General features: G+C 38.4%; 12 protein-coding genes across 13 annotated transcripts; 3 read left to right on the top strand and 9 right to left on the bottom strand.

The window, feature by feature from the left end:
• Positions 1-7553: 7553 nt before the first annotated feature.
• si:ch211-161h7.4 (neurofilament heavy polypeptide) lies at positions 7554-16082 on the bottom strand. The gene is made up of 17 exons (XM_068582257.1): positions 15773-16082; positions 15247-15290; positions 14787-14851; positions 14549-14694; positions 14199-14256; positions 13873-14077; positions 13672-13764; positions 13418-13501; positions 12791-12958; positions 11939-12666; positions 10927-11442; positions 10095-10719; positions 9885-9961; positions 9003-9143; positions 8569-8729; positions 8345-8435; positions 7554-8154 (listed from the first exon to the last, which is right to left on the bottom strand). Exons 1-17 carry the CDS (start codon positions 15788-15790, stop codon positions 8072-8074), a joined length of 3303 nt encoding a protein of 1100 aa, XP_068438358.1. The 5' UTR covers positions 15791-16082; the 3' UTR covers positions 7554-8071.
• Positions 16083-17089: 1007 nt separating this feature from the next.
• On the bottom strand, positions 17090-18854 carry LOC137789078 (uncharacterized). The gene is made up of 7 exons (XM_068582331.1): positions 18755-18854; positions 18478-18622; positions 18198-18311; positions 17943-18087; positions 17699-17847; positions 17459-17598; positions 17090-17241 (listed from the first exon to the last, which is right to left on the bottom strand). The coding sequence occupies exons 1-7, from the start codon at positions 18852-18854 to the stop codon at positions 17090-17092; spliced, it is 945 nt and encodes a 314-aa protein (XP_068438432.1).
• Positions 18855-20684: 1830 nt separating this feature from the next.
• Positions 20685-22539, bottom strand: LOC137789077 (uncharacterized). The gene is made up of 7 exons (XM_068582330.1): positions 22440-22539; positions 22118-22262; positions 21901-22014; positions 21549-21693; positions 21284-21432; positions 21049-21188; positions 20685-20836 (listed from the first exon to the last, which is right to left on the bottom strand). The coding sequence occupies exons 1-7, from the start codon at positions 22537-22539 to the stop codon at positions 20685-20687; spliced, it is 945 nt and encodes a 314-aa protein (XP_068438431.1).
• Positions 22540-23834: 1295 nt separating this feature from the next.
• Positions 23835-24652, bottom strand: nanos2 (nanos homolog 2). Its single transcript, XM_068582178.1, has one exon. It carries the CDS (start codon positions 24640-24642, stop codon positions 24136-24138), a length of 507 nt encoding a protein of 168 aa, XP_068438279.1. The 5' UTR covers positions 24643-24652; the 3' UTR covers positions 23835-24135.
• A 1683-nt stretch (positions 24653-26335) lies between these two features.
• On the top strand, positions 26336-33860 carry kpna1 (karyopherin alpha 1 (importin alpha 5)). Its single transcript, XM_068581541.1, has 14 exons — positions 26336-26418; positions 27118-27251; positions 27503-27616; positions 27748-27847; positions 28168-28262; positions 28437-28568; positions 28976-29064; positions 29164-29263; positions 29432-29595; positions 29849-29927; positions 30037-30162; positions 30253-30380; positions 31101-31276; positions 31837-33860. Exons 2-14 carry the CDS (start codon positions 27126-27128, stop codon positions 32022-32024), a joined length of 1617 nt encoding a protein of 538 aa, XP_068437642.1. The 5' UTR covers positions 26336-26418; positions 27118-27125; the 3' UTR covers positions 32025-33860.
• Positions 33861-34110: 250 nt separating this feature from the next.
• fam162a (family with sequence similarity 162 member A) lies at positions 34111-37216 on the bottom strand. The gene is made up of 5 exons (XM_068581542.1): positions 37078-37216; positions 36233-36331; positions 35425-35536; positions 34836-34944; positions 34111-34583 (listed from the first exon to the last, which is right to left on the bottom strand). The coding sequence occupies exons 1-5, from the start codon at positions 37118-37120 to the stop codon at positions 34467-34469; spliced, it is 480 nt and encodes a 159-aa protein (XP_068437643.1). The 5' UTR covers positions 37121-37216; the 3' UTR covers positions 34111-34466.
• A 454-nt stretch (positions 37217-37670) lies between these two features.
• On the top strand, positions 37671-39678 carry mix23 (mitochondrial matrix import factor 23). Its single transcript, XM_068582107.1, has 5 exons — positions 37671-37743; positions 38454-38579; positions 38675-38821; positions 39199-39258; positions 39352-39678. Exons 1-5 carry the CDS (start codon positions 37693-37695, stop codon positions 39400-39402), a joined length of 435 nt encoding a protein of 144 aa, XP_068438208.1. The 5' UTR covers positions 37671-37692; the 3' UTR covers positions 39403-39678.
• Positions 39679-41447: 1769 nt separating this feature from the next.
• LOC137788740 (cystatin-B-like) lies at positions 41448-42651 on the bottom strand. Its single transcript, XM_068581794.1, has 3 exons — positions 42506-42651; positions 42304-42405; positions 41448-41770 (listed from the first exon to the last, which is right to left on the bottom strand). Exons 1-3 carry the CDS (start codon positions 42572-42574, stop codon positions 41642-41644), a joined length of 300 nt encoding a protein of 99 aa, XP_068437895.1. The 5' UTR covers positions 42575-42651; the 3' UTR covers positions 41448-41641.
• A 1268-nt stretch (positions 42652-43919) lies between these two features.
• On the bottom strand, positions 43920-44762 carry LOC137788741 (leukocyte cysteine proteinase inhibitor 1-like). Its single transcript, XM_068581795.1, has 3 exons — positions 44602-44762; positions 44405-44506; positions 43920-44157 (listed from the first exon to the last, which is right to left on the bottom strand). Exons 1-3 carry the CDS (start codon positions 44674-44676, stop codon positions 44035-44037), a joined length of 300 nt encoding a protein of 99 aa, XP_068437896.1. The 5' UTR covers positions 44677-44762; the 3' UTR covers positions 43920-44034.
• A 3273-nt stretch (positions 44763-48035) lies between these two features.
• Positions 48036-48957, bottom strand: LOC137789110 (cystatin-B-like). The gene is made up of 3 exons (XM_068582367.1): positions 48762-48957; positions 48571-48666; positions 48036-48324 (listed from the first exon to the last, which is right to left on the bottom strand). Exons 1-3 carry the CDS (start codon positions 48834-48836, stop codon positions 48196-48198), a joined length of 300 nt encoding a protein of 99 aa, XP_068438468.1. The 5' UTR covers positions 48837-48957; the 3' UTR covers positions 48036-48195.
• Positions 48958-50647: 1690 nt separating this feature from the next.
• On the bottom strand, positions 50648-52464 carry LOC137789109 (cystatin-B-like). The gene is made up of 3 exons (XM_068582365.1): positions 52286-52464; positions 51330-51431; positions 50648-51003 (listed from the first exon to the last, which is right to left on the bottom strand). The coding sequence occupies exons 1-3, from the start codon at positions 52352-52354 to the stop codon at positions 50875-50877; spliced, it is 300 nt and encodes a 99-aa protein (XP_068438466.1). The 5' UTR covers positions 52355-52464; the 3' UTR covers positions 50648-50874.
• An 11784-nt stretch (positions 52465-64248) lies between these two features.
• si:ch211-161h7.8 (thiosulfate:glutathione sulfurtransferase) lies at positions 64249-65817 on the top strand. 2 transcript variants are annotated; one of them, XM_068582114.1, is made up of 5 exons: positions 64296-64424; positions 64740-64835; positions 64938-65060; positions 65144-65306; positions 65563-65817. In XM_068582114.1, the coding sequence occupies exons 2-5, from the start codon at positions 64829-64831 to the stop codon at positions 65615-65617; spliced, it is 348 nt and encodes a 115-aa protein (XP_068438215.1). In that variant the 5' UTR covers positions 64296-64424; positions 64740-64828; the 3' UTR covers positions 65618-65817. The 2 variants fall into 2 exon arrangements, with proteins under 2 accessions (XP_068438214.1, XP_068438215.1); XM_068582113.1 differs by lacking the exon at positions 64740-64835 and having other exon boundaries at positions 64249-64424.
• The last annotated feature ends 1412 nt before the right edge of the window (positions 65818-67229 follow it).

The raw sequence follows: 67229 nt of genomic DNA, 5'->3' as shown, positions 1-67229 counted from the left end.
ATGTTGGCACTCAGCACTGATCCATATCTTGACAAGGTGTAAATGGTGATCGCAGATGATGAAACTTCACAGTATTTAATAAAAGAAACTTGCCACTGGGCTGGAAATCAGCTCAACCTCAGCTACCCGGAGGGATAGTTGTCCCTCACACAACGATTCCTATTATATCTTATGAAAAGTTAATTTTCTGTGCATTCATAAGGGCAGCAGAGAAACCCCATGGAGTACAGTACTTGTTTAAAAACTACGAGAGCTTTTTCGAGACACATGAACTTAAAACTGTATTTATCAATCGTGTTCATATCAACAATATATAAAATGTTTACATTTTTAGAAACTAATTATAAGTCCATAATGTTTTGACAGCCTTTTGCACTGTCCCCAAATGACCAAAAAAATGTCCCCAAAAATATTGTGACATGAATGCTGATGATGTTTACCAGGACATGTTATTTCAGTGAACTCTCATTTTGGGCATGTCACACGTGTCACACAAACAATACAATTTCCTGAATGTTCCTTTCTTATTGGGAAAAAACTGTCCCCTGAACCAACAGAACCAATAACACAAGTATTTGAAGTGAACTTCAAGTTAATGGAAAAATCCACATGTTCGAACTGTTAACACACTGTTATAAAGTATGGCAATATGCCTTATTTTCCCTGTGGTTTCACGCTTATATTTCTTAATTCCATTACTAACCAAGCATGGACAATATCAAAACAATATCTTTTCCATTGCAACGAAAAATTAAGTTTTAAATCAAATATGTTCAGCTTTGTAAAGTATCAAGAGTTTAAGTCGGGCACTGCTGTCAGTCCCTCAGAATCTAAAGGCAGTAACATTAATATCAGCAGACCATAATGCAACACAGCACGAAGAAGTGATGACCTCACAAGTGAGAACTAAAACTCTGAAGTGTAAAGAGTAACTCTTTTCTTGCATGTTAATCTAAAATCTGTAACACACTGAAGGCCACAAGTCGACATCTTTCATTGGAGGTTGTCAATAAAGGAGCTCGCTACAATGAACATGGCTGAGGAAGAATGGGAGTAAATTGAAATATTACATAACAAAATAACTGAATGCACAAACTGATGATAGAGAACAGTACGTGAAAATCCAAAGGTTCAAATGTATATTTGTTGGGTGTCCATCATAGAGCATTACAGGGGATAGTGTTTTTCTCTTTAATGACACAAATCTTTATAAAGTGTATTATCCCGGGCTCCTGAAACACCTGAGTGGGCTGACTCAGCATCTGCAGTAGATTCATTTACTCATTCAGACGCTACTGGCTGCTTTTCAACAGCATTATTCAGCTTCAAAAGTCCCATTCTCAAGGTGAAAGAGGGAAGATCCAAAAAGCTTTAACACAAATTGGTGGCGTTATGAGTGCGGTGGAGCGAGTGGGCAGTCCTCTTTTAACAGCCTCTGACGAGCCTCCTGACACAACTTCCCTCCACAGGGCGCCAGCTGCCCGGCTTTGATTGTGGCTAGAAATAAACCGGACCGTGACTGTCTTGTCCTCAGTTTCCCACTGTGAACACCGTGTCGGAAAACACAGGTGGGAGGTAAGAGGCTGGGGAAAAAAGTATTCAAAAAGTCACAAAACAAATTTTCATTTAATTCATTGTTATTTTTCCATGACAATACAACACTTAATGACAATTTCCTTTTGTTCAAATTTTCTAAAACAGCTGGACACTGTGGTTTTCAACTACTCAAAAAGGAAGGAATAGCAGGGGACTTTGTAGGGGACTATTTTCAACTCTGGATTTACACACATTCGGTGTTGTTTCAGTGACAGAATTCTGTTATTGTTTTTTTGTTTCATGTCCAATGAAATAAAATAAAATACCGAAATATTGTTGTTATGGTAAATAAAGTAGGCATTACGGTTGGGCATCTAAAAACTAAAGGTTAGCGACAGCTAATGATTATTATGTTGATGGTAATGAAATAACGTGTTATCAAGTAATGCTGCAGCTCATTTATGCATTTCAGGCTTTGACGACACACACAGTATACGTCTTAGTTCCGTCACTTCATTTTAGTTTTTATTTGGTCTTTCCATGGGATTTGGTGACAATAAGAAAAAAAAAATATTGAGAGAAAGTCGACTCCAACTGCGCGGTGAGGGGTGGCCTTCAGGGTTTAGGAAAAATAAATAATGTTTAAACTTGATGTGGCAGGAGATTAAAAAACAATCATAATCAAACGGTGGCCTTTTGGTCAATGGACATTTTTATTTTGAATAAATAGGAACTGAGAGTCAAAGGCTTTTCATTCTGTGGATGAGCTCAGAAACAGTACATCTCAGTTTTTGACCTTCCTTTGCTTCATATTCAGGATTATTAGCATGAGTGTCATCTTCCTCAGAAGTATTCCTCACAGAAAAAAAGCCATTGGCAGCTTGTACTGGAGCTCTATAGCATGACAGATTGTATATCTGGATTTATAGCTGAACGTGTCCGAGCCAGTACCTCATCCTGCTGGAATCTACTTTGTGATTCTCCACATCCCCTCAGAGGACTCACTGATGATATTTTTCAGGCCTGTCTCAGTGAAAGATAAATAGTAGGATGCAAGAGGAGGGACCGTGCTTCAAATAGTGGATCATGCACCCTGCTAACATGATTATTCACTAAATCACCGTGGAAGGACTTTGTCAGTTCTCAAATCAACATGCATGAAAAGAAGGAACTTAAGAACAGGACGAAGTGGACCAGTGGGGTTGAAAATACACTGAATTGATGTTTTAGAGTCTGAGAAAACAAAAAACATGTAAACTACTGATATAACTGTACTTTATTATACAGTAAAATAAATGTCAGTATAATACTGTCGGCCTATGCTAAATACTACAGTTGTTAGTTTTACAGGAATTTACTACGGTCGGAAAAACAGCAACAACTGGATGATTGTTGCCAGTAAGTGACTGTTATTTGATGATAAACATCTTACTGTATGGATAGGAGACACATGTGGGAATACCTTTTGCATTTATATCTATGATGAAAGAAAAAGCCGTGAGCTGAAGTAAGCAACGGCTACAGATAAGCATCTCCCTGTGATTTTCATTTTTTAAATGTGCATTCAGGCTTTCAGAGAAGTGGCGATTCAACGCTGTTGTAATCATTTGTGAAGCTAGTTTGTGGTCTCAAAACGGATTAAATTACAATAAATAAGACATCAAAGCATTTTCACAGCATTTTTCAGTGGTGACGGTTTTTGCAAACACTTACTGTTAAGTAACAATGATGAAACAATTCCTCTTTACGGGTCAAACTGAACGGGGTGAATTAATTAAGTTAATGGATTGCAGGAATCAGAAACTAACAAGAACAAGGAGAAACTTTTTACTTTTTAAAAGGAGGCTTTGGGGTATTTCTGCTCTGCTGGATCTTGGAACAGGAACATTGAAAGTGAGTGAGATGACACGCAGTAATGCTCTGAGTCTGAAGTGAAGCTGGGATGTCTCGGCTACATGCCACTTTGATTTTAAATGTAAGAAAATAGACACTTCAGACACTCTTTAAAACCGACAGACAAACAATCGGCTGTGTTTTGGTTGGACTGACATCCAATGGATCGCAGTAGCACTTGGTTGAGAAGCGCTGTAGCAGAGAAAACACCAATTAATCTGTTTATCTTTCTCTTTTCTTCCCTGTCTTTGTGACTAAAGCTTTAAATCTGCCTCTTTAAATCCAGCTTTAAATACTTTTTGAAGAGACTTTTTCCTCTCGGCACCCACAAAAAGTTAAGACAGAGAAAAGTCAAGTTTTTTTTTCTGGTGGTCGTCCGCAGAGAAACCAGAAAGACAACACAATCTGATTGCAGGGCTGTAAAGAGAGAGAGCGGGAAAATGTCAGCCACTGGAAATGGAAATGAAACACCAGGGAAGATATCATATGTATTTATGTGGATCCTTGTGGAAGAACGATGATAGTCAACATACAATCTCTGATTTTTTTTTAAATGATTTAATTCCCATTGATGTTTGTTTGGATCAGATTAGCATCAAGATAAATCATTTTCTGTTATGCTTAATACATTTATTTATTTTCTAATAGTTTTCATGTGTTCACGTTCCAAAAATGTATTTGAAAAGTTATTTTAAGATACATGTTATTCAACACTATTCATTTTAATGGTGTAAAAAATATGAGATCAGTAGCATTTCGATTGCCTCTAAACGTTTCTCAACATGGCGGCTCGTAGCGCTGGTAGAGCTAAACAGTGTTTTGTTACATTCCAATAATAACACACGCAACAAATAGGTATTTATGTTCCCTCGTCCTCTAGTTTCTTGTAGTTCTGTATCTCAGAGCCCAGGAAGCCCACGGGAAGTTCATTGATTTCCTTTTCAAGCGATGATTCTTAAAGAACGTATTAAGTTGGCAAAGGTTCATGCTAGGTTGAAGCAGCTGTCAAAAGATAATTGGAATTTTAGATTCAAAGGCGGTTTTAACTCCCAAAAGCCTCATCAAGACTGTAACCCTGAGCATTTGCTCTGCAGTATACCTCGTGTAATTCATTTGCTTTCAATCTCAGGAGAAACTCTGGTCCAACATAAATCAAGCCTTTGTGTTTTTCCTTTGAAAGTTCCTCTGCAACCGAGGATCAGAGGACGAGCAGGACTCTATTCACATGGGAGACTGTAGGGGGATGTGATGAGATTTGGTTGTAAGACAAGTAAAGTTATCGAGGTAATATTTCACATGGATTCAAGTGAGCGAGAGATTATTGTATCACGATGATCTTTCCAAACAGTGTTGATGCTGAAAGACGTTTCAATTTGGTCAACATATGATGGAGTTAATTGAATTCATTTTGACATCAAAATCTGCTTTTCCAATGTCACAAAAGTACTTGGGCAATGTGTCAAGTAAATTGGTCTTTTCCTTTTCAATTCAATTCATTGGTTGTTGTTCTTAAGTTCACTTTTTTTTAAGTTAACTTCTGCGTGGTAAAGTCAAACTGGATGAAAATACATTTTAAATTAAAAGAAGAGGCAATCATGACTCTGATTATAAATGTGTTCAGAAGTCACACGTATAACCATTTGCGTTGCTTTGTATTATATATTTGATGCAACTTGTGTCTCTATGTCCTCCACAACAGGTAAACTGCACTGACTACTGCTTTTCAATCATCGTCGTCCCATATTGAACAACCTTTGCCAAAATTTCCACACTAAATCACATCCCTGCTTCACCAGCACGCATAAAGGACCGTACGGATGTTATACAGAATAATATACTACCATTGTAAGATAGTTTACGTATTACACAGACCTGTGCTTAAGAATAATGAAGAAATAAATACGAATAAATCATATTATTTGAAATGCTGGAGGAAAAAAAAAACTATTGACCCCGGAAGCCCATCGCAGTGACCCAACCGGTGCTGTGCGACCTTTCTGGGTGATTGAGCATTAATGTTATTAAGTGGGCTCCATGCTTTGTCCTTTTTTTAACACACAACATATTATAGTCCCCACAGAGGGACTAATAAAGGACTATCTTATCTTGTCTTATATGTGCTCAGTCCCAACAGATGTAACCGAAAAACGTGAAGCTTTCCCCGGGCCAATGCTTCACAAGCTCATATAAACGATGTTACATCATGGAAACAGTCTTTCCTCTGTATTTCCAGGTTGCACAATGGGTGTGTATATCTGTATAGTCTGTTTACAATAATGAACTCTCCAGTAAAACTCATGTGGATAATTAATCAATGAAAGTGCAGCGACTGATTCAAAGTCCTGTTGTCTCTGTGCCATTTGTGTCAGCTGTTAGCCGTCTACACGGTGAAACCAGGATGTAAATCAACAGTAGAGTTGAAGTTGGGTTATGCAGCGCGTTCTTCTGTTTGTTGTTTAATTCAGGATGCCTATTTGTGTTAAAGTTGCACAAATTGCTTTAACTTTCTTGTTAGATCAGTTGTTTCTTTGTGGGAAAATGTTGAAAAGAATTTAAAAAAACAAAAGAATCTGTGTTTTGTTTCAACATGATATAATTATTAAATTGCAAGAGGATGATTCATGGAGCAACATGCAACACGTTCACAGTAAAATTGTTTATTATTCTCTCTATTATACCCAAAGCAAATGTTCAGAGCCAACTTGAACAAAGAGAGGAAAGCATTCAATGCTGGAAGTCTGTTCCTTGAACTGAGACTCAGACTAATCACGGAAAACTTGCATATCTTTTCAGGGACTAAATGAATTCATGGCTTGCAGAGCTCACTGAAGGTAAATACTGTGGAGTAATAAATAAACTCTGACCATGAATGTGTTCGCCGGCTGCCAGCTTTTAGTGTGACACGGTTTCCTCCTGCTCCTTCATGCTTACAATGCAGTGAGTCCCATGTGTTATTCAGAAATGTAAATATTTGCTGCGTTAAAGAGGTCTGTATGAGCAATCGCTGCCTTGAACAATCTGATTGAATTATATCAAAAATACACACTCCAGTTCCGCCTAATGACAGAGCACTTTCCACACCGCTCTGTATTCTTATTTTAAGATCTCTGGAGATCAAAATGAAAACTGTATTGTCACAAATTGCCATTTATAACAAAGCGTCTAAGTGTGGTAGCGCTGGTGGTTCAATGAGTCATTGGTGTGTCAAATTCACTTAAATCGGATGCATTAAGGGAAAGCGATGAGAGCAAGAAAGTGCATTTAGCGTTTTGCAGCTTTGTGAAGCAGATTATCTTGAATACATTATTCAGTGGCTGTCTCACCACTTACACTTATACAAGGATGGGATTCATTCAACCTCGAGTTAAGGAAGCAAACCCAAATACACAGAGCATTTCTTTTATTTTTATTTTGCTGATTTTGTTCCATCCGCGACATGCAGGTGAGCAATGGTCAGTCCTGACTGAAATATCTCAACAGCTTCTGGATAATTTGCTATGAAATGGGATTTCTACACATAACGACGTTGCCCTCAGTATGAACTTAATTATGTTGTCCTTCTGTCCTTAGTTACTTTCTTAAGCTAAAACCTTCTGTGACTTCATTAGAATTAAATTAACATTTAGGTCCTTTAAATTAGCATTATAGTCAACAAATTTGAATTACTGAATTATTATTAATTGTGCTTATACTTTTCATATCACAGCCTGTCAAATTTTGGATTTTTTAGTAAATGTTTCATGACATCATGAGCACCAGAAGATCAATATATTACTTCGAAACCCCGGTAAACCATAGATGAACGTCATGTCCAAGATTGAAAAGAAGAGCTGCTGCATGATAAAACTCGTTGGTACACTGTCAGTTATGATTCTGAAAGAGATATAAAGAGTCGATGTCTTCTGAATAATGCAACGTGTGTCTAAACAAACCTGAATTTTTCAAGCATGTTACCCGAGAAGCGGCTACACGTCTTTGACAGCTGGAGTTATGTATTACCTATATACATAAACATGACCCACCTGTAAAATATGTGGTTATAGATTTAACTACAAGATATAAAGTAGTTAAATAACTTCACCAAAAACCCTCCACACACCATTTATATTATCACAAAAATGTGAGAAATAACAATCATACATTTGTTTAGTTTTGATGGACTTCTCAATTTAATGTTTTTTTCCACTGTAGTACTACAATAATGAATTAAAAAAACACACTTTCCACCTTTGCTGTTTATCCGATTGTAAAACAGACATTTCAAACTCTATACACAGTATCCTGGAATATACAGATCTGATTGTTGATTTCTTAAAGTTGTGTTTTTTGCAGTGTTGGTCTTGAACTACAGCTGTATGCTGCCCCTCAGAGGCTGGAAACAACACATTAAAAATTAAAGGAAATGGCAAATACAAACACACAAGCTTATTTACAATTATTTTTTTTCAACACAATTGTATCATTACAAGCACAGATAAGGATCAAATCAGTTTATGAAAGTTGTTTTTCCTATTTACACTTGAAATTTTAAAACAGTTGAGTCAGTCAAATTAAATAGCGGCACACATTCACAGTTCTTTTTCCCATTTTACATATTCATGTTGTGGTCATTTCTCAGGAGCTCGTTATCCAGCTGAAAACTTCAATCTGAACTTTCTGCGAACATCCTGGTGAAGTACAGAACGGCAGGCTGTGCGGTGATGTTTTGGATGTTGTAAGCGTGCCCTGTTTGCATCAATAAAACACAAACAAAACACTTTAATTTCATAGGTATACAACTCAAATCTGCAGAATTACCACCAAAAAGCTTGTAGAAGATACATGGACATGACACTGACATTGCACAGAACAAGCAATTCTTCATAATACAATCAAACACATTCATTCCATCCTAATATTGATATAATATTCTTACCACATTCCACCATAAAGGACTGTCCGGGATTGAAGCAGGATTCCTTGCCGTCGATGGTTACACTCACAGAGCTCGTTAATAAGTTAAAAACCTTTTAAAAACAGAACATTGAAAGATTATTACAGTAATAACACTTTCCAAGATATTTGGTGTACAAGAGGGCAGAGAGGGAGACAATCACATGACCTCAAACAACGTGGGAGAAGAACATAAATCATACTGACTGTTGTGGCGCTGTGATCCACCCACAGAGGCTTCTTCATGTAGGAGCCCAGCAGTATTCTTCCATTACAGAAGGAAGCACAGTTCAGATCCACCAGGAAGCCAATAGCTCTGCCTTGATAGAAGTACCAATCAAATTGGTCTGGAGTGACCTCAGGACCTTCTGCAATGATAGGAAACGGTAACAAAAATATTCAGTGGTAGGTCTGGTCAAGAATTAGTTATATAGACAAACCCTTTGTTGACAAACATTTTGATTACAAATATGTTGTCTAAATTACAACAACAGAAGCAAACACTGATCAGATCATTACGTTTTTGTTCAAAAACAGCATAAAATAATTTCTACTCGTTTCACATGTCTATAAATTCTCGACAAAGAAAACATTAACTTATTGACAACGGCAACTTTTTAGAAGACATTATATGTTCTTACTGTCGGCAGGAACAGACCAGAGACTCCTAAACCACTCTGTCAGGTTGGTTTTATCCTTCAGCTGTAACACCAGCGGTTTGAGAGGAGGAGCACACAGATCGGATACAGAGAGAGCGGCGTGGGAGCTTGGTGGCCTCAGAACTAGAGTAGAGATAAGAGTAAAAGGTAATCCAATTATTAAAAAGGGATGGCCAACAATGAAAAAGGTGAACAATGAAACCACCAGATGAAGCTGTTTAACTGCTGACATGAGCGACACATCTCGGCCTCAAAGACCCAGCAAGTGCATTTGTATTCACCAGAGAGGGTGAAAGGGCTCCATGTAAATATTGCTGTCTGGCTGCCACATTTTGAGCCCAACACAGAACAACTGTCAAATGTGACATTTTCATTTGATTTATTCAAGACTGAGCTCACACTGGCATCTCTCTCCACTGAGTCCTCGAGGATCATTATATTTAGGAGTCTGTTCCCGGTGAGGAGTTTACAACCATGTCTTTTGAGTTGGAGTTAAGCGTAGTCTACATGCATCAAGTTGTTAATATCTCCACAGCCGTATGCAGCCCAGTGTGCACTTGTAGTTTGTGCAGATATTTTGATTTGGATGAAAGGCATTTTTAGTCCTGATCAAGTGCATTTATAGTGTGTTATTGCTTATTATTCATTCCTTATTAACAATAATTGTAGTTTCCCGTCATTAACTTGACCAAATGTGTATTTGCAGCTGGAAACAGAGTCATGTTCCAGAGTTGTATGTATGAATTGGACACTGTAAAAGAAATGTGGTCAAATCATCACATTTTTGGGAAAACAAAAAATTAATGAAGGTTAGACAACTCAGGTTGAATTATAAAGTATATTATTAATGTGTTAAAACCATACTCAAGTTGTCGTCGTCATCCTCCTCATACTCTTTCAGCTCAATCATGGAGGACGGCCCACTTCTGAGGAGCTTTAACCTGCCAAAAGAGTAGATAAATAAAACACACACACATATACACACACACATATACACACACACATATACACACACACATATACACACACACACACACAGAGTTATTCAGATGAACAGGATAGACTTTTCCTTACCGGTTCTCTGACGAACAGTTGTTGTTCTGTGGCATCTCATGGTTGCGAGGGCTGTTCTGTGGGCTCCCGGGTTCAACAGCATCCATACTGAGAATATCTCCATCAGTCCTTTCGCTGAATATTGCACAGACAGTAGCAGGGTCTTCCTCAGCAGGACGAGTGGCGACTTTACGTTTGTTCTTCTGACATGGTTCTCTCCTGGTGACCACAGCCGGGGTCTCTGTGACTGAAGTGAAGATGTCTTTAAACGTGGCCAGGGAGCGTTTCACAGTCTTTGGAGCCGACGTTGGCTTCACTTCCAGGAGACACACAGGAGCTCCCCCTTGTGGTTTTGATGAGACCGCCACGTTGCCATTTTTGAGAGTCCCAAGTTGAGGAGATCCGCTCCGTTTAGACACCATTTTCCTTTCCTTACGAGGTCTGGGCCCCTGCCGCTGTGAGGAGATGCTCTCCACATCCTCACACTCGTCATTAACCTTCCACCAGCTCCCGGTTGGTTTCCTCCTCCGTCTCTTTGATTCTGCTGCAATGAACTGATCCTGAGGCCCTCCGGGAGAGACGGGCGCCAGTGTGGACAGTTTTTTAGTCGAAGCATTATGGTATACTCTTTGAAACACTTTGTCCCCTGTAAAACATTACATCTTAGTAAGTTAGAGTTTATTGGTTAGTCTTTTTATCAACAAAACTTAAATAAAAAAGGGATTATTTGTCCTAAAAACTGATTTAAAGTACATTTTGTTGATAATACTTATGCACTTTTACTTAAGATGATTCTATATGTAGCAGTAGAGTATATCTTAGAAGATCAGACTACTTTCACCGTTGACCTTACCAGAGTTAAAGCTGTGGTCTCTCTGACAGTGGACTAAAGGGCCGGACTGGTCCTGATCCACCTCCTCCTGCTGCAGCTTCTCCTCAAACTGCTCTGCTTCAATACCTTGAAATACTTCATCTGGTCGACCGTCTCCTTTTGGATTTTTGTTCCGTTTAGTTTTCTTTCCTTTAGCTTTATTTGTGTTCGGACTGGATGACGGTGCAGGCGGTGTCTGGTTTCTTTTCTTTGAAGCTCTCTCCTTCTTGGTCTTTACAGGTGACTGTACTGCTACGCTGGGCTCTGGTTTGGGCTGCTTTGACTTTTTGAGTGTGCGCTGGTTGTCTGTAAACTTTGTTTCCTCTGAATCCTCATTGTCCAACCACCACTGTCCAGGCGACTTCCTTTTCCTTTTCCCAAGAATCTGACCATCTTCAGATGAAGTCCCTTCAGACACAACTGGTATTTTGTTGCGTTTCTGCTTTTTGTCTGCCACATCTTTTTTTGTTTGTGGTTCAGAATTCATGATTTCTTCATCTGTGAGGGGGAGAAAAAAAAAGTATATATAACAAATGCTTTACAGATGTTCATATGGATGCTTAAAATAACTTTTTAATACTTCTTTTAAATAATATTTTCAAACATTTCTCATTGCATCTCTAATCATTTCAATTTCAATTCATTTTTAAAATAGGTTTCTACTATTCATAGATAAAATGTGCTTATTGTTGTTGTTGTTTGCACTTTGTAAATAAAAACAATGTTAAGCAAACTATCTAATCCATAAGACTATAGTTTGACATTCACAAAACGACTAATTACATTACTACCTAAATATAAGTGGGGGTCGAGACTGGACATCTTTTAGTTTCCAGTCTTTACTTCTTTTTTAAACAAATATTTATTTTATCAGTTAACACTTGTGAGAGCCAGATAAACATGAAGAAACATTTACATTAACTTTTGATAATAACTCACAGAAAGATTAAATGTCAACATAAAGAAAAACATCTTTACAGTAGGGTGTCCTTACCTGGAAGAGAACCCAGGTCTTCAGCATCTGCATGCATCTCACTGCTCTGGCTTTGTCCTTTCTCAGCCTTATCCTTCATCGTCTGCTTTACAACATCAGATCCTTGCATCACTTTTCTGCCCCCCTTTAATGACTTGGCCCTGCCAGCCTTTGCATTTTTATTTCCATCTTTTAAAGATGTCGGCCTCTTCATGTCAGAAGGCTGCTCGGCTTTTTTCTCTGTTTTCTGACTTGTTTTTTCTTTGTACGTTTCTCCGCTGGCTCCATCTTTCGGTTGCTCTTCTTCCTTGTCACTTTCTTTAGATGTTACCTTCCTTAGTCGTTTCCTTTTGTTTGGTTTCTCTGCTACCATTAAATCGCCTGCAGGAAGATCCTCAGGAGTGAACAATTCATCCACATCATTTCCAGGCTCAGCCTCCTTAATTTTCTTCTCTCCCCCTTTCTTCTTCTTGGTTTTCTGAGGCAAAGTCTGACTTCCCAGTTTGTTCTTTGACTGTTCAGATTCCTGCATTTTTTGTGCAGTCTCTAATGGGCTATCCGTCTGGCCCTTATCTGTTGAGCTGTCTTTGTCAGTGCTGGAGGTTCTGCCCTGTCTCTGTTTTTTACTGGTGGCAGTTTTACTTGGGATCGAAAACCACAGAAGGTTATCATCCTCCAGAATGAGGAAATCATCCTCTGGCTCAGCAGGAAGAGTGGATACTTTCACTGGTGTCAGAGACTTCCTGGAACTAAGAAAATTTATTATTTTGAATCAGTTTTTATGTTTACACAGAAGAGACATTACTTTGTACTTTGTGTATTTTGGTGGTTTCTATTTTCAAAAGCAAATATGTAGGTGTTATCTCAACTCACCATGTAGGTTTGGGCTGACCAGCATCTCTAAGCTTCTTGAGAAAAGAAGTCATGTCTTTTCCCACACTGGTTGACTCGACCAGAGGCTGGCTGTGGACATTTTCAGATAGTTTTGCAAGTTTAGGCTCCTGTCTCGCTGCTGACACAAGTGGATCCGCGTTTTCTTCCCTGGAAATAAAAAATAAAAAACAGAAACAACTGAATGATTCAGTTAAATAAAAATAATTCACAATTTGCTCTACTGCTACATTACATTGTATTTGCCGTGATACACTTTTATGATCAACTACTTGGGCTGCAATTGCACGTGTGTATATTTTACATTTTTATATGACTTGATTAATTACTTTTTTGTTAGATCAAATTACAGCTATTAATATCGATGTTTTTTTCTTGTTTAGTTATATTGTACATTTTATATTATTATAGCTATAATAAAAAAAAGAATAAAGTGTATTGTACACATTTAAAATATTTCGCCACAATATCTTTGTAACAACTCTTTCAGCAAGCACGTGGTACACACATTCTAAATTTTGATACAAGGTAATAAATGCTGATATCCAGATTGGCTTCCAATATCCACTATTGTTAGGTCACAAGGTCTAAAGTGGAAGCACAACTGACCTTCGTTTTTTGTTTTCGCCCTGTAAATTCGGTGTTTGGGGTTTCTTTGGTATTTGTTTTTCTTTCAATGGATGACTCTCTTTGCTGCAGGAAAAATAAAGACATCACAAAAAGGCAAACCAAATAATGCCCACAGACAAACAATTAAAGATCAATTATCAAAACATAAAATGGACCCTTTATACTGCAATGGTCAATTGTATATTGCAATCCATCAAGAAAGTACCATAGTGATAAATTAAAACGGCTCTTACCATGATTCCTCCACCTTGTTTTGGTGACTGGATATCTTGGGTTTGATGAAAACAACCTTGCTTGGAGGAGACTCCAACTCAGAGTCATCATTTCTAGAGGAAAGAACAATTATTTAAAGAAATGTTCAGTGTTGTCACTAGAATCCTACACTTTGTACAAACCACTTATTTTCTAGCCAAAATACATTATCAATGGCTTACTCCTCTGTGCCGTGCTCATTGCACTGGGGTTCCTGGATGAGCAGAAGCTCTGCCTTTGCCTCTTCTTTTCCTTCATCTTCATCAGCAAAGAGAATTGGGAATACAACTTGGTCTTTCGCATTGTCCAGCTCTTCAACAACCGCATTAACTTCAATAGGGCTGGATGTCTTCACAGGCATATGTGCTTTAAATGGGATGTCCAAATCTGCAACAGAAAAAGTATCCTCCTTTGACAAGATGAACATTTCTACAAGAAAAGGGATTAAGTGTCTGAACATTTGATACTTGTGAATTTGGAAAACCAAATACAGGTTTAATTCTCTTACCAATGTCTAGTTTAGGACTGGATGACGTTACAGGATGCAGGGCATCTACTTTACGACCCTAAAGAGGTATAAAACACATATTTAAAGTATCAACACACAGGGGGATCAAATATTGTCCAATTCAAGAAAAGTATACAAAGCCCACAAACAGATATACAATCAGCTGCAGGGTCTAAACAAGCAGATAATCAGAGAGTGGATAAGCTCTGTTTTACTAACCAAGCATTGCGTAAAAAGAAAGAGCTATAACTACTGGCTCATCAGCCCTTTCCTGAGTGACGACATAACAGCATTAAACAGCTGCTTATCAGTGACAGAACAGTCACTGTAGATTGTTAATTGTTCATTACCATTTGGCATCTTAGAAATTTTTCTATTCGGGGTCCTTCCTGTGGGACTGGTGAGGCCACTCGCTCACACTGGTTTTGCTCTACATCAAAGGTCTGGAGCAGAGTATGTGGAGGTAACAGGTCATCATTAACATGCGAGGGTGGATCTGAAAAGAACAGTTAAGTAAAGGTTGACATTATGAAAATGCAAAACGACCTGCACAATATTAAAGCAAAAATAACTACACACTCAACTCACCCAAGTCATCAAACATCTTATCAATTTCTTCCAATGTCAGTGGTTCAGTCCATTTTTTGCATGAACTGAAAACACGAAGTTCAGGTTAATATGATAGCTTGAAGATCAAAAGTCCCATAGAACTGCTAAATTACTCAATACCATTCAATCAACAATACACAACATATTCAAGACCCAAAAAAAAGGCAAGTGTAAGAAAAAAAGACATACAAAACATGAAAATATACATTATTTGTAACAAATAGTGATGATTACTGAGATAGCACCCAAGAAAAAAGTAATGAATGTTAAAATACTCATACTACTTAAAAATATAATCTCCAATGTATGATTACTCCATCAAAGATGAATACAATGAAATGCAACCAATGCATTAATACCAAGTTTCAGCTCTGTTGATTTAATGTAGGCTTCAATAAAAAGCTCAGTCACCGATCACATGAATACTTTTCCAACGTACCTTTCCTTGTTTGTGAGATAGCAGAGTTTCCTCTTTGGTCTCTTCTGTAAACAGAGAAGGTAGAGAGGAGGTTACTAGCAACTACTGTAATTGAGTTACTTTAAAATTAGAGGGGAAACATGTTACCAGCAAACACCATACCTTAATTACTAAACTCGGTTTGTTATCTATACCAAGTTAAAATTACAGCAGCATAATGAATCAGTCATGTTCTTATAACTGAGCTACAATGGATGGACAAAATAATAGAAACACTTCCGTATGACGCGAGACTATTTAACAGCTTCACAAACTTGTCTTCAAAATGACTGAAGTTGAAACCCGTTTAAACAGAACATCAACTTTAACTATATGCTTATTGAATCAACTAACTATGCTACATTTCATGGCTGTTGCGTTGAGTTTAACCAACGTTAGCTAACGGTTACTATAACAATGTGTATACCAAGTGTAACGTTAAATCCTCTTCCTTCCTTGGTCGCCATTTAAGTTGCATGCTTGTTCCTCAATAGCGCAATGAACTTACCAAGGTGGGGTACTCCATGTATGTTAACTAACGCTCGCTCGGTCTATCTTTTAACGGCAATATTACACCAACCTAACGTTAGCTGTTATGCTAACGGTTAACATAGCTAGACATCAATTTGTTGTCAATACTCAGTTAGCTTTAGCTCCCCGGGATGCATTTGTTTGAATCCACTGTCTCAAAATCAAGTTACGACCGAGAAGAGATCAGCATGCAAACGCTGTCGAGTCCTCTACGTCCCCTATTTGATAACTAGCGTTAGCGTTAGCAAAACAATAGTGCTGTTGACAATTTGTAATAAACCCGCGCACTGTGAAAGGAGTGGAGCCTTTGCCCTGAGTCAGACCTTACAGGCACAACACTTTGCTATTTATGTAGTTCGCTGTTATGCTAATCCATAGTCTGTGCTTGTGAACTATACAATTGCCTTGAGAGTCGTAAAAGTATCAAATAAGCTTAAATTTTTGGCAGTGACTAGAGTGTGTTGCTTGATACTGACTGCCTTAAAGACCATGCTCGGGGTAGAAAATACAAATAGTAACAATGTCTTTCTTCTTCTACATTTTATTTTCCGGCAGACTGAACCGACAGCTGGTGTTTCACGTTGCTGACCCCAACAGGTTAGTCATTGTTAAATCTAACCAAGATTGAGTTCATGTCATGTCAACCGCTACTCTCTTGAGGAGATGTCCAACAATGATAGGGGGGGGGGGGGGGGGGGAATGTATAACTCTGTAGGTTATATTTTGAAAATTATTTTAACACTAAAGATGTTCAAGAATAACGGTATATTCTACGATATTTGATCATGTCTATGATATTAAGCTGTTCCTACCTACTGGGACTGTGATTTTCTTGTATATCTTCCACATTATGTTAAAAGAGCACACACTGCTGAAATATTAAAACTGTCGATATTACACATAGTGAATTAGAGAACTATAATCAACATTGGCATACAAATTGGTATAAATAGGCAATGGAAAATGATTTGTAAGTTAGAAAACACCGTCTGTACGATGGATGATTACCACGACGATTATAACACTACACTTTTTGTGTAGTGTCATAATAGTCTTCTTATCAGAGTCTAATGTGTCGTGTTAGCCATCAATATGTTAGAAAAGAGCCATAAAAAGTTCAAAGATCAGTCACACAAAGTTGAAACGTGTATATTATAGCACACTGTAATCATAATTTTACATTTATTAAAATTGTCAAAATAAAACATTTGTTTTCAAGATGATCAACAACGTACTGTAATTGCACACTTTGGCACAACTCCTTTCTATCATACATGAAATAAAGTGGAAATGGTTAGCGAAATATCTTTTTCTGCTTTGCAGCTATCTCTGTTGGTTCCATGGCTTCGGGACTGAGGTCTGTGTAGAGCGGCTGTCTGATGTGTCTCCAAACCACCAAAACAATCCGAATGACAAACAGCACAAGGGCTAAAGTCAGCAGGACAGCTAAAAGAAGACAATCTAGTTAGTAACTTGTTCACAGATGGTTGTGGTCAGATGCATTTTTGTACAGGAGTTAGCGTAAATGAATCTTACACTGGAGGTTAAAAGTTGTACCACTGTTTCAACATGTGTAAATTGACCTTACTGTGGAATAATGATTGTAGAGATTATCTTACATCTGTTCCATATAATTAATATGGAGTTCATTCCAGTGTCTTACCAATGAAGATGCCGTTACGGCTAGGCGATTTAGCGTCATAGTTCTTGTCCAGGTTTCCGCCCAGCGCCCAGATCACAACCGGGTAGATGATGAGGATGTACCGCACATGTTTGTCAAGGACAAAGTTTTCCAAAACAAACCTGTGAAACATGCAGCACAAACACCTTTGCTTCAGAATGTCACTGCTTGATTTTGCACAGCAATTCTTTAATAATTATTTTTCAAGTAAAGAGCAATCACCACACAAGCAGCACGAGAGTCAAAAGAGAGTATGAGATGGTTGCAGCATCCTCTGGAGACATCTTTACATTATAAGTCAGTACAATGCTCAGGTTGATTAGTGTAGCAATGGTTGTCCAAGTTGTGTATATCATCACACCATTCTGAACCTGCAAATAAAGTATTATAGAGTTTTTTTTACCACACTTAAACCACACAATTGTAACTACACAAGATGCAAATGCTGCATAGTTGTCATACTAACCAACACACGGATGAGCCAGAGGTCTGCGTTGTGGTATTTCTTCAACCAGGGTCCATAAACATGAAGTCCATGGCAGGTGAAGCATACCATGGAATAGTTTGTGCAGACGACCACGAAGAGAAAAACTAGTGCAGCGATCATTATTCTGAAATAAAACAGCAGAAGAACACATTGAATTAGGAAATTAAATATGACAGTTTAATTAGATCACTTAATTTACAAACAATGATCTAATGAGCCATTGGAGACTCTTACCCTTGGTCCCAAACAAGCAGCCAGCCAATATTGAAACCCAGATTGAGGCACCAGCTGATGAAGAATCCATAAGGCAACACTGCAGGACTGCAGTAAACATAACCGTAACCATTCCTACAAGAAAGATGAACCACAGTTGATGTTTCGGTCTGTAAATTCGTGAAAATGTCCATAGAACAGAAAGCATTTTTTTTCTGATAATTTGTCTCATATTAAAAAAACAAAAGTGATTACAAAGATACAGGGTATTTGCAAGAGGATAAAAAAAGTTGGACCCAACTTTCTGCAAAGTCCTGCAACGATGTAGATAACCATTGCTATCAGCCAAACATATATAACACTCCAGATGTTAAAAGTCCATCCTGAAGGTGTGATCTCTGTGTCAAACACTGCAGACACATTGGCTGTGGTGGTATCATAAGGACCTACAGGGAATAGAGCAAATAACGAGGAATGTAATATGTTAAACTAATATTTGTGATTTCTCAAAACCTTTACAAGGCCCATTCACAATCTTAAAGTTAAACTAAAAACATGTAAACAAAGCTTTGACTTACCAAGTCCAACTACAGACAGCCCATTGAACACCAAACTTATTGCAAAGCCAATAACAGACACTATTATCGCCGCAAGACGTCCAGGATCATGTTTTCCCATTGTGTTCTACTGTGATAACTGAAATTATTACAAAATAGAAACAAATGAAGAATGAAAGACTGACAATAGACGTACAGAAAAGGTTACTTTCACAGATTTAATCTTTGGTACATTTAGTACATTGTAGTGTTTTATACTGAATGAGCATTTAACTTAAAGAAATGTGTCTTTGAAGAAGATGAATCCTCATACATGATAACCTGCATTAGAACCTGACCTCTGACCTTGACGAGTGATAATAATGTATAATCTTATGGAGAGGCCATTTCAACAATTACATCAAGTTGTATTATTCTCATACATCACCAGTATTTAAAAGATTGAAACCATTAATACATTTTTTTTAAGTTTGTCAAGAAAATAGTTAATTAAAAAAAAAGGAATTTTCACAACTGTAATAGACTAAAATCAAGTTTAAAACAAATTGTGTAACTTCAGAAAGGTCGCGTGTCACTGCTACACACCGACATTCCTCCAGTATAATAAAACGTTGGCAGTCCACATGATAAAGACTCAATAACATCAAACGAGACATACCCTTCTTTCTTTGTGTGCTCAGTCATCAGTGTGGAGAACCAGAGTAACTGTGCAAAGTGTGAAGAAGGGGACGGGGACTACCTCTTTTATGGAAAAGCTAGTTGTGTAAGATCGAGGTTTACAACCATCACGTGCGTCTGTTATCTTACATACGTTTCTGCCACATGCAGTGAGTAATAAAAGACTAACAAACTGTTTTGCCTCATTGGATTGATAATTATGAAATTCAGTCATATTCATGTATATGGCTGACCTCAGAATGAATGCCAATGTATATACTTTGTGTACACCATTTTTGAATTGTAAATAAAACATTTTCTAAACATATTTGTCATATTTGAAAAGGCATACCAAAATTAGTCACCCAAGAAATGATAAATGAAAACTATGCTGGGATATGAAAGTCTACAGATCTAGCTTTGTTGTCAGATGAGTACATATCTGGAAGAGATTAAAGTTAGTCAACGAGCAGTAGTAAAGGATGGATCACATACTTAACAATTTAGTACATAGTGAATTAGGATAGTCAGACTAAAACCTGAACGACTCCTGAAATACCTCCAGAAGGCCAATAAGGTGTTCTTGTTTTCTTTATGTTATTGTAAATATTCTATTTCATTGTTATTGTCAAATGTTATGCACCTCCCGCCAAGACAAATTCCTTATATATGTAGACATACATGCAATAAATGGTTCTGATGCAGTGACATTTATTTTGTTTTCATTCCTCAAAGTCTGTGTTTTGCTATATTATTATAATATGTTTCCTGCGCACTTCCTATATTGGAAGTTCCGTATGAAAAAAGTTCTTCCTATTATGTTTCAGTCTGATCCACAGTTGCAGTATTTGATGGCTCTTATATACCACACATTGTTCCACAAAAGCATAAAATCTGAGAAAAACAACATTTATTTTTATGAAGTATACAAAATAGAAGTCAAAACGCATTTATAAAAACAAACAGTGGCCTTCATTTTTTTTCACATTTGTATGAAGAATACAGGCAAAATGATTGTATCATCTTATTACAATTAAGAGTGCAGTTGCAGTAAACAATGTATTCAAAAATACATCAGACAACATAAATTAGACCTCAGCATCGTATCATTTCATTTACTTATTTTAGTAAAGCTTATTTCAAGAAGCTACAGTACATCATGTGTCAGGAGTGTCTCCCAGGCAAAACCGTCATAAATTACAATATATAGAAAGCATTTAGAAATACGTCTCATCCCAAAACAATACTATATGGATACAACAAGGTTGATCATGAATGTATCCATAAAACATTTTTACTGAAATATCTTTTTCTGCCTCTCAGCGATCTCCATCGGAGACATGCTCTCTGGGCTGAGATCTTCGTAAAATGGATTTTTGATGTGCCTCCACGTGACCAAAGCCACCCGTGCAGCACACAAGATACAGGCTAAAGCCAAGAGAACAGCTATAGGGAAAAGAAAGTTTAAGAGAGAAGCATTAGTGTGCATACTGTCTGTAGTAGTCTCCTGTAGTTGGGTTTGATTCCTTTATGTAAAAAAAAAAAATCAAGATCAATAACAGGTTATGCAGCATTTGTGGAATAGTGAATGCATGAATACATAAAGCATCCATGGGATGTAATTAACGTTGATGAAGAATGTTTCAAAAGTTACTCACTAATGAAGATGTTATTGCGACTAGGATCCGCAGCGTTGTTGTTTCCCGTGAACACCCCGGTCAAAGCCCAGATCACAAAGGGGTAAATGGACAGGATGTACCTCACATATTTGTCAAGGACAAAGTTTTCTAGGAAAAACCTGCGAGAAACACGACACATTTGTCCATTTATGGATTTTTAAAACTTTTACGAACTTATGAAAAAATAATGCTTAGTTTTCTACTACGCACGTACCACACACCCAACAATATAGTCAAAACCGAAAGTGACACGGTGGCAGCGTCCGCCGGGGACATATTTGCATCAAGATCTAGCACGATGGTCAGGTTGATGAGGGATGCAATGGTTGTCCAGGTTGCATAGATGGCAATACCATTCTGAACCTGTAATGCGGCCGACAAAAAAGCCTTAGAGACGTGTGCAGAGTTGACACAGTAGATGTTGCTGCAGGCAAACAGGTAAACACAAGCTTGCCATTGAGCCGCCCCACAGGACTAACCAACACACGGTGAAGCCACAGGTCTACTTTGTGGTACTTGTTGAGCCAGTCTCCATAGATGTAGAGACTGTGGCAGGAGAAGAATATCAGGCCGTAGTTACTCAAGGCGATTAGGATGAGGAAAGCCAGTGCGGCAGGCATCAACCTTTAGGGATAAAAAAAAGTTGGAAGAATAATCAATGTATTCTATTGAAGTGATTATGCCTCAATTGTTTATCGAGGTTTGTGCTTCAAATACATTTAAAGCCATTTATTTGCATGTACCAACTTTCTAAAGATGGTTTCTCAAGGTTATGAAATATATTACGGATAAATTTCAATTAAGGTAAATAAAGAAAATGACCCAACTCACTTTCTGTCCCATAGGAACAACCATGAAGTATTGAGGGTCAGATTCAAGCACCAAACCACAAAAAATGTTTGTGGCAAGATAGACGGGCTGCAGTATACGTAACCGTATGCATTCCTAAGGAAAGAAAATTATAGGGAGGGGAATGTTTGTGTCAGCATACCATACGTAGGACACAAAGACAACTGGGGAAATAAACCCTGTTTAAGGGGTTTCTTACTTTCTAAAGAAGCCGGAGAGGAGGTACACCAACACTAAAGCCAGAAAGATGTAAATGATCGACCAGATTGTAAAAGTCCACCCTGCTGGTGTGATCTGAGTTCCAAACTCAGCTGAAATGTTACTTGTTGTCGACAAAAATGGATCTGTGGGACACAAAATCACGAAAGATACCGATTCAATTAAAATAGACACAAAACTATTATAAAAGTTATTTTGACACAAAAAGATCAAAGGATGTTACCTCATTCCTTCAGTTTTATATTAAATAACTAAATATCAAATCCCAAAATAATGTATATACTTAGAGCATTAACACTTACATGTTCCTGTCCCTGACAGACCAGTAAACACCATTGTGACGATGAAGAAGACCAATGCCAGCACGATGGGAATCACCAGGCTTATGTCGTGTTTTGCCATTGTGGGAGAGTTATCTAAAAACACCAGTAAAACCCAACAGGAAGTGAAAGATAACACGTTTGTCTAGCAGCTTTGAACAACGTGTTGAACATTCATTTTTAAATCTGTTAAATGATGAAGGTTTTGTCTTACCGTTTCTTCTGCCTTTCTGAATGACAGCGAGAGAAACATGAAGACTGCCGCCGAGGAGTGGCTTTTGTTTGCGTCAAAAAAAAAACAGCTTGTGTAACAGCCGGCTTTTATGACACGTCTGCACGTGTACCTGTTTGAACCTTATATAGTCAGTGTTAGTAGACGCTCTCCTTGTGTCCTTGGTTTTCAAACAATGAAACAAAGAGACGATTACAAAATCTGGCCTATTTAATTATCATCTGCTTTATAACTGAATTATAAACATTTATAAAAGCTGGACTTTGTGCCATTATTCATGTTTGATAACAGGTCTGTTACCAAACAGGAATTATCCAATCAAATCTGTTTCTGGCCCAGCAGGTGTCATCTATGAAGTATGGAAGGGTAGGATTTAGCTACTCAAGTTTACCTCTTGAAATATGGGGAAGTACTAATTATCCTTAAGTGTTCTATTTGAGTTCAAATTTGAGGTACTTTACTTGAGTGTTTCCCAGTCTCAGAGGGAAATAATGTATGTTTTATTTGTTTACTTAGTTGCTTCACACATTTTGCATACAAAAGCACATGACCTCCTTCAGTAGAATATACTACATTGTAATTGTTAAACTAAACCAACAGTAAATGAAGAAAGATATAATAACCTAGTCCTCACTTAGCCACAACATTTAAATTAATCTTAAAGTATCAGCTATAGTCATAAAAGGATATAATATCTACTGTATTATTTAACACTCTTTTTGTTCAAACTGTTTAGTAACAGCAATTTTCACCTGGTTTAAAGCAGCAGGTACAGCCAGAGTTTATTCTTTTATGATTAGGAATTAATGGGTTATGAATTACTGACTTGATTTTTGCGATAAGAAAAGTTATCTAACTGTACCGATTATACCTAAATTCCTTAAATGTACTTCAGTCATTATATTTTGTCAATTAATGCTAGATTATTTGCACATTTAGATTTGAAAACATAAAGTTTCTTTGTCATCCATAAATTTCAACAATCTGTCAAGCCAAAGAACCAGTCGAGTGTTGAAGCTCAAAGCAAACACTTTCACAACAACAAGAGTGCATCTTTTCCCATTTTTTATTCTTGATAACTTGTACAAAAAAAGATTTGTTTTGTTTTGCAGTTTCCAAAATGTCTTCTCGACACTTGAGTTTCTGAATGTTTGATTTTAAAAACGTTTGGAAAAATTACGTTGGGAAAACTATTTATATATTGATATGTGTATATGCTCTCCGTAGCAGAGCAGACGGTCTTGCAGCAGAATGACAGTAATGCACATCAATGCAAACACAACAACAACAACAACAACAACAACAACAACAACGTCAAACATAAAACATTTCACTTCAAACTTGGGAAGCCACACGAGTCTATGCAAACATGAACACATGGCCAAAACATGTTTTGCTAATTATTTACAGTATTTCCAGTTTCATCAGCATGTCGGTCACCAGCTCCTAGAACCACGGCAGCGTCATCGGAGCCTCTTCCCGCCGCGCCTGCGCACAGTACCGGCGTGTGTGAGCGTGGTCCCCGGTGGCGTCACAGATGGGACAGGTGTAGTTCCAGAGCACAGGGCAGGTGACTTTTCCGTCGTCTGACTTCAGGTTGTGTGACCGGTACACCCGTGCAGACTCACCGTTCTGCTTACAGAAGCGACAGTACCCCGAGGAGGTCCCGCTGCAGCTGCTGTCTGAGAGGCCGGACAAGCTGCTGACGGAACTAGTCTCGATGGAGTTTTTGCAGCTCCCCCGCCGAGAGGTTTGGACGTGGCTCCAAGCTGCTGCTGCTGCTGCTGCTTCTTTCTTTGGGTCCTCCTCGGTGTCTCCGGAGGCTCCCTTGCGATCGTCGCTCAGCCTCTCCAGCAGTGTGGCCAGGTTCATGTAGTCGTGCCACATGTCGAAGCAGTCCTCGGCAGGGAGGAGCGAGCTCTGAGCCACAACTTGTCTTTGCGTTGTTGTCATTTTGGATGGATAGGTTCGCTGAGTTTGTGCGTTTGTTGGAGAGTCTCATATTTGTAGACGTGAGGGGCTTTAAAGTGCAACAATGTTTGGAATCAGAAGTCTGTTGACAGATTGTTGACAGGTGTCTGGAGGAAGAAAAAAAAAAGCAATTGCGAGGGGCTTCTTTCATCTAAGAAACCTGTATTATTGATGGATAATGTTCGTATCAACTGTAAGTCTCTTAAATTGTAACATAGGACGTACAACACAATAAAATGAAGGCAATTAACAAGACAAATGTAGTATATTGATAGAAATTGTGGTTTTATTGTGTGTGTGTGTGTGTGTGTGTGTGTGTGTGTGTGTGTGTGTGTGTGTGTGTGTGTGTGTGTGTGTGTGTGTGTGTGTGTGGTGGGGGGGGGAGGTTGGGGTTGTGATGGCTTTCACATTTTTCAGATAGTGCACCTGTTGTATTGAAGTGCTAAAAGGTCAGACAAAGTTAATGCATGATTTGCCTTTGATTGTCAGCAATAGTCACCTGCAAAAAATATGATCTTGTCCTTTGAACACACACACGTACACACGCACGCACGCACGCACACACACACACACACACACACACACACACACACACACACACACACACACACACACACACGTCGTCGAGTATTCAGATATCAATACCAATAATAATAATAATAATAATAATAATAATAATAATAAAGAACATGATGAAAATGTTAAATACAAGAAAGTAACTGTAGCGTTTATGTCTGGACATTGGAAATTAGTTACCTGCCATTTATCTGATAATGTTCTGTTCCTCTATTACGTTTGTGTTTTTGTTTTGCTCTTTTATCATCTTCCAACCTATGTGCCTTTAGCGGACAAATGTTTGCTACAACTGAAGAAGATGATATGTGATTATCATTAATAATATTGTTACATTTTTCTGCCTATACCCCCCCCCCCCCCCCCCCCCCACACACACACACACACACACCCTCGTTTTACCTATGTGCCTAAAATATTATGTATCTATAATGTGTCCGATGTGAATATGTTTGTATATTATTTTTCAAGATTAGCCTGCAATGTTGATAATGGAAAAAGGTAGGTTTGTACAACGATAATACTGATTATTGTGATGCTAGTTGTATCTGTTTGTCAATGCTGCTGGTTGTGTTTATCTGCAGCCCAATGGTGTTGTTATTTGTTGTTGGAGTGGCTCCGCAGATGAGCCCCGCCTCCACCTGATAAGCGCTGGCGCCAGAGCGTGTCTGGCACACTTTAAAACTGTATCACTATTAATTGTTCAAGCAACTTTCACAACACCTGCACTGCACTTAGCACTGCTCGTTTATACAACTGAGGGGCCGACGGATGCATGCATACTCCTTGAAGTTGTCCTTTTTTGAACGCTTGTGGTCTTCAGCTACATTTAATCCCTGCTCGGGTCGATTATGTTGCTGCGTGCTGTGCGTGTATGCCTATTTCCACTGCGGGTGTTTCTGGAAATAAAGTCTGCACCCTTCAGTGTTGCTGTTCAGTAAAATATGTATTGTGTATGTTAACTCTGAAACGTAACTACACATTTAAAAGCAAATTTAAGCGAAGAGAAGCTGGTTTAGCCATTTACGAAGCAGAAGCGTCGCGTGGGTGGAGTGGCGTGTAGATAAGTGCGGGGGAATTGTTGGAAGGGGGGTGATATCACGCATGCGCACTATCATACCGGCGACGGCTGTATAAACGGTGGCCTAGCGAATAACAAGGGGATTACAGAGCCCATTTTGACAGGTCAGTTACAAATAATTACGTACATTTATAAGTGTATGTGTGATAATGCTTTGTAATGAGAAGCTCATTTGATTATTAATGTTGTTAACGTTTGAGAAACACAGGTCTGTCGCGTTACATGTCGAAGCTAACGACAACTAGCTTTCGGTCGTTTAATGCTAACAAGAGGGCTCTGACGTTAGCTAATGGGAACTGACGAAGTGTTGCCCTCCCGTGGGCCTATTCTTCGTTCATTGAATATTGTTTTGTGTTCTGTCGATTCGTGGATCGATAAGGGGAAGTCGCTCACCATAGCAGTAGATACTGATGTGTTCGGTTGTGTATTAATCACGCCGTGTCAAGGCACATAAAGCTAAGCAGCGAGCTAGCGAGTATCCTTATATGCCCCAATTTGTTGAACTCTTTGCTGATAGGCTATAGCCTTATGTGAACTATAGTTACCGTTTACATATGTCAGTTCTACTTGAGATTGTTTTGGTAATCCTTAATTGACACATGCAAAAAAATGGAAGGGTAGTCCTACTTATAGCTAACTAATATACATCGGCTAAAGAAATGTAAAGCTACAGATATGCATGCATTGTTATACAATTGTTGGTGTCAGTATGATTTTGTCATCCTTCAATTCAATTACAGATTGTGAAGTTAAAAGATGCTCTCCTAAACTTCTAGATAACATTTATTTCTGTTTCTTTCTAGGCTTCACAATGAGTCAGGGTAAGGACAATGCACGCCTTAAGAGCTACAAGAACAAGTCCCTCAACACAGATGAAATGAGAAGAAGGAGGGAAGAGGAAGGCCTACAGCTTCGCAAACAGAAGAAGGATGAACAGGTGAGCAAAGTGTGGAGGAAGTCATGTAGAACTCCTTGGCAGAGGATGAGTTTGAATATGTTTTATTATAGAGGTAGAATTGTCCTCCAGGTAGATTTAATTTGAACAAACTTTATGGTTATGAAAATATGTCCTGCTGGCATTGTTAATGTCAGGGAGGAAACTTTAATCTATACTGTGTGTTCCTAACAATATAATGATAAAGAAAAAAAATATGCTAAAAAAGTTATTTAAATATTATTCTATTGTAGCTCTTTAAGAGGAGGAATGTTGCCACAGTGGAGGATGATGGCCTCCCAGAGGACGATGGCATGGCTGATAGCGGCTACCTGGAGTCCCAGGCTAACAACATGGACCCACTCACGGTAAAATGAGAATTGAAAATAATCCTCCTATCCATCTAACCTACATGCAGTGCCATCATGCACAGCACGTATGAAGTCACAAGAAAGCATTTCTTCTGTGTTGATCAACTTTCCATCTTTGTGTTGTGCAGGGTGGGGTGATCTCTGAAGACATGACTCAAATGATCTTTTCCAGTACTCCTGAACAGCAGCTAATAGGAACTCAGCGCTTTAGGAAGCTCCTTTCTAAAGGTAAGGGTGCCATATATATTGCCAAAATTCCTCATGGATACCTGATTGTTATGAGAGCTAGATGGCAATTAAAATCTTTTTACATGGCGAATTATACATTTTTTTTATGTCTACATTTATTCTATGAAGTAGGAAATCAGTTGTACAGACAATTTTCTTTAGAAAAACTAATAAATGGAAGTTGACAATGAAAGGAAGATTTCATCATGTAATTTTCAATACTAGAATAAATGTTTAAATCTATTGATATAAAGATAATGTTATGACAAGTATTGTATTCATTTTTGTCATATTGTGCACCTCTACTCTGTTTCACTTAGAACCCAACCCACCCATCAATGAAGTCATTGCCACTTCAGGGGTGGTGGAGCGCTTTGTTGAGTTCCTGAAAAGGAGCGAAAACTGCACATTGCAGGTACATTTTCTCAGAATGTCTTAGTAAAAATACTTTTTTTTTTCTCCCTCATTTTCACCAACGGGCAATTTAGAGTCATCAATTAATCTAAGGTGCATGTCTTTTGAGAAGACCACTGTGCAGCCCACTGGGTGAATGTGTATTAAATATGGTATATTTTGACTGTTCTTTCAGTTTGAGGCTGCATGGGTGTTGACCAACATTGCGTCAGGCACATCCCATCAAACTCGGGTGGTAATCCAGGCAGGAGCTGTGCCCATTTTCATAGAGATGCTCAACTCGGATTTTGAAGACGTACAGGAACAGGTAGGGAGAATTTAGACACACCAGTGTTTTTTCTTTTACACTTCCCACTGACTTCTCTATTTTTGAGCAAGATATTACTCCCGTAGCTGTGACTACGGTGTATGAAAGTTAGATAGTTCTGATGTGGCACCTTGCATGGTAGATCCTCTCATCAGTGTGTGAATGATTCCTATGTAAAGCATCTTTGATTATTCAGAAAAGCGCTATATAAATACAAACTATTATTATTATCATTATTATTATTATTATTATTATCATTATTATTATTATTATAACAACTTACTGATGCCAATAACAACATAGTATGTATATAACCGGCTTGTTGGATAAAACGTAATCCTGCTTTTAAATATTGTACATTTTATTTTTGTTTATTGACTGACCAGTATAATTGCTTTCTCCCTCAGGCAGTCTGGGCCTTGGGAAACATAGCAGGAGATAGCACAGAATGCAGAGACTTTGTCATAGACTGCAACATTCTGCCTTCTCTGGTGCAGTAAGTAACAACTCAATGTCATTTTGTCTTCCTCCTAAATCTTTTTATTACAGAGTAACTTTGATCTTGTATCCTCAGTAAAACATGCACTTTTTGCAGACTACTGGCCAAACAGAATCGTCTAACCATGATGAGGAATGCAGTGTGGGCGCTGTCAAACTTGTGCAGAGGAAAGAACCCACCTCCAGACTTTACAAAGGTAATTTGCGTGTCTAAAAATGTTGCTAGGGTATCAGCACACCTCTCACATAGCTTAAGTACATCATATATAACTTTTCAAAGCTGTATGGACTTGCTTATGTCTATCTTTAAAACAGTCATTCATATTAAACCTAATACCAACATGATCTGTGTTTTTTTTCCTCAGGTGTCCCCGTGTCTCAGTGTGCTGTCTTGGCTGCTGTTCGTCAATGACACAGACATCTTGGCTGATGCATGCTGGGCACTCTCTTATCTATCTGATGGCCCCAATGACAAAATTCAGGCTGTTATTGACTCGGGAGTCTGTCGCAGGCTGGTGGAGTTACTGATGTAAGGCTTTAAGCACATAATGTATACTTACAATTTCCAAAGATTACACAACTCAGATATACATTGTTGGAGAACATGGGGTTTGTTGTGAAGGATTCCAGACATTTTTTGAGTTACGAGCATTGACGAATTGAAAAAGTCAGGAGAGGTTCCTATGTACTATATAGTATTTCAAGGTTGAATATGAATTGCTGCCATCCTAACCCTGGGGGGCACACATCTGATCATACATTACTGTTCTGCTTTGTTTCAGGCACGCAGATTATAAGGTTGTATCCCCTGCACTGCGAGCTGTTGGGAACATTGTCACAGGAGACGATCTGCAGACACAGGTAATGGCACCATGTACATACCCATGAAGTTATGCTACTTTTGGTAAGGTAATTTAATACTAATAGATGAATATTCATTATACTGTGTGTAATTTGTGTGGCCGTCTAGGTGATTTTGAACTGTTCAGCGCTGCAGTCCCTACTTCACCTGCTGAGTAGCCCGAAGGAGTCCATCAAGAAAGAAGCGTGCTGGACGATCTCTAACATCACTGCAGGGAACCGAGCACAAATACAGGTGTGTGTCTGTGAATAACTTGGACAGTTAAGATTGAAAAGTTAACATGAGAATTTCCTCATCTAATTAAGTCTTTTCCTCTCTTATTAGATGGTGATAGATGCGGGCTTGTTGCCTCCTCTAATCACTATCCTGCAGGTAGCAGAGTTTCGCACAAGGAAGGAGGCAGCCTGGGCAATTACCAATGCCACCTCTGGTGGCTCTGCCGAGCAAATAAGGTAAGACCACTGATCTGTGGCCGGCCGTGGGATTCAGAGATAGCTTCACTGACCAATCGCAGCACATGTTAATGGTCAAGGTCATGCGGGCCCTGTGACCGATCACATGTCTAGGGTCTCGCAAAGGCCCTTCCATGTATTTTAACCAGGCTACTCTTACATAGAGGAAGAGAAGTGAGATGTGATTGGATAAAAAATGCTGTTAAACAGGTCCCAAAAAGCCATACAAGAGGTCTGAAGGAGCAGAGTAACAGATGAAGGCAGCTGTACAATGATGAGAAAACAAGCTTATAGGCAAAAATAATTATAATGAATGTAGTGTATTTGTGAAAAACAATTACATTATTTAAAAAAGGCTATAACTTTAAATTTTATATATATATATATATATTCTTTTTTTTTTAAATTATAAAATAGCTATAACTTTGTGATTCTTCACCGACTTAAGGCTTAGAAGGCCCTGACAGCCCGCTACTGATTGACTGACAGACTGTTCTTCAGCTGGTATTGTGTGTGTGTGTGTGTGTGTGTGTGTGTGTGTGTGTGTGTGTGTGTGTGTGTGGGTGTGTGGGTGTGTGGGTGGGTGGGTGGGTGGGTGGGTGGGTGGGTGTGGTTTACTAATCATGCTTTGTGTGTTGGGCCAAAGACAGTTATTTACTTCAAATGAGTAATACATACAATACTCTGTATCTGTGTTTGTACTCTCTCACCCTCTTGCAGGCACCTTGTGGATCTGGGCTGTATAAAACCTTTGTGTGACCTGCTCACACTTATGGACTCCAAAATAGTTCAGGTGGCTCTAAATGGCCTAGAGAACATCCTGCGACTGGGAGAACTGGAGGCCAAGAGGGGAGGAGGCATCAACCCCTACTGTGCACTAATTGAAGAGGCCTATGGTTAGTCTATACTGACACACGATTAAAATGATTGCATCCATGCTGGTTACATTCAAGCAATTCTGCAATGTCAGTTGAGACTAATTCAACTAAGTTTGTCAATTTGTGGACAGATCAGGACACAAGGTTTAGTTAGTTTTATGAGCCCAAAGTTCAGTTTTATCATGCAACATATCTAGAATGTAGGTAACATAAACAAACCAAAGACGCATGTTTTTACAACTTTAAGACATTGTGACCTGTTTGTTGTTTTCTGCTACACTGAAAGAACCAGACTTATTAGAAATAACCAGTTGGAAACCTGGAAATCTAGCAAAAATTCATCATTAATTATCTGCAAATTATTTTTTTCCAATTAAATAATTATTCCGTAGTTCTAGTTATCTCTACAAAATCCACTGATGTTCATTGTATTGTGATATTAAACTGGAGAAAACCAGTAAATCGTCATATTTGATGCACTTTGAACATGTAAGACAGTTAAACCTGATCAATAAACTGTGTATAAATTATAAAAAATCTTGCTGTTAATTAATCAAGCCCCACCTCCTTCTTCCCAGGTCTGGACAAATTGGAGTTCCTCCAGGGACACGAGAACCAGGAAATCTACCAGAAAGCCTTCGACCTGATCGAGCGCTACTTCAACACTGAAGATGAGGACCCGACTCTGGCTCCAGCCGTCGATCTGCAGCAGCAGCAGTTCCTCTTCCAGCAGTGCGAGGCCCCGATGGAAGGCTTCCAGCTATAATGCTAAATCCTCCCTGCCCATGTGCTCCACCTTCATTATCACCTCTGCTCATTTCTCTTACTCTCTGCTCACTGCCACTATCAAGGGTTACGGCAACCCCCGGCTCCCTTCCTCCCCTTCCCATCGTCAGAGAGATTGATTTAATCATTATCATGATTATGAAAAATGTAACATTACAGGAGCACGTGTGTGCGTAGCGTCAAACGTGGGTCACGTTCTGCAGTCTTGTCAGCCAGTTTGTGAAGGTTTCGCTCATCATTCTGTCTTGCGCTGAGCTCACCTCCGCGTCTGAAACCCAACCACCTGCTCAGGCCCCGGGGTCTCCCACAAGCAGTTTGTCCCTGTAATACCACCGTCGTACTTTTTGGATTTCCTCAGCTCTTCAAGCACTTCTCGGTGTTCCCGTCGGATTGGCCAACCCTATCTCTGATTTATGTGGAAGTTTGTTGGACTGCACTGCTTGTCTGATTGAAGCATTAAGGACTCACAGGACAGACAAACATGGACGTGATTTATACCCCCCTTCCACACACACGCACGCACACACACACACAGAGAAGAATGATCTTAAACACTGGACTGACCATGAGATGTTGATCATGTTTGACTGTGGTCTTTGGACCGAACTGCCCACACTGGGGCCATGTGGCCAGTCCCTACACAAGGACTCAACTGACCTCTACTAAAGGCACTTAACTAACTCAAAAATGGAGGTTGAATTCTCTCATCTCCTCTCTCTGACCATTGGATAAGTTACCACAGATGAACGAATTAGGAACTTGACTGTCGCTGAGGGGTGGAGCTTGTCCACCAGGCTGCTTGGATCCTGGATCCAGCAAGGATCTGCTGCTTGCTCCTGGATCTCATATCATGCATTCCTTTATCCAGTAATGGACCTTTCCTACCCGCACAGGCTTCACCTATAAGAGTTTAGACACAGCCTCTGGTGTGATGTGAATAACCCCATGGAACCATGGGAATTGGAGTCTTCCCTCGCACTGAGACAAATAGACAGACTTGGACGAGACAAAGCAGACTATTTAACCCTGGAATCTGACCAGCAGCAGACCAACGGGAATTTGTATTATCTTACCATAATTTCATTTCATTTGCAGCACTTTAGTTCAGGACTGATACCTGCTCCTCAAGAATATACAATAGTTTTTGCATTAACTATTGAATTGGTTGATGACACAACTTTTCCCTCCTCAGGAAGCGAGGCGTAAAGAGGTTTGGTCTGAATCCTCGACCCCCTTCTGGTATGATAAGGATTACAATGTACTTCACTGTTTACCCAGAACAGATTGTGGACTGAAACTGTTAGCACACTAATTACAATCAGTAAATCATGCTGCCTCAGCAAAGCTAGAAAAACTGTATTGTAACAAAATAAGTCAGAATCTTGGAAAATTGGCTGTTAAAACATGAGCAGTCTAAATGTCTTTCCAACATGCATTCAGGTAGCATTTTCCAATTTGATCTGTCAAAACATCAGCACATGTACCCGCTATTGGGTCTGAAGCTGGTCTTGATTAAAAATAATGTTTTGATTTAGTTGGGGTTTGCATCTGCCATGTCGCTGATGGTGCCATAAACTTTATTTAACAGGAATCCTTCCAGATAACTTCAACAAAAATCCAGATAAAAACTTGAAAATACTGGTGATCACCTTAGTTAGCAAAACTGAATGTTTGTTTACCGAGTCCTCTTAACATTGCTTACTTTTATCAAAATCTCTGCAAGAGATTACCAGCTCTACATGTTAATTACTGTTTGTTGTATTGCGTTTGTGCAACTGTCCCTGTTATGCCATTTGCATAAAAGCTGGCTCATGAACCACAGTGTAAGTGAATCTGTTTCATTGTAGCTTGTGTCCAGGATTATTCTTTTTGGGGAGCATTTCCTTGACTGCCATATAGCTGAAGAAATGTATTACCTCTGAAAGGTTTATTTTCATTATCAATTCATCTGAAGATTATTTTCTCAATTGTTTTGTCTATAAATGGTAAATAGCAACTAACTTAGATCTTTGACTTAATGTTTGCAGTTTATAAAAAATTTGATCATGACATTAAATCAGATGGGAATCTTCAAGAAGTAATACTTTATTTGATTCTTATTTTGGTGTTGACTATATATACAGACATAGATGTCAGTCACAAACAAACTAGTCTAATCACATAGGTATCAGGACACAACATGATTCACTTCTTGACTTTCTCTTAAGAAACTGAAGCCCATTGAAACCCTTCAGGGCTGAAGTTTCAACTGTCCTTGGATACAACTAAATGCTGCCACAATAACTCTTAGTGCCTTTTTCTCAAAAACAGGCACAAGTTTATAACCTCAATGTATTTATTCATTCAAAAGGTAAAACCTTATATTGGCGTTCAGAAATGAATAATCCATAGTGGTGTGTATGCAGGGTCTTGTTGTCTTCCATCACTGAGCCTTCTCAGACAAGGCAATAGCAGCTTCCTTATCTCTTTGTAGTTCCTCCCTCCATTTAGTTTTTTTCTCCATGTTTTGATTCGTCAGGGACTCATGCCTGCTGACCGCCTGCGACAAAATTACAAATAAGATTAGAAAAAAATTCTCAGGTTCCACATTATTTGTATTTTCTCTAAATTACATAACACTGGTAACCTTTACTTTTTTTTTTGTAGAACACAAGTGTTAATTCATGAGCAGTGCCGAGACAAAATAGCTCTTTTACATTGTTGTAAACTATGTAACTAAAATGTTCCTTGTAAACTGATACTGGAGAAAACCAATGCACGCAAACACAACCCGTTGTCTGTTGCCACTCACCTTTTTGCCCAGTAACACTGTAAATAGACAGGCCACTATTGTGGTCGCGATCATCACATAGCAGGCTTTCACTCTGACTTTGTTTCTGGCAGCATCAATCATCTCAAACCTGCAGCGGGGGCAGGTGCACAAACAAACGTCAGTGTAGCCAGATAATTGAATACATTAAAAACAATTTTCTATTCTTAAATACAAAGTGCGGTTTCAATCTTTTCTTTTCTGCATGCTCCTTCATACAATGGCAATATGTCAACAATTGCCACTAGCTATTGATGCTTCTCTCATTCAGATGTTTGGTTTATTGTGAGTGCAGGAGGTTCAAAGTCTGCAATTTGAATGCGTGACAGTCGGGTCTTTTATCATCGCAGAAAACCAGATATAATCTCCACCCTGTTTTCAGATACAGCTGTAATTACCTCTAGCCAAAAACAGACGCCTTGTTTGAACTGCAGTCATCTTGGAATATCAGCTTGCAGGAGCAGTGATACAGCTGGTTAGCTCTATTCGTGTGAATTATCTTAACTACATCATGTGAAGAGCCAATTAGGTGTACTCGGAGGTCTGGTATACACAGGAAACGGCTACTTACGACACAAGCTCTGGTATCTGGTCTGGTGTCTTGAAACGTCCCGACCAGAGCAGAATCTTCTTGTCCATATTTGACGGCCTGTAGCCGGGGAGTTTGAATCCAGCACGAGGTTCTGTATGAAAGAAAGCACACGTTAGGATGAACAAACAGAGTTTAGGTCTACAAATCCACATCTTGAAAAAACAATAATAAATTAGAGAAGTATTGTTTCACAAGCCCCAGTCGTTAGCGCCATCACCCCCGACATTAACCCCACTTCCTGTGGCCTTCCTCCCGCTGGGACTAAGGAAAACTTTCACATCCTTGCTATGGCAACAAGTGACCTGTTATGTACAAAATTGTCTGGTAATCAATGTGGGGACATTTACTCCTTTTGTCTTGTTCTGAGACATACAACCGTTTATCTTTTTTTTTCTTAAATATATTTTTAAGATATGTTTTTTTCTTTATTAAACAGATGAAGATAGTAAAAATGGAAACGGGGTCAAAGGTGTGACATGCAACAAAGGTCCCATGTTTTGAGTTGAACCGGGATGTTGCACTCACAGTGCGTGCACAGAAACCATTCAGCTACTACGGCCGTTAAAATAAAATGTTCTGAAATGTAAAACAGTTCCAGCTCACACAGCATAAAAGGCCTTTCTGACTGTTGCTGCAGCATTGGAATTGCCAATCTCTGATTATGTGGGAATGTGTGGGACTGCAACACTTGACGGATTGAAGCATCAATGACATCACAAGACAACTAAACATGAACAGGATTTCTAGAGGACAGTAATCTGTCCACCCACATGAGCGACAACTCTACCTGCTGCTGGGACTGCAGGCAGAGGCTCTGCTTTGACCTGTGGTTTACTGCACATCCCTCTATGGCTCCATGTTTCAGTGATCTGTCTGCACCTCTGACCTGATGATGTATTAAAAAAAAACATGGGTGTATTGAATCTGAGAGTAATCATAACGAGGGCTAAATCAAACTTATTTTAGATTTTGGTTGCGCAGTTAAAAAAACAAAAAAACAATGATTCTGTTAACTTTCACATAAGACAAAGAAAAGCAGCATATCATCACAACTGAGAGGTTGAAACATCGTCTTTTATGTTTGGTAATCTTTAATCTATAATCATTAAAACTAACGGTTGCAGATTATGTTTCTGTGCCAATAACTTCAGCTCTAATCATATTTTCACCTCATTTTACATAAATACAAAATTACTCACAGGATATATCACAACTTTACAATCACAAGGGCACACCTAATCTGCTGCCCACTTTCAAAACAGCACGGAGGTGTTCCAGGCTGACAATGTCTAAGCGAAAGGGTTTGCTCGGTCAAAGTATTTAGTGAAGCTTTAATTTGGATGAAATCTGAATCAAATGTCCGAAATACAGAAACCAGCTATCAACAGCTTCGATTGCCACGTAATAATCGTTTACTCACAATATGGTATGACATTCAAAGAACGAGAGATTAAATATATATATATACAATATATTAAACTATCACTAGTTAGCTAGTCGTGTGTAAGATTACTATAACTGCAGCTGCGAGCTAGAGTTGTTTTTAAGTTACACCGAGTAATAAAGGAGACATTTCCAGGCAGTTTTAATTTTAAAAAAAATAACACACACATTATAGTTAACAATACGAACCTATAAAGTTGCCAACCGAAAGGCGAGATCTGACAAAATTCATGTTTCTAAAAGTACACTGTGTCCATCAAGCCATAAACTGCGCAGTTACACCTTGCTTCCGTCAGCTGCTGGTTGTGTTGAAAGTCAACTAACTGCGTTTTCAACAACTGGCCAACAGGACCCGCTCACATAAGCATAGGTGCCTGTGCTATATGCCTGATCAAAAATGATACACGTTTTTCGTTAAAGTCTGTTTTCTCCACGAATATTATTTAACATACATAGCTGTCGTTATATTCTAAGTCGGGTTGTTGTTTAATTATGCGTAGGCCTAAAAAAAGACTAGTTCGGCTTAAGTTTAGGTTAAAGTAAGGGGTAGGAGCCAAGTTAAATCGATGGGAAACAGATTTTGACACAACAACGGGGGATTCCATCACGTTGTGTAAGTTTTTTTAATAGTGCCATTGCCTATTAACCCATACATCGATGAATCTTACAATATTAGGAATGAGCGTGGGAATTATTGTGTAATGTGGTTATATATTTAGCTTGATCGAGGTGGATTGCATTCAGGCATTGTCTTGAACAGTGCGTGCGCCCGCGTCGTGTGGACAGAGGACCAATCATTCCACCATGGCTGCGTCCGGTGGAACTTTAAACTGTGAGGACTTTTCAATGTTTCAGGTAATTTCAACGAATAATTTAAAGAGATGTGATAGCGTGTCACTGATTTGCTGCGATCTGAATCAGAACATCTTGAAAGTTCAGATGCTAGGTTGTTTCTGTGTCACGTCAAGCCAGTGAACGGGTGACCCTCCTGATACCTAATCATTAATGTTCACACAGACTGATTTAGCAGGGCTGCAACAGTCTGCACACGGTTTAAACATCACTGCCACGGGTCTTTAGATGAACCTACCTGGTTGGCCAGCATGTGATTAATTTATCCTATTGGTTAAGTATCAAAAATACCCAGGGGTCAGCATACTACCACCTCACAAGGTGGCACAAGTTCCATTCATTTGTTGCAGGAAAGTGAAGAAATGTAGCGTTAATGTGCTCATTTATTTTGCCTAAATGTGCAATGGAAAGGCTTGTACGCATGGCTGCACTCCAGCTTGAAACGTGTTACTATTTTACCCAATTGTTCAAGCTGTATACTATATTTGCTCATTTAAGATATATAAACACTTATCTGCACTGCTTACAGAATGTTGAAAAGTCCACTGTCTCTGTGTTATTATCTGCTTTTTCTAAGACATCAGGCTATGCATTGATAACCAGAGATCAATTAAATGTAATGTATTGCAACATTACAAACAGGAAAAAAAAAGAGCTTTAAATCATTGCTTTGGATTTAGTTGAAGGGAAGTTGCTGACTGCTTCTTTTTCAGGAGACGCTAAAGGTGATGCGCAGCATAGATGACCGCATTGTCTATGCGCTGAACACCTCTGTGCCTACAGTCTCCTTCTCAGGCAAAGTGGATGCCACACAAACGTGCAAACAACTCTATGAGTCTGTGAGTGACTAAAATAATGTCTTTGTCAAATGTACTTCCTAGCCGTTTCACATCATATTAAACCAGTTCCAGCAATAATCTCATGTGTTCCACAGATGATGGACGCCCATCTGACCAGAGACAAAGCTATCAAGTCCTGTATAGCTCAAACTTCAAAGGAGGTGGGACAACTGCGGGAACGAAGAGCAAAAGACAGCGAAAACCAGGCCCTCATCCGACTGCTCAGAAAAGAGCAGACAAAAGTAGGTCCTGTTTCTCACACTAGCGGGCTTTTAACACCACCAAGCTCTAAGATATGAACCATCTGTAGCTGGACGAGTCCTTGAAATACAATCCTCATTTGGAGATAATTAGGCGCAGTGCTAATAAAAGATGCTGTTAAGGTTCTTTATGGGAAATGTTTGACCCCTTGACTTGACTAAAAGTATGAATGTTTTTCATCTATCCAACCATATTTATGGCTAAAAAGTTGTCAGTGAGAAATTATGTTTTTCCAATTTAGTTGAACTGACCCTTTTTAAGTAGCAGTGTATTAACGATCTTATGGGAGATGGCGATGGGTGTTATATACGTTTGAAAATATAAATTAAGTAATGCATTTTTCCTTCCTTGTTTCTAGTTAAAGCTTATGCAGTCAGAGCTGAATGTTGAAGAAGTTGTCAATGATAGAAGTCTAAAGGTATGCTCACTATTAACAGTAACATTCTATAATCTCACCGAAAGGCTCTGTCGCTATCTTATAAGTTACTTATCCCTGATTTGCCTTGGTAAGATTTTCAGTGAAAGGTGCCGAATCCACTACATGCCTCCGAAGGTGAAGTGAAGCTCCGTCTGATGAGAGGAGCTGCTTCACTTGAGGTTCGAATCCAGACGAGATGAAACTATGGCCTGCTGCTGAGTGCCAACTGCAGGCTGCAGACCATCCAGACCGCTCTGACCTCTTCTCCAACACACTTGTATTCCATTGTGATTGTCGCATTGTATTAACACAGCTGTACAAAAGTCAATGGTGTGCTTCTTTCATGAGAAACATTGTACGAAAAGACTTGTTTTTAAAAAAAAAAAAAAAAAAGACAATGAAATGTTTTCAAGCAATGTGTTGTCTGTGATTTAAATCATTTGTGAGTCTTTTAATGAGCACCGTGTTTTCTAAATGCAATGAAACGGAACAGTTTATTCCAATTAAATGTCTAAACAACAGTCAGAAGAATTGGCAGTAATTGTATGTAGACATTCATGGATCCTATCTTATGAATCCTAACGAATGTGAGCATGTTAGCACTGAGCCTCTGTTCAGCCTCACAGAGCTGCTGTAGGCGCATATTGCTCCTTGTTTGATTCAGGAACATTTGTAGACGGGTCATTTGTGTACATCCTTGTTTGTTGAGATTCTGGAAGCTCCCTACTTGTTTGTTTTTTAAAATTCATCTCAGATTAACTTCTTTAAGACATTTGTCATCCAACACATGGTAGGACCGTGTTTCCTGGTTTGTATGATCAAAACACACAATATAATGAAGCTAAAAATATGTCTCTGGTAAAGTTTGTGTAAACTAAAGAGATTAATTTACCTTTTTTTAAATGAATTTGTAACCGTTTCTTCCATCCAAAACTATTTCTACTTGAGAAATTAGAGAAATACTTATACACAAAAAATTGTTCAATACTCTTTATTTCTTTAGAAGGAAGTGCATTCAACTTTCTGCTTCCCAAAACCAGATATCTTTGTGTTTATACATTCATAGTCAACGTCAAATCATTTCAGGATTTTAAAAAAGCAGAGCTTTTTGAGGAGACTGCGGTCTGTTTGTATTTCACTGTTTAAACAAGTTGTTTGATCAGTTGGTAAAATCAATGAGGGGTCTTTTCTAGTTTTGTGCTGCTGCGCACTAAAGAGAAGATCAATCTGGTGCGGCACGTCCGTGAGAAGCTCTTCTGTGTGGAAGACATTCAGATGAGTGTCACCATCTCCAACATAAACCTGCAGGAACATTGGACATCAAAATAAATGAATCGGGATCTTGTGTTGTCGAACAGTAAGTGTTTACTGTCCTGCAGATGCAACTGGATTTCACAAATAATATTAATCCAACCTGTATATCATACAAAGACACACATCTGAAGCTTACAATTTTTGTTTTCAAATATCACAATATTTCCCTTGATGAGGAAGTTTTCGCCACCTTCCAAAAAACAATTCCTTATTTAATTGCTTTGACTTCCCGACAGTTCTTGCCTGTCTTTTCCTCCACTTGATGTTTCACCTGCATATTAATTAAGTAAAATGTGATGTAAATGTAGACCAGAGAGTTGAGCGTGGTTTGTCGTGAACAATGAAGATAGATTGAATCTCACCTGGAACACAAATCTTCTCGGTTTCCTCTGTGGCATCTTTTGTCTTACTCCATCATCCGACCGTGTCAGCCATTGTCACAAGGTCCGTTGAAGTTAATTGTCTGCTTTTACCCGTCTCAGGGGTTTACGGTCAGCTTTTTATGAAATATGTGTAGTTTTTTAATCTGATGAACAGATAAGGGTGTGCAACATCACATACAAAAAATGTTTGTTTGTGTGTACACATTTTTCTAAAAGAAGTCTGCTTCATGGCGTATTTCACATACCATAAAGTAAACTGCCACTTCAGGAGGGACTTTGTCTACGAGCCATATCCATTCAACACTAAAACCAGATGTGATTAGACTTCTATTTGTCTTCATTTCTTTTTTATCGAGACTTTTTCTTCACACGTCTGCCAGCTAAAGTCTATAAAAGATGTATATGAAAAGCCTGCAGCTGTTTCACAAATCAAACACGACAGAAAGAAAAAACACCTAATATCACAAAATCATCCAATTCATTTATTCTTGAATGTTGTACAAAATACTTCATTTTTACATGCTCCTTAAATCATGATCTGCAATGTGACACAGTATGTTGTAACATGTTAGGATTGGAAAATTCAGAAGCATCGTTTATATATTGAGCCAGCATAATTTCATCATCACTGATTATAATGAGACGGCAACTCTAGGCACTGATGCTGTGTTTGGGTCAGGATCCTATTAGAAGTGCTCAATCTCGTCTTGCTGGGTCTTGGACTCCTGCAAACTATGGACCGTTAATTCTCCTCCATGATGTGGAAGTGTTTTATAAACACAGAGGTGAATATATTCGTCTCCTCCCACATGGACCTGCAGGGAAGAAAAAGTAAAGTTTCAGGAGATCAATGAGGACTTTTACTGGTTAGCAAGTGGTTACTTAATTATACATTTAGCAGACATGAAGCAAGGTAAGCATTCATTGGATCCTCGTTTATGTCCATGTAGTATTATCATCTGTGTAGTTTCAAGTTACATTGTCTAGTTATGCCTTTCAGAACATATCAGTTCAGTAGTAACTGAATAATGTCTGGACAAAATATCCAATTGATGATTGAGGCTACTTATCTCAGTAAACTCGTGATCAAATAGTCTGTCTGCTTCCCAGCATGCATTGCATTAAGGTTAAAGTTAGCCAAACACTCTTATTGCTGCATCTTGTAACGTTAATTCTTATTGACCCACATAAAGAAAGACAGAGTGTATTTTTAATTCACATCACAGTAATTATGTGAGCCATTGTTTCTGTGAAAAACAACATTGAATAATAATCGCTTTAAATGCATCTAATTGAAGTCGTTTATAGTCACTGATCTGAGGCTTTTTGTCTCGTAGGTGATATTTACCTTGATGAAGAAGTTGGTTCCGGCCACGACCTGAGTTTTGTAGCTCTTTGCTGTGAAAACATCATAAGTTTTTCCTGCTTTGTTCTCTGCTTGGACCTTCACCTGAATAACAATGAGATTAAAGCAACATTTTAATGAAACACGGTCCCTGTTTCCTGAGTGTGAAAGAAATTGGTCATTCATATTTTTAGTTTCTACTTACGCTTTTACAGATCTCATGAACTTCTTCATCAGCTTCTTTAACTGTTGAGGTTCCTCCACACATCATCATGACAGTTTTAGTGGAGACAATTTGCGAAAAGACGGATATGCGTTTGTTTTGCTTTATATATTCGTGAATTTGTGTCAGGCGTTGAAGATGAGTCACAGAATCATATGACGCTGAATCATGGGTTATACCATCAGCTTAGGAGGGTTGCTTTCTAAACGATGTTACAAACCAACTAAAATAACAACTACCGTCTATATATTGGTTTAAATGATACATTTAAACTTAGGGGTATTTATTTTAATCGTTTAAAGTATCGTGAAGAAAGTTTCGAAACATATACTGTTATATATCTTCATGTTTTAGTCTGTATGGAGGAAGTGGTTTAGTCTGAGCCGCGGCTGTGTTTGGTCGCGTCTTGTTCAAAAGGTTCAAAATATTATTCTCTGTACTCATGATTTATGACAACTTCACTGAACAGGTTTTGTGACAGCAGATGATTAATCTTTTGAAAGTTCCTATGAAAGAGTTACAGTTCCTCTTTTGAAACAACAACTGTTTCAAGCTTTCTTTCTATACACTTTGTAAGGGCCATTTTGCATGTGTCTTGTTACGTTGACCTCGCACCACTGCTACGGCAGGTCGGCCTTATATAATTAGGGGAATTATTGGGTTCAGGTGTTGATCACTTTGGAAAGGCAAACAGTTTTTCGACCGTTTTGATGAGCACGCTTGATATGTTTGATGAGACTGGAACATTGGTTATGGTTTTGGTTTATGATTTGAATACTGGCACCTATATGGCCGAGGAGATTATTATTTTTGGTTTGTAAAAGAATAAACATGGACTTTAAAACGGAACATTGTGTTTAGTTTAGAACGCCTCAAAACAAGAAACCCAAGTGAGCAGTAGTGCCACGTTGAATTGGCAATGGGGGCACTATACACTTCATTTTGTGCTTGTAAAGCTCTCTCGCTCTCTCTCGCTCTCTTTTTCTCTCTCTCTCTCTCTCTCTCTCTCTCTCTCTCTCTCTCTCTCTTTCTCTCTCTCTCTCTCTCTCTCTCTCTCTCTCTCCCTCTATATATATATATATATATATATATATATATATATATATATATATATATATATATATATATATATATATATATATCCTTCTCCAGGACACTTGTCAAGTAACTAACAAAGAAAGTACTTTCTGGTTTGTGTAATTATAACTAACCAAAAAAATGATGAGGTTAAAAGTCTTTGTTTGTGTTATAAGGTCTGGATGAGGATTTATTTCACTTTTTAAATCTATTTCCCAATATTTCTTCCAGCTTACCAAATATTTTTTTAGATGTGAGACAAACGCTGCATAAAAGAACTACAAGAAATAACTAGACATTTTATGAATGCTTTCTTTATTATTTATATAGAAGGTTGTGCATTTAATTTGCTGCTTTCAACCCCAAATATGTTCATTGTGTTAATACATTCAAAATCAATGTCAAATCATTTCAAGATGAAGAAGCAGATCCCTTTAAAAAGTAAAGAGTGGGCTTTCTTTCATTCTCTGCTGCTCCACATGGAGAACCCGAAGGTATCCTTCGGGACTCCGACGGACGAGACACAGATGAATGTAGTCCTCCACTCCACAATAAACCTGGAGGATAAAAGAGAGAACTATTGGACCTCTGAAATAATATATTCACTTTTGTGTTGTTAAACCCTGAAGAGCTCTGACCATCAGAGGTGTGTTCATGTTTTAACTGTTTACTGTCCTGCCAGGAATTTGACATGATCACATTCAACTGGATATCACAATTAATATTAATTAAACCTGTCTTTCAAACAAAGACACACATCTGAGGATTTCATTTTTTGTTTTAAAAAATCAAAATGCTATTTACCTTGATGACATAGTTGACTCCTGTCTCAAGCTGAGACCTGTATAGAACTGCTTTGTAGTCCACGTAGGTCTTGCCTGTCCATTCCTCCAGTTTGCTCTTCACCTGTATAAATAAATAAAATGTGATGTAAATCCAGACTGAAATGCAGAGCATTGTGTGTGTTTTGTTGAGAATAATGAAGGCAGATTGAAGCTCACCTCATCACATATTTTCTGAATTCCAGCAAGGTCATCAACCCTTGGTCCACTCCATCCTGTAAGCTTGTTAGCCATTGTCACAAGGTCCGTTGAAGTTAACAGAGAAGTTAACTGTCTGCTTGTATGTTTTTCAAGTGGTACTTTTCAGCTAGTTACCAACTATATTTATACTGTGTAACCACCTCCGGATACAGGCTGAAGGTGGCTCTACTACATCACTGTTAAGGTGGAGCTACGTGTGTCGTAAGTGTTGTTTACCTTTATGAATTACTACCCAATTCCAGCTGTGTCTATTTCAAAATAATATTTGTTGGGGGATGGTGGAAAAGTATGAAAGAAAAAAATTATAACATGTAACCTTTTTTCTGTTTAGTATAACCGTTAAACAGAACATCTATATACTGTTTTAAATCAATTATAGTTTGTGATTAGACCATCTAAAATGCATAGGACGCTATGAGTTGCTATAAATTATTAAACCTTTGCAATGTGTTTTGGTCCCACCCCAACATTTAATTTATTAAAAAAAATAATAATAATTCAAAATTAAACTTTTTTCCCCTGGGTCTCAGGAGGATTAGTTATGGGAACTTTCCACACCTTCACTGAACAGGTTGTGTGACAGCAGATGAGTCATATTTCTAAACTTCCAAGGAAAGATGTAGAGTTCTTTGCAACAACAGTGTCAGATTCTCACTTGATTTCCTTCTTGGAAAGTAATCAAGATTGGTTCTTGTTTGACTGAGATTTCTCTCTCTCTCTCTCTCTCTCTCTCTCTCTCTCTCTCTCTCTCTCTCTCTCTCTCTCTCTCTCTCTCTCTCTCTCTCTCTCTCTCTCTCTCTCTCTCGCTCTCTCTCTCTCTTCCAGCCAAGAAAACATCTATTTTAGATAAAAGACGAATGCTGCATGAAAGAACCATGAGAAATAACTAGACATGTTATGAATGCTTTCTTTATTATTTATAAAAGGTTGTGCATTCAACTCATTGCTTCCCACCCTCAAATATTTTCATTGTGTTAATACATTCAAAATCAACATCAAATCATTTCAAGATACAGAAGCACGGCTTTAGCATGGATTTAGCACAGGGCGACATAAAAGACCGAAGGTTTATTTCAATATTGGTGAGAATTATTATTGTTTGGTGCATGAATTCAACAATTTCCACAAGAAAAATAATCATAGGACTGAACTGTAATATTTTTGTGAAAACACACATATATTGTGCATCAGCTTGTTCCAGATATTCACTGAATTTGTGCGATGTTTACTTCATGTAAAATATACGTTACTAAACTGTATCATATGGTCTATGTTGCGACAGATATGTTTCAGTAATAATATTATACAATACTGAATATAAAGAAGTGAAACTACTGTTCACATGGTTTATGATTCAGTAAGAATATCCTGAACAATCTTACTGATAATATTATTCAGTGATGGAATTGATGAAACATTGCAGTAATTATAAAACATTTAAATATCTTTTGTATAGTTCTGTACACATTTTTCTAAATGCCACTTCAGGAGGGACTTTGTCTATGATCCATATCCATTCAACACTAAACCCACTTGTGAATAGACTTCTATTTGTCTTCATTGCTTCTTTGTCCAAACCTTTTTCTTTATGTTTGCCAGCTAAAGACGTCTAGAAAAGACATATAAAAAGGCCTGCAGCTGTTTCACAAATCAAACAGTAAGAGAAACAACACCTAATATCTGTAGCTTATTATGAATGTTGCACAAAATATTTGTACGTGCTCTTTACATCATGATCTGCAGTGTGACACAGTATGTTGTAACATGTTAGGAGTGGAAACTGCAGAAGTATTGTTTAATATATTGAGCCAGCATAATTTCATCATCACTGATTATAATGAGACGGCAACCTGTAAGCACTGATGCTGTGTTTGGGTCAGGATCCTATTAGAAGTGCTCAATATCGTCTTGCTGGGTCTTGGACTGCTGCATGTCAAACAACTCTAATTCTCTTTCATGACATGGGAATGTTTTATAAATACAGAGGTGAATATGATCGTCTCCTCCCACATGGACCTGCAAGCAAGAAAAAGTAAAGTTATAAGAGATCAATGAGGACTTTTACTGGTTAGCGAGTAGTTACTAATTATACATCGAGCAGACATGAAGCAACATAAGCATCCATTGGAAGTCTTGTCGTATTGTTTATGTCCATGGAGCAATATCATATGTGTAATTAGATAAGTGTCAGTTTCAAGTTTAGATTTTCAAGTTATGCCTTTCAGAACATATGAGTTCAGTAACAACGGAATAATGTCTGGACACAATGTCCAATTGTTGGTTGAGGCTACTTATCCCAGTACATTTGTGTATAGTCTGCTTCCCAGCATGCATCACATTGAGGTTAAAGTTATCCAGCAATCCCTCTTTTAGCTGCATCTTGAAACGTTTATTCTTATGGAACTAAAGAATGAATGACTGAGTGTTTTATTTGAATTCACATCAAAGTCATTATGTGATTCATTGTTTATGTGAAAAACAATATTGTCTATAATCGCTTTAAATGTCACTTGATCTTGTTGCCGCGAAATTAAAGTCGTTTATAGTCACTGATCTGAGGCTTTTTGCCTCGTAGATGATAAATACCTTGATAAAGTAGTTGGTCCCAGCCACTACCTGAGTGGTGAAGGTCTTTACTGTAAAAACATCATACGTTTTCCACGCTTGGTTCTCTGCTTGGACCTTCACCAGAATAACTATGAGATTAAAGCAACATTTAAATGAAACACGGCCCTGTTTCCTGTCTGTGAAAGAATGTCCTTCTTTAGTTTCTTCTTAAGCTTTTACAGATCTCATGAACTTCTTTGGTAGATGCAGCTTACTTGCACATTCCTCCACACATCATCGTGACAGTTTTAGTGGAGAGAGTTTTCAAAAAGACGAAGGAAAACACGTTTGTTTTGCTTTATATATATATATATTCAGGAGTTGTGTAAGGTGTTCAGGATGAGTCACAGAATCATATGACGCTGAATCATGGGTTACACCATCAGCTTAGGAGGGTTGCTTTCTAAACGATGTTACAAACCGACTAAAATAACAACTAACGTCTATAGATTGGTTAGAAATATTACATTTAATCTTAGATTGGTTTATGTTAATCGTTTAAACTATCATAAAAGAAGGTTCTAAACATATATTGTTATATATCTTCATGTTTTAGTCTGTATGGAGGAAGTGGTTTGGTCTGAGGTGTGGCTGAGTTTGGACGCGTCCTGTTCACAGGTTTCAAAATATTACTTTCTGTACTCATGTTTTATGAAATTTTTCCTTCACTGAACAGGTTTTGTTCTAGCAGATGATCATCTGCAAACCTCTTTTTTTTTTAGATATCAGACAAATGCTGCATAAAAGAACCACAAGAAATAACTCAACATTTTATGAATGCTTTCTTTATTATTTATATAGAAGGTTGTGCATTTAACTTGCTGCTTCCCAACCCCAAATATGTTCATTGTGTTAATACATTCAAAATTGTTCATTCAATTGATTGTATTAATAATACAGTCAAAATCAATGCCGAATCATTTCAAGATGAAGAAGCAGATCACTTTAAAAAGCGATGAGCATGTCTTCTTTGGTTCTCTGCTGCTCCACATAGTGAACCATCTGCTTTCCTCCGGGACACGGAGGTTCCTGGGCGAGACACAGATGAATGTAGTCCTCCTCTCCACAATAAACCTGGAGGATAAAAGAGAGAACTATTGGACATCTGAAATAATATATTCTCTCTTGTGTAGCTGAACCCTGAAGAGCTCTGACCATCAGAGGTGTGTTCATGTTTTAACTGTTTACTGTCCTGCCATGAATTTGACATGATCACATTCAACTGGATGTCACGATTAATATGACTAAACCTGTATTTCATACAAAGACACACATGTGAGGCTTTCATTTTCTGTTTTCAAATATCACAATGTTATTTACCTTGACGACATATCTGAATCCTTTCACATTGATGTATTTAACTGCTTGGTAGTCCACGTAGGTCTTGCCTGTCCATTCCTCCACTTCGTTCCTCACCTGTATGAATAAATTAAATGTGATGTAAATCCAGACTGAAATGCAGAGCATTGTGTGTGTTTTGTTGAGAATAATGAAGGCAGATTGAAGCTCACCTCATCACATATCATCTGAATTCCAGCAAGGTCATCAACCCTTGGTCCACTCCATTCTAAAAGCTTGTTAGCCATTGTCACAAGGTCCGTTGAAGTTAACAGAGAAGTTAACTGTCTGCTTGTATGTTTTTCAAGTGGTACTTTTCAGCTAGTTACCAACTATATTTATACTGTGTAACCACCTCCGGATACAGGCTGAAGGTGGCTCTACTACATCACTGTTAAGGTGGAGCTACGTGTGTCGTAAGTGTTGTTTACCTTTATGAATTACTACCCAATTCCAGCTGTGTCTATTTCAAAATAATATTTGTTGGGGGATGGTGGAAAAGTATGAAAGAAAAAAATTTATAACATGTAACCTTTTTTCTGTTTAGTATAACCGTTAAACAGAACATCTATATACTGTTTTAAATCAATTATAGTTTGTGATTAGACCATCTAAAATGCATAGGACGCTATGAGTTGCTATAAATTATTAAACCTTTGCAATGTGTTTTGGTCCCACCCCAACATTTAATTTATTAAAAAAATAATAATAATTCAAAATTAAACTTTTTTCCCCTGGGTCTCAGGAGGATTAGTTATGGGAACTTTCCACACCTTCACTGAACAGGTTGTGTGACAGCAGATGAGTCATATTTCTAAACTTCCAAGGAAAGATGTAGAGTTCTTTGCAACAACAGTGTCAGATTCTCACTTGATTTCCTTCTTGGAAAGTAACCAAGATTGGTTCTTGTTTGACTGAGATTTCTCTCTCTCTCTCTCTCTCTCTCTCTCTCTCTCTCTCTCTCTCTCTCTCTCTCGCTCTCTCTCTCTCTCCCAGCCAAGAAAACATCTATTTTAGATAAAAGACGAATGCTGCATGAAAGAACCATGAGAAATAACTAGACATGTTATGAATGCTTTCTTTATTATTTATAAAAGGTTGTGCATTCAACTCATTGCTTCCCACCCTCAAATATTTTCATTGTGTTAATACATTCAAAATCAACATCAAATCATTTCAAGATACAGAAGCACGGCTCTTTAAAAATGTGTTTTTTAATCTTTTCTATATAATGGGTATTGTAAAAAGCTCTCCTAGGTAATAGGATACAGCAGCCAGTGTTAGGAAAGGAAAGATTAAACGTACTCACTTGATACGGGTTAAGAGGAGTTACAGCGTACCGTGGGGGACCTAGAGCGCAAGCTGTAAAACACCCTCGAGAAAATAGAGAATAAGTTTAAAAATCGATTTAGCATTGATTTAGCACAGGGCGACATAAAAGACCGAAGGTTTATTTCAATATTGGTGAGAATTATTATTGTTTGGTGCATGAATTCAACAATTTCCACAAGAAAAATAATCATAGGACTGAACTGTAATATTTTTGTGAAAACACACATATATTGTGCATCAGCTTGTTCCAGATATTCACTGAATTTGTGCGATGTTTACTTCATGTAAAATATACGTTACTGAACTGTATCATATGGTCTATGTTGCGACAGATATGTTTCAGTAATAATATTATACAATACTGAATATAAAGAAGTGAAACTAATATTCAGATGGTTTATGATTCAGTAAGAATATCCTGAACAATGTTACTGATAATATTATTCACTGATGGAATTGATGAAACATTGCAGTAATTATAAAACATTTAAATATCTTTTGTATAGTTCTGTACACATTTTTCTAAATGCCCCTTCAGGAGGGACTTTGTCTATGATCCATATCCATTCAACACTAAACCCACTTGTGAATAGACTTCTATTTGTCTTCATTGCTTCTTTATCCAAACCTTTTTCTTTGTCTGCCAGCTAAAGACGTCTATAAAAGACATATAAAAAGGCCTGCAGCTGTTTCACAAATCAAACACCACAGAAAGAGAAACAACACCTAATGTCACAAAATCATCCGATTCATTTATTCTTGAATGTTGCACAAAATTTTTCTACGTGCTCTTTACATCATGATCTGCAGTGTGACACAGTATGTTGTAACATGTTAGGAGTGGAAACTGCAGAGGCATTGTTTAATATGTTGAGCCAGCATAATTTTATCTTCACTGATTATAATGAGATGGCAACCTGTAGGCACTGATGCTGTGTTTGGGTCAGGATCCTATTAGAAGTACTCAATAGCGTTTTCCTCGGTCTTGGACTGCTGCATACTATGGAATGTTATTTTTTCCCCATTACATGGGAGTGGTTTATGGACACGGAGGTGAACATGATCGTCTCCTCCCACATGGACCTGGAAGGAAAAAAAAGTAAAGTTTCAGGAGATCAATGAGAACTTCTAACTGGTTAACAAATGGTTACTTAAGGTTAATGTTATCCAGCAATCCATCTTTTGGCTGCATCGTGTACATTTTCTTCTTATTTGCCCACATAAAGACTGAGTGTGTTTTTAATTCACTGTGGGGTCATCACGAGAGGCAAACACGTTGACATCAAAGTAATTATGTGATCCATTGTTTATGTGAAAAACAATATTGACTATAACAGTTTTAAATGCATCTACTAAAAGTCGGTTACAGTCACTGATCTGAGGCGTTTTGCCTCGTAGATGATAATTACCTTGATAAAGTAGTTGGTCCCAGCCACGACCTGAGTGATGAAGGTCTTGGCTGTGAAAACATCATAAGTTTTCCCTGCTTCTTTTTCAGCCTGGCCCTTCACCTGAATAACAATGACATTATAGAAACATCAATATCAGGGGTGGGAAACCCGCAGCTCTTCAGCCGGCTCCGAGGCTTTGTATTTTATTTATTTTTTTGCCCGGTGGACAATCTTTCAGAGGGAACTCCTCTCATTTCGGAGTTCGAGGTGATGCTGTGTCACTGAAAATAAAATCCAAAAGTTAAAACATATTCTTCAACTAAAAGATGCGTCACATCCTGCTGTGGCTCGTCGAGTTGCAAAGCCCCCCCCCCTCTCCCCCTCCAACCATGTGATATCTTCCAGAACAAACACACAACATTTGCTGAAAATTATCACCCTGCAGATGAGCGAAGAAGAGCGATTTCGCAACTGCTGCATCAAACTGAGCAAAGTGAATATACTGTTCACGCAGTGGATCACGTCTCCAAACTAAACTACTGCCGATGGCTGTGTGGCAGCTCATCAGACAGTGAGGAGTCCGCTCGTAAAAACAGATCCGTCCTCAGTTTGCGGTGCGCTAAAATATATGCATTTTAAGATGGAAAACTCACGTGGGGGGATGACAGAGATCCATCCTACTGCCTTGTGGTCACAGGACGAACATTACCACATTAGTCACATATATCCATATGATTCATCTCCCACCGGTGTGTTTTTAATTGACCTGAATGTAGGCCGACACATGAATGTATTTTTGTTCTCCTCGGTATAACACTTTATAAGCTGTGATATCAAATAGCTTTTGCGTCCATTTTTGGGGTGGAAAAAAAGGGGGAAATGTCTCTTTGCATAGGAAATGTGATCAAAATAAAACACGGGCCCTGTTTCCTTTGTGTGGAAGAAAGTAATTCATACTCTTACTCTCTACTTACGCTTTGACAGATCTCATGAATTGCTTGGGTAGCGTCTTTAGCTCCAGACGATGCTCCACACATCGACATGACAGTTTCACTGGAGAGAATTTGCAAACAAAACGAAGGAAAACGCGTTTTCTTTTGTACGTCCAGGAGTTTGTGTCAGCGAGCTGTTCAGGAAGCGTGTCAGAATCACGTGACGCTGAATTCCAGGTTATACCATCAGCGTAGGGGGGTTTCTGTATATACGATGTTACAAAAAGACTAGTGCTGCTAGCTAATGTCATCAACATGGTTCCAGGCCGCACCAGAGACGCTGTCGTCCATGTCTAAGACATTAAATCAGCACTTAAGCTCTTCATTACACCATTAATCGAGAAGGATATACTTGAGATGCGCGTGACCCACTTGCAGGCCCACGTTGAGTTGCTCATTCTGGAGTGTACAAGTCAAAAAGAGAAGCAGCAGCAAGCCTTTAATATATTTATATTATTTCCAGCCACTATGTGTCTAAACACATACCATGTTTGTTTTTTTTATCTTATTTTTACATAAATGGCTATTTAGGTCGTCAACCAACAAGCATCCAAACACAGCCACAGCTAAGGCTAAACCACATTTTCCATAAAGATTGAAAAATTAAGATATATAACAATATATGTTTAGATCCTGCCTTTATGATACTCCAAACGATTAACATAAATACATGCAAGAGTACATTATATATTTTTTAACAAATATATCAACATTAGTTGTTATCAAGTCTAACCTGTTGTTCAAGTGGGGAGATGGACAATTATAACTTTCCATTTTTGCAAGGTCATGTGTTTGCTGGTGGTTGAGAGACATCCAGAAGGGTCCACATTGAGGGTCTCATTCTCATCAGAGGAGGATACCTCATAATCACAACCTCTAAGTCCCTTTTCATCATCAAAGAGATGTGAAAGAGAGAGAGAGCACACAGAGCACCAAGATAAATGTTTAGAAGGCCGCTGTGCAAGCTTTTACATGTTTGCTCCACCCCTGTTGTGTCAACAACAATATCTTCACACGAACCATATCTTCCCTTCCCACATGTCATATGAACTGTCAGTGGTTCTTGCGTCACTTGTTTTGGTTATGTTAGGTTAGCGCCCAAAAGCTTTTTGAAGATTATAAAATTGCATGTGATCTCAATATGATCCCAAACAACCAAAACAAATATGTGTAAAATGTTGATATGTATTTTGTGTTTTATACAGTTAAACAGCCTGGGGTCAAATTGACCCTAATGAACACAGATGCACACAGTGTGTACAGAACATTGAAAATACGTCATCATCTTAATTTGATGTTTTTAAAAAAAAATTACATTACATTTCATTTAGCTGACACTTTTATCCAACGCGACTTACAATAAGTGCATTCAACCATAAGTACAAACTCAATCAAGAAAGTACAATCTTTTTCAATAAAATTAAACTACAAAGTGATGTCAATCATACATTTAGAGACGTTAAACATTCAATGGGATCAAATTGACCCCAAAGATAACAGGAGGGTTGTTAAAGTAATAGAGTTGAAGATTGCCATCTAAATACATGTATACTAAGTCACTATTAAGTAATGCTGTATTATAGTTTTTCTCCATTTACACACAAAATGAAACTATGCACACATGAAAACAAAAATACTCCAGACTGCTAAACTCTATTGGAAGTATAAAAAGTTAAATGACTCATTATTGAGTATTAAGTATTCATGCATTAAAGGTGGGGATGTTTGATCAACACAGTATTATCTAAATGTGTAATCGTGCATTATAAGGTACAAATTTACAAAGTAACAAGGAACTGAAGTCATCAAATAAATATTGTAGAGTAAAAAGTATGACGTCACAGGAAATGAAAATACAATACAAGTACCTCAAAGTTGTTTCCACTACAGCCATCTGCCTTATTGCGTAACATCCCTAATGATTCTGTGGCTGAAGGGAATGTTAAGTGGAAGTTCATTCCAGAAGTGGACAACATTTACCTTCAATAGCGTCTTAGGTTGGGTAATATCTCTGATCTTTTCTTTTGACTAAGCTTTTCATTCTTAACACCCACCTGTCTTGGGAGGGATATAACATTTCTATCATGTAATCAGGTTTTCTAGTTCTACCTAAATTGACTAAATCGTATTGTCACTTGTGCAAAAAATCACACAATCCATGTCAGCCTCCAGCACACAGGTAAATAAATAAACAGAGGCTGAAGGAAAAACAAGCGATGAAAAACCCAATGAGGACACCTGCTGGAGAACAGTGACAGGCATCTGATTAGTCAGGATTAGTGGATCCACCTTTGTAAAACAGAATCAAATGGGCCTCCAGTTCTATTTTCAGCCACATGATCCAGTTTCATATCATTGTCTTCAGGCTTTTGAGCTGAATCGGTACTGACGTCAATAAAAAATGGACGGATTGCGGATAATGAAAGTATGTTTGTTGTACAGGCCGGAGTCTGTTAGAGAGTCTTTCACAAGCAAAAGAGCAAAGAGATGAGAAATGCAGACAAATATGAATTATCTCCAGACCTCATAGGCAGTTTTTCACAGTTTTTACTAGTGGGAGTATTTTTGCAGTTAAAGCTGATCTTTGTGTGAAGACTTCTCCACGGCACTATGGGGAGACGCTTTAATGAGCACTTAAGTTCATCAGTGATAATGAGGCTTCATCAGAGATGTTCCCTCACAATGGCTGAATTATGCTGTCAGATGGGGCAGAGCTCCCCTGGGGAGATGTTTTCACTGACCCACTGGGAGGACAGGGAAGACAGTTTGGGAAGATGAAGTGAAGTGTACAAACCGAAGTGTGTTGCTCGACTCTAATCCTCTAAAAAGATGAAATGCACAAATCCAATAAGGTTTCTTTCTTAACTGTTGTTAAAGTTTGATATGGATGTGGATTTCCTGCACCAGAATGTGTGACAGACCAAAATATATTAGAAATAATGCCCCTTTTTTTATGGTATTGGGAAAAAAATAGCAAATATTGAATTTGAAGAGATATTTGAGATCATTAAAATTGTATTTCCTGGTTGAGATTTAGTTCATTCTAGATTAAGTTTAAATGTTGTATATAGTGGGATCATTTGTTCAAATCTGCGTAATGGGTGGATTTTGGTCGAACCAAGAGAAATAGCCTCGATAACATTGTGATAAAGATAACACACATGCCTTGATTAAATGACTAAATTGTTTAGTTGGGTTTCTAACTGGTTGTTGTTCTTTTTTTGTCTTTTTAAATAAGCATTGGCCGTGACTGAAATGTAGCATTGATTAAAGAAAAACATGATAATCCTTTCCAACCAGAGGATGACGACAAATGCAACGTTTTAACTCCAGGAAAAACTAAACTTATGCCAGTCGACCAGAAATAGAGATAAATGTGACATCCTGACTGTCATGATCAAATTCGATGAGCCCAGACTACCATGTCAAATTGTTATAGGGCGTATGAGTAATGAGGTTAAGCTATACATGTGTCTCCACCACTAAGGCAAGTGTGAAAAATATGATGACATTGCAGCAAATTGCAAAGGCATGCAGAGATGTGAAAGGTGCGCAGTCGAACATGATAATGGTAAATTTAAAGAAGGAGCTAAATTAAAGTGTTGTAATTGTGAAGGAGACCATAGCTCAGCCTATGGTGGGTGCAAAGTCAGCGAGAAAGCGGCAGAGGTGCAACGAATTACGGTGTTCAGGGGGTTTCATATATGCTGAAGCAGAAAAGAAAGTGTCCAGGCAGACAGATGCTCCTAAATCAGTTGGATGAGAGAGCAACTAGCAACCTGACAATAAAGACATGCTCATTGTGGGTAAGAATGAGTTTGTATTGTTTATTGTAGATGTGATAAACTGCTCAGCACTGACAAGCAAAAAAAGACTGAAGAGATTAAAATCATCATGAAATCAGCTGAGAACTCTACGTTTTAAAAAAAGGGAAGCAGTGGAGGAAGAGCAATAATACAGATGCAAGGGAGGGTGTAATTTAGGAATTTATGGATAATAAAGGAAGTTTGTAATAATGATGGAAAGGGCAAAAGATAAAACAGTACACATAATTTTAAAAAAAACTATAATCGCAGGTGTTAGTTCTTAGAAAGTTTGGAAGCAGTCAAATGATCGGAATAGAGATACATTAAGATAAGAGAGGGAAAACACCAAGGACGAAGTTGGCTGAAGCTGACGCATTTCAAGAATTAAATGAAGTTCTGTCAAGATAATAGGAAATAATATAAAGTAATATACTGGTGTGGAAGGAATGAATAAAAAAGTAGGTTACAGCCATTATACAGAAAAAAATTGTAACACTTTATAAAAACTAAACGCTATTTACTCATGCTTCATGGTAAATGGCGTGTAATTATTATAAAATATTTCAAAGAGTGCAGGCGACAAACAAAAAAAGAGTGTGCGGTGGCGGGATGATAATTGTAGTAAAGCAATTCAAATGAGAAAAAGAACAGTTTAAAGCTCACCACCAAAAGTATGACAAAGAAAATAGGGGATTAATATCAGAACTGATTAATGGAAAACATAACATTACATTGGGGAATCTGTCGAAAAGTAGACCGTATCCTAATTAATTACTGAAGAGCAACAAGAACTAGAAAATTTCGCAAGAAATTTTGAAAGTGTGGCTACTACTGCCGTAAGACCTCGCAATATATAGCTTTTGTTTCTGACGCCCGTCTCTCCTCCAAAGCACTTGAGTTGGTTTGTGTGTTAAACTGATTGGCTGATATGAAGCACCTGTGTGCTGCCGTCGTCATGGTGACCAAGTGAGCGCCAGCAGACTGATTAGAGGCAGACTGGACTGTGGACTTAAGGAAATAAACTACTGAACGTCCTGAACACACACAAACGTATATGAAATATCATATGACCTTATTAATGATCACAGTGTTGACAACTACACAATATAAAACACACGTAAACGTCTTTGTGTGTGTCTGTGTGTGTGTGTGTGTGTATGTGTCTGTTTGTGTGTGTGTGTTTGTGTGTCTGTTTGTGTGTGTGTGTGTGTTTGTGTATATGTTTGTTTGTGTGTGTGTATGTGTGTCTCTGTGTCTGTGTGTGTGAGACAAACAGACAGAGAGACAGAAGTCATCTGTGTTGTGTGTGCGTGTGTAAGTGTCTGCGTGTCTGTTAAACTGCCCTAACGAGAACACCTGTGGGTCGCTAGATCAAAGGTTGCCATGGTGATGACTTCAAAGGGACTTCCTTACGCTGAGCTTAATAGACCTAAATACTGTGGAACTCCTTTCAAGCTATTTAAAAAAAATGGTACTTTAAAAGCCACTATTGCTTCGATATCGCATATTGAGCGTTAGGAAGACCTGATGAACAGATACTGTGACTGGCGAGTCTGTACGATAAAACATGTGTCTGTACGGGCGATTTACAAATCAGGTACGAGCTTCAGGGGAGACGTGGTTTTGGAGGGAGATTTAACATGGTGGCGGATGGCAGAGCGAGGTGGACTTTCTCTCACATTCAGTCCGATTTCAAGACGTCTGAGTCCGTTGGATTCCTATCGACCGCAGTTTATGACAGAAGACAAGATTTCCAACGTTTCTATCCAACAATGGTGTATGAAGAGTGAACATTGTGGGAGTAAAGACAAAATACGTTTTATTTTTTTAACAGTTTCTGTCGCTTCTTCTCACTCTGTTAATTGGCGCGCCACCCTCTACGAACGTTTCGTGAAATTTTTTTTATGTTTTTTGCATTTTTCGGGAAAACGTACGGGCGAATCTCTTAGAAAAGTCATACCTCACGATTCCCGCGCAAACCGCACGTTTCGATGTAATTTTTGCGCATGTGCTGGCAACGCTCTGGGAGGAGTAGTGGTTTGACTATAAGAAGAATAATAATAATAACTAGAAAATTTCGCAAGAAATTTTGAAAGTGTGGCTACTACTGCCGTAAGACGTCGCAATATATAGCTTTTGTTTATGACGCCCGTCTCTCCTCCAAAGCACTTGAGTTGGTTTGTGTGTTAAACTGATTGGCTGATATGAAGCACCTGTGTGCTGCCGTCGTCATGGTGACCAAGTGAGCGCCAGCAGACTGATTAGAGGCAGACTGGACTGTGGACTTAAGGAAATAAACTACTGAACGTCCTGAACACACACAAACGTATATGAAATATCATATGACCTTATTAATGATCACAGTGTTGACAACTACACAATATAAAACACACGTGAACGTCTTTGTGTGTGTATGTATGTGTGTCTGTGTATGTGTGTCTGTGTGTGTGAGACAAACAGACAGAGAGACAGAAGTCATCTGTGTTGTGTGTGTGTGTGTATGTGTTTGTTTGTTTGTGTGTGTGTGTATGTGTTTGTTTGTTTGTGTGTGTGTATGTGTGTCTGTGTGTGTGAGACAAACAGACAGAGAGACAGAAGTCATCTGTGTTGTGTGTGCGTGTGTAAGTGTCTGTGTGTCTGTTAAACTGCCCTAACGAGAACACCTGTGGGTCGCTAGAGCAAAGGTTGCCATGGTGATGACTTCAAAGGGACTTCCTTACGCTGAGCTTAATAGACCTAAATACTGTGGAACTCCTTTCAAACTATTTAAAAAAAATGGTACTTTAAAAGCCACTATTGCTTCGATATCGCATATTAAGCGTTAGGAAGACCTGATGAACAGATACTGTGACTGGCGAGTCTGTACGATAAAACATGTGTCTGTACGGGCGATTTACAAATCAGGTACGAGCTTAAGGGGAGACGTGGCTTTGGAGGGAGATTTAACATGGCGGCGGATGGCAGAGCGAGGTGGACTTGCTCTCACATTCAGTCCGATTTCAAGACGTCTGAGTCCGTTGGATTCCTATCGACCGCAGTTTATGACAGAAGACAAGATTTCCAACGTTTCTATCCAACAATGGTGTATGAAGAGTGAACATTGTGCGAGTAAAGACAAAATACGTTTTATTTTTTTAACAGTTTCTGTCGCTTCTTCTCACTCTGTTAATTGGTGCGCCACCCTCTACGAACATTTCGTGAAATTTTTTTGACAGTTTTTGACGTTTTTTGCATTTTTCGGGAAAACGGCCGGGCGAATCTCTTAGAAAAGTCATACCTCACGATTCCCGCGCAAACCGCACGTTTCGATGTATTTTTTACGCATGTGCTGGCAACGCTCTGGGAGGAGTAGTGGTTTGACTATAAGAAGAATAATAATAACTAGAAAGAGCATTTCCTGCTGAAAATGCGTTGGAATGCAAAAAGCTGAAGCTTATAGCTGAAATATTTGAAAGAAATAGCTGAATATAGCTGAACATAGTGGAATATAGCTTAAATTAGCTAAATATAGCTAAATATATTTGAAAATGAAAGAATAGCTGAATATATGTAAAAACAGCTGAATATATTAATATAGCTGAAAATTGCGGAATAGATGAATATATAAATAAATAGCAAATCATTACTGAAAATATAGAAAAGGCAAAATACCTGCTGAAAAATGTTACAGTTCGAAGTCATTTCATTGAACTGTTGAAAATCCTTGTCGTTTAAATGTATAATTGGAAAAGTTGAAAGGAAAACTGCATCATCTAAATCAGGGGTGTCAAACATACGACCCGGCCCGCCACAGTGTCCAGTCCAACAGAAGAAAAAAAAAAGTTTTTTTGAAAAATTATAACCTGTCATAGGTGGGGTTTGAACCACTGACCCTTTGCTCCTAAGGCGGAGTTGCTAACCACTGATCTACAGGTACAGTTGGTGAGAGACCTGATATTACTGAGTGTCTACAAAACCATCCGTCAAACCTCAGAACGTGAACGTCTGTGACGCTGTTAATCCTGACGTCTATAACCAAAGTGACCTGCACACACGCGCGCGCACACACACACGAACGTGCACGCGACCATAATAACACGTTCACGCGCGAGCACGGCCGTTCATGTGCGCGACCCGTTCGCGTGTGCGGCCGCTTACGTGCCTGCTGCCTGTAGATGCACAGACCAAAGGGCTGCTGCTGGGGACGGACCGGCTCTCCCATTCAGTCGGACCTCAACACGTCTTATCTGTTGGATTCCTATCGACCGCAGTTTACGGCAGAAGACAAGATTTCCAACGTTTTGAGCTATAAATTATGTCCAAAGAGTATACGGTTTGGAGTAGAGAGCAAGTTTAAAATATGTGTATCGCCAAGTGCCCTCGCTCTGGAGTCTGACGTCACCGCTGTGAGCTGCCCAACACACAATAATGAGAAAGGCAGAAAAGGTGCAGAAAAACTATAAAACGAAAACGCCTACAGTTAAAACACTATAGGAGATATCAAAAAGATGAGTAATACAATAACAGCTAAACGTTTTGTCAACATTTTAAAGGTGGAATGGTGTCTCTAGTTGAAGGCATGACAGAGCATTTCCCTTTTGCAGTTGAAGAGTTGAAAGCGGATTTGAAAATGTTCTTCATTGGAAACCATTCTTTTTTTTTTTATAAAAAGCTGAATAATTTTGAAAATTGAGAAAATATGAAAAATGTAAAAGCGTAGATTAATAGCTAAAGGTTTTGTCAACATGTGAAATTTTAAATATTGTCTCAAGCTCAACGTATGAAGAAACTGTAAACGTTTGAAGTTGAAGATGATTTGAAAATTTCCCCATTGGGTCCCATTATAAAAAAAATCATAAAAAGCTTAATATTTCAAAGATTTGAAAAGTCTGAAATATGAAAGGTCTTAGCCATCGTGTCCTTAGGTAACTGAATATTTTTATAATTGAACTTTTTTCTGTAGCTGAAAATATGAAAGAGTTGAAGAGGTCCAAAATACGGATGGAAGAAATAGAATAATAACTAGGAAGAGCATTTCCTGCTGAAAATGCGTTGGAATGCAAAAAAGCTGAAGCATAAAGCTGAAATATTTGAAAGGAATTGCTAAACATAGCTGAACATAGTGAAATATAGTTGAATAAAGCTTAAAAAAGCTGAATATATTTGAAAATTAAATGTATAATTGGAAAAGTTGAAAGGAAAACTGCATCATCCAAATCAGGGGTGTCAAACATACGACCTAGCCCGCCACAGTGTCCAGTCCAAGAGAAGGAGAAAAAAAAGCTTTTTTTTAAAAAAAAAATGAAAGTCAGCCATAGGTGGGGTTTGAACCACTGACCCTTTGCTTCTAAGACGGAGTTGCTAACCACTGATCTACAGGCGCAGTTGGTCAGACGACTGATATTATTGGGTTGCCGTGTGTCTACAAAACCATCTGTTAAACCTCAGAAAGTGAACGTCAGTGACGCTGTTAATCCTGACGTCTGTAACTGAAGTGACTTGCACACACGCGCGCGCACACACACGCGAACGTGCACGCGACCATAATAACACTTTAGCGCTGCCGTTCGCGCGGCCGTTTCACGTTAGTGAGCGTTCACGTATGCTGCCGTTCACGTGCGTGCACGGCCGTTTACGTGCGCGACCGTTCACGCACGTGCACGTGCGCACCCGTTCGCGTGTGGGGTCGTTCAAGTGCCTTCAGCCTGCAGATGCACAGACTAAAAGGCTCCTGTTAAAGAGTTGAAAGCGGATTTGAAGATGTTCTTCATTGGAAACCATTCATTTTTAATTTGATAAAAAGCTGAATAATTTTAAAATTTGAGAAGATATGAAAAATGTAAAAGCGTAGATTAATAGCTGAGGGTTTTGTCAACATTTGAAATTTTAAATATCGTCTCAAGCTCAACATATGAAGAAACTGTAAACGTTTGAAGTTGAAGATGATTTGAAGATTTCCCCATTGGGTCCCATTATAAAAAAAATCATAAAAAGCTTAATAATTTGGAAATTTGAAAAGTAAGAAATATGAAAAGGCATAGCTATTGTGTCCTTAAGTAGCTGAATATTTGAATAATTGAACTTTTTTCTGTAGCTGAAAATATGAAGGAGTTTAAGAGGTCCAAAATACGGATGGAAGAAATAGAATAATAATAATAATAATAATAATAATAATAATAATAATAATAAGTTTAATAAAGATTTGAAGAACAATAGTTGGAATGCTTGCAGCATTCCAACTAATAATAATAATAATAAGTTTAATAAAGATTTGAAGAACAATAGTTGGAATGCTTGCAGCATTCCAACTAATTAGCTAAATATAGCTAAATATATTTGAAAATGAAAGAATAGCTGAATATATGTAAAAATAGCTGAATATATTAATATAGCTGAAAATAGCGGAATAGATGAATATATAAATAAATAGCAAATCATTATTGAAAATATAGAAAAGGCAAAATACCTACTGAAACATTTTACAGTTCAAAGTCATTTAATTGAACTGTTGAAAATTCTTGTCGTTTAAATTTATAATTGGAAAAGTTGAAAGGAAAACTGCATCATCTAAATCAGGGGTGTCAAACATACGACCCGGCCCGCCACAGTGTCCAGTCCAACAGAAGAAAAAAAAAAGTTTTTTTGAAAAATTAAAATCTGTGATAGGTGGGATTTGAACCACTGACCCTTTGCTCCTAAGGCGGAGTTGCTAACCACTGATCTACAGGTGCAGTTGGTGAGAGACCTGATATTACTGAGTGTCTACAAAACCATCCGTCAAACCTCAACGTGAACGTCAGTGACGCTGTTAATCCTGACGTTTATAACCAAAGTGACCTGCACACACGCGCGCGCACACACACACACGAACGTGCACGCGACCATAATAACACGTTCACGCGCGAGCACGGCCGTTCATGTGCGCCACCCGTTCGCGTGTGCGGCCGCTTACGTGCCTGCTGCCTGTAGATGCACAGACCAAAGGGCTGCTGCTGGGGACGGACCGGCTCTCCCATTCAGTCGGACCTCAACACGTCTTATCTGTTGGATTCCTATCGACCGCAGTTTACGGCAGAAGACAAGATTTCCAACGTTTTGAGCTATAAATTATGTCCAAAGAGTATACGGTTTGGAGTAGAGAGCAAGTTTAAAATATGTGTATCGCCAAGTGCCCTCGCTCTGGAGTCTGACGTCACCGCTGTGAGCTGCCCAACACACAATAATGAGAAAGGCAGAAAAGGTGCGGAAAAACTATAAAACGAAAACGCCGACAGTTAAAACAATATAGGATATATCGAAAAGATGAGTAATACAATAACAGCAAAAACGTTTTGTCAACATTTTAAAGGTGGAATGGTGTCTCTAGCTGGAGGCATGACAGAGCCTTTCCCTTTTGAAGTTGAAGAGTTGAAAGCGGATTTGAAGATGTTCTTCATTGGAAACCATTCATTTTTTTTTTATAAAAAGCTGAATAATTTTTAAATTTGAGAAAATATGAAAAATGTAAAAGCGTAGATTAATAGCTAAAGGTTTTGTCAACATTTGGAATTTTAAATATTGTCTCAAGCTCAATGTATGAAGAAACTGTAAACGTTTGAAGTTGAAGATGATTTGAAGATTTCCCCATTGGGTCCCATTATAAAAAAAATCATAAAAAGCTTAATAATTCAAAGATTTGAAAAGTCAGAAATATGAAAGGTCTTAGCCATCGTGTCCTTAGGTAACTGAATATTTTTATAATTGAACTTTTTTCTGTAGCTGAAAATATGAAAGAGTTGAAGAGGTCCAAAATACGGATGGAAGAAATAGAATAATAATAATAAAAAGTTTAATAAAGATTTGAAGAACAATAGTTGGAATGCTTGCAGCATTCCAACTAATAAGCCCGCAGGAGAACATGAAGTGTGCTTCCAGCATGGGGTCTATGACCCCATGCGGCTGAAGCCACACTTAATAAGCCCGCAGGAGAACATGAAGTGTGCTTCCAGCATGGGGTCTCTGACCCCATGCGGCTGAAGCCACACTTAATAAAACAATTTATACAACAACAATCTGCCAATCTCTTGCTCGACCCTCCAGTCCAGTAGGTGGCGCTTATGTACCGCTCAGGTGGTTTGACAACCACCGATATAAACACCAAAGAAGAAGAAAAATGTTTTCACTTCGCAGCAGTCTGCGCGTCGCACCTGTCCTCATTATCATGTTGTCTTTTGTTCTGTCTCGAGGTTTCTGCCAGGCTGTGGCGGGAGTGAGAGCCACGTCTTGCCCGACCCTTCGCTCAGTTTCCCGGGCTTTTACAACCTCAAGCCCCAAATGTGGAGAAACATCCGAAAGCGGTAAAACACATTTCCTGGTACACTTTGTCTGTCCCCAACAGAGGTCACGTTAATGTCGCTGTATTCTCCCAGTTGGCCTCCGGGCTTGTATAGTACTTGGTTGGATATCTAAATACTACTATTGTGGCGAAATAACGCTATAAAATGCCTTTGAGTGCTTACACCTACACTTTGGGACATTTTCAGATGCTGACTGTGCATTGTCATAACGAAAGGACTGCAGGGTGTGTGTCTAGTGTTTGTCATGTTATTGTGTGAGACCGAGAATTTAGTTGACTGGCTATTTTTTTCTCTCAACTGGACCACAATGGTCAGTCGACTGGAAAAATGACGAGGTTATCCTCACAGCGTTGACCAGGCAGCAGCAGAGCTAGATTAGCACAAGTCAGGTTACTGTTAAGACAATGGATGGTAAGTTAAAAGGTTTTTACTGGCCCTTTGAGAAGAAATCAATAGTCAAAAGGTGGAATTTAGCCTCATATTAAAGCGTAATCTGTTATGTTTATGTTTAAGATTCAGTGGTGACCTACTCAGAGCTGAAGAACATGCTGTCCAGCCAAAACATCCAGCTGTTTGATGTGAGAAATCCTGACGAATACCTGGCTGGACGCATCCCAGAGGCCGTCAACATCCCACGTAAGTGTTTGCACTGTGCACAGTGGGGAAACAAGTGGTTTTCTATGTAGACTCTGATATTGTTTGCTTGTTTTGAATATCAGTGGGGATCCTGGAGGAGTCTCTGAAGCTGTCCCCTGAACACTTTCGCCAGAGATTTGAAGCGAAGGCTCCTGGGAACGATGACGACAACATCGTGTTTCATTGCAGAAGTGGCAAGAGGAGCTCCAAAGCTCTGGGTGTTGCTCGTCAGCTGGGATTTAGCAGGTAAATAAAGGCTCATATTTCAGCCCCGTTAGATGATGTGAATTCTGCTAAACCACAAACAGCGCAGTGGTGGAGCCGCTGTATGCAGCACAAAAGGCTCCTATTACGTGTTGTTTGATTATTATTCATTCTGGGTGCTGCGACTAGACTACAATGTCCTCAGGCACTGCTTTGGTTTGTTGAACGCTGGATGAATTTTAGTAGAAAAGCACAGTGATGAGAGACAAAGCTCTTCTCTTTCTGCTTCTCTTCTTAGGGCGAGGCATTACAAAGGAGGGTACAGTGAGTGGGCCGAGCAAGAAGCGAAATGAACCTGAGCCGAACTCTGTGCCTCAGTTCCTCGCTAATACAGAACTTTGGTTACTCTTACAGTCACTCATTTTATTCATATTAAATTTGACTTTATAAGTTAATAAGTAAGTTAGTACCAATTTCTATTTTTTTGCTACTGATTTTGACTCTTTGGCCAGGTTTTGCATTATGCTTTCTAACCTTTTTTAATCTGTGATTCAAGTGCTTGATGTTGATTAAACAATTTACAAATTCAAACATCTCTTCGTGTACATTTATTACATTATTATTTAGTATATATATATATATATATATATATATATATATATATATATATATATATATATATATATATATATATATATATTTGTACCTGTGGTTTTCCCAATTCCGCACTACACCCTAATGTATTATAAATAAGTAATTGTCATAGTTTACTGTTTTTGTAGTAAGCATCTTAAAGATAAGAGATGCACAATCTGAGTTTTTCAGTCATGAGTTGTGGACTTTGTGTGTCAGCAGACATCATGTACTGATCTTCTGCCAGCATGAATTGATAAGGGATCATTCAGTCATTGCTTGACCATCTTTATAAAACAAAAAGTAACACATAAATACATATATATATATATATATATATATATATATATATATATTATGTACTATTAAAATAATAAATCAAACACAAATTAGAATTAAAATGTTTATTGTAGAAGTTGACGAAATTGTTAACCTTTTTAAATGCATCAACAAATTGATCAAGACTAAAACGAAACTTTAACATAACAATACAACTGAAAAAAAAGAACTAAATGTGAACAGATACTGCAAGTAGCTGAAGACTGACCCAAACCAGAAACATTTCCTTTGTGCTCTGCATTTGGAGAGAATGGTTCCTGTTACCTACACACATTTAACATTCTAGTTTTCTTTTTTCATATGCATGTTTTACCTTACTTTACCTTGTCACTTTTCCAGAGTGGACAAACTCATACATACAGACTGAAAACCTGCTTTTAGTATTAGTCTGTAGTTTGGATTCAGGACACAGAGGTTGAATGTTGGATAAAAGCATTTCCATCTCTTCACCAGTAGATGGCAGCAACATTTCAACCAACTGTGAAAATATTTATTTCCACTGTACCACTGTCCTTTATGATTATTGTAGCTACGCCCTCTCAGGCCTGACCTTCACACAGGTATTGGTCCAGACAGGTATGGATCCTTTGAGCTACATCGCTGCGAGCAGCTGCCAGAGGCTGCATTTACACAAGGCCCATTTTAGATGTTTCATTCAGAGCGAAAGCATATCCCACTTCACCTTCACCCGCCATCCTATCCTCCATAGTCCAGGCTATTCGCAACACATCAACATTAAAGCAGGTGTGTGTGTGTGTGTGTGTGTGTGTGTGTGTGTGTGTGTGTGTGCGTGTGCGTGTGTGTACATGTGTAAATCATCAAGTCAGACAGACAATAGCCTCTCCATGGAAATAAAATGACACTCTTCCAGTTGCTGCATTCATGTGGGAGAGACTGAGATTGATTTCATGAATGTTGTATGAAGTGCAGAAATGGAACGCAAAGGAGATATGGATTCTGTAGACATGTTTTTGAACGAGTGGGGAAACCGCT

The sequence above is a fragment of the Clinocottus analis genome, unplaced genomic scaffold (assembly GCF_023055335.1).
Source record: "Clinocottus analis isolate CAN_PGR_092001 unplaced genomic scaffold, fCliAna1.0.p SCAF_18, whole genome shotgun sequence".
Taxonomy (NCBI): Eukaryota; Metazoa; Chordata; class Actinopteri; order Perciformes; family Cottidae; genus Clinocottus; species Clinocottus analis.
This window is presented reverse-complemented; position numbering and strand designations above follow the sequence as displayed.

What these genes read in the sequence shown, in the direction of transcription:
- si:ch211-161h7.4 (XM_068582257.1), bottom strand. An exon ending in AATTTCTAAGATGCCAAATG is followed by an intron (nt 14,257 to 14,548) that starts GTAATGAACAAT and finishes ATACCTCTTTAG; the next exon opens with GGTCGTAAAGTAGATGCCCT. An exon ending in GGCGAAAACAAAAAACGAAG is followed by an intron (nt 12,959 to 13,417) that starts GTCAGTTGTGCT and finishes TTTTATTTCCAG; the next exon opens with GGAAGAAAACGCGGATCCAC.
- LOC137789078 (XM_068582331.1), bottom strand. Translation starts at nt 18,854, where the DNA reads ATGGGAAAACATGATCCTGGACGTCTTGCGGCGATAATAGTGTCTGTT. An exon ending in ACTCTCGTGCTGCTTGTGTG is followed by an intron (nt 17,599 to 17,698) that starts GTGATTGCTCTT and finishes CATGTTTCACAG; the next exon opens with GTTTGTTTTGGAAAACTTTG. An exon ending in CCGTAACGGCATCTTCATTG is followed by an intron (nt 17,242 to 17,458) that starts GTAAGACACTGG and finishes GTCTTCTTTTAG; the next exon opens with CTGTCCTGCTGACTTTAGCC.
- LOC137789077 (XM_068582330.1), bottom strand. Translation starts at nt 22,539, where the DNA reads ATGGCAAAACACGACATAAGCCTGGTGATTCCCATCGTGCTGGCATTG. An exon ending in TGTGGCTTCACCGTGTGTTG is followed by an intron (nt 21,433 to 21,548) that starts GTTAGTCCTGTG and finishes GCCGCATTACAG; the next exon opens with GTTCAGAATGGTATTGCCAT. An exon ending in TCGCAATAACATCTTCATTA is followed by an intron (nt 20,837 to 21,048) that starts GTGAGTAACTTT and finishes TTTTCCCTATAG; the next exon opens with CTGTTCTCTTGGCTTTAGCC.
- nanos2 (XM_068582178.1), bottom strand. Translation starts at nt 24,642, where the DNA reads ATGACAACAACGCAAAGACAAGTTGTGGCTCAGAGCTCGCTCCTCCCT.
- kpna1 (XM_068581541.1), top strand. Translation starts at nt 27,126, where the DNA reads ATGAGTCAGGGTAAGGACAATGCACGCCTTAAGAGCTACAAGAACAAG. An exon ending in AACAGAAGAAGGATGAACAG is followed by an intron (nt 27,252 to 27,502) that starts GTGAGCAAAGTG and finishes ATTCTATTGTAG; the next exon opens with CTCTTTAAGAGGAGGAATGT. An exon ending in TTGAAGACGTACAGGAACAG is followed by an intron (nt 28,569 to 28,975) that starts GTAGGGAGAATT and finishes TTTCTCCCTCAG; the next exon opens with GCAGTCTGGGCCTTGGGAAA.
- fam162a (XM_068581542.1), bottom strand. Translation starts at nt 37,120, where the DNA reads ATGAATTTTGTCAGATCTCGCCTTTCGGTTGGCAACTTTATAG. An exon ending in TTCGGTTGGCAACTTTATAG is followed by an intron (nt 36,332 to 37,077) that starts GTTCGTATTGTT and finishes ATACATCATCAG; the next exon opens with GTCAGAGGTGCAGACAGATC. An exon ending in CAGTGTTACTGGGCAAAAAG is followed by an intron (nt 34,584 to 34,835) that starts GTGAGTGGCAAC and finishes ATTTTGTCGCAG; the next exon opens with GCGGTCAGCAGGCATGAGTC.
- mix23 (XM_068582107.1), top strand. Translation starts at nt 37,693, where the DNA reads ATGGCTGCGTCCGGTGGAACTTTAAACTGTGAGGACTTTTCAATGTTT. An exon ending in AGGACTTTTCAATGTTTCAG is followed by an intron (nt 37,744 to 38,453) that starts GTAATTTCAACG and finishes CTTCTTTTTCAG; the next exon opens with GAGACGCTAAAGGTGATGCG. An exon ending in TCAGAAAAGAGCAGACAAAA is followed by an intron (nt 38,822 to 39,198) that starts GTAGGTCCTGTT and finishes CCTTGTTTCTAG; the next exon opens with TTAAAGCTTATGCAGTCAGA.
- LOC137788740 (XM_068581794.1), bottom strand. Translation starts at nt 42,574, where the DNA reads ATGATGATGTGTGGAGGAACCTCAACAGTTAAAGAAGCTGATGAAGAA. An exon ending in TTCATGAGATCTGTAAAAGC is followed by an intron (nt 42,406 to 42,505) that starts GTAAGTAGAAAC and finishes ATTGTTATTCAG; the next exon opens with GTGAAGGTCCAAGCAGAGAA. An exon ending in GAACCAACTTCTTCATCAAG is followed by an intron (nt 41,771 to 42,303) that starts GTAAATATCACC and finishes TCTTCCCTGCAG; the next exon opens with GTCCATGTGGGAGGAGACGA.
- LOC137788741 (XM_068581795.1), bottom strand. Translation starts at nt 44,676, where the DNA reads ATGGCTAACAAGCTTACAGGATGGAGTGGACCAAGGGTTGATGACCTT. An exon ending in TTCAGAAAATATGTGATGAG is followed by an intron (nt 44,507 to 44,601) that starts GTGAGCTTCAAT and finishes TTATTTATACAG; the next exon opens with GTGAAGAGCAAACTGGAGGA. An exon ending in GAGTCAACTATGTCATCAAG is followed by an intron (nt 44,158 to 44,404) that starts GTAAATAGCATT and finishes TTTATCCTCCAG; the next exon opens with GTTTATTGTGGAGTGGAGGA.
- LOC137789110 (XM_068582367.1), bottom strand. Translation starts at nt 48,836, where the DNA reads ATGGCTAACAAGCTTTTAGAATGGAGTGGACCAAGGGTTGATGACCTT. An exon ending in TTCAGATGATATGTGATGAG is followed by an intron (nt 48,667 to 48,761) that starts GTGAGCTTCAAT and finishes TTATTCATACAG; the next exon opens with GTGAGGAACGAAGTGGAGGA. An exon ending in GATTCAGATATGTCGTCAAG is followed by an intron (nt 48,325 to 48,570) that starts GTAAATAACATT and finishes TTTATCCTCCAG; the next exon opens with GTTTATTGTGGAGAGGAGGA.
- LOC137789109 (XM_068582365.1), bottom strand. Translation starts at nt 52,354, where the DNA reads ATGTCGATGTGTGGAGCATCGTCTGGAGCTAAAGACGCTACCCAAGCA. An exon ending in TTCATGAGATCTGTCAAAGC is followed by an intron (nt 51,432 to 52,285) that starts GTAAGTAGAGAG and finishes ATTGTTATTCAG; the next exon opens with GTGAAGGGCCAGGCTGAAAA. An exon ending in GGACCAACTACTTTATCAAG is followed by an intron (nt 51,004 to 51,329) that starts GTAATTATCATC and finishes TTTTCCTTCCAG; the next exon opens with GTCCATGTGGGAGGAGACGA.
- si:ch211-161h7.8 (XM_068582113.1), top strand. Translation starts at nt 64,289, where the DNA reads ATGTTGTCTTTTGTTCTGTCTCGAGGTTTCTGCCAGGCTGTGGCGGGA. An exon ending in AGAGGCCGTCAACATCCCAC is followed by an intron (nt 65,061 to 65,143) that starts GTAAGTGTTTGC and finishes TTTGAATATCAG; the next exon opens with TGGGGATCCTGGAGGAGTCT. An exon ending in CGTCAGCTGGGATTTAGCAG is followed by an intron (nt 65,307 to 65,562) that starts GTAAATAAAGGC and finishes TTCTCTTCTTAG; the next exon opens with GGCGAGGCATTACAAAGGAG.